At 40.5% G+C, this 71,326-nt stretch overlaps 4 protein-coding genes across 6 annotated transcripts in view; 3 read left to right on the forward strand and 1 right to left on the reverse strand.

The window, feature by feature from the left end:
- Window positions 1-7,434: 7,434 nt before the first annotated feature.
- On the reverse strand, window positions 7,435-21,327 carry znf831 (zinc finger protein 831). 2 transcript variants are annotated; one of them, XM_042499647.1, is made up of 4 exons: window positions 21,299-21,327; window positions 15,168-19,437; window positions 11,373-11,647; window positions 7,435-9,221 (listed from the first exon to the last, which is right to left on the reverse strand). In XM_042499647.1, exons 2-4 carry the CDS (start codon window positions 19,387-19,389, stop codon window positions 8,379-8,381), a joined length of 5,340 nt encoding a protein of 1,779 aa, XP_042355581.1. In that variant the 5' UTR covers window positions 19,390-19,437; window positions 21,299-21,327; the 3' UTR covers window positions 7,435-8,378. The 2 variants fall into 2 exon arrangements, with proteins under 2 accessions (XP_042355581.1, XP_042355573.1); XM_042499639.1 differs by lacking the exon at window positions 21,299-21,327 and adding an exon at window positions 20,832-20,999.
- Window positions 21,328-24,463: 3,136 nt separating this feature from the next.
- On the forward strand, window positions 24,464-32,665 carry cstf1 (cleavage stimulation factor, 3' pre-RNA, subunit 1). Its single transcript, XM_042495691.1, has 6 exons — window positions 24,464-24,537; window positions 24,919-25,118; window positions 25,208-25,485; window positions 25,576-25,773; window positions 25,908-26,298; window positions 31,956-32,665. The coding sequence occupies exons 2-6, from the start codon at window positions 24,950-24,952 to the stop codon at window positions 32,213-32,215; spliced, it is 1,296 nt and encodes a 431-aa protein (XP_042351625.1). The 5' UTR covers window positions 24,464-24,537; window positions 24,919-24,949; the 3' UTR covers window positions 32,216-32,665.
- Window positions 32,666-34,810: 2,145 nt separating this feature from the next.
- cass4 (Cas scaffold protein family member 4) lies at window positions 34,811-50,495 on the forward strand. 2 transcript variants are annotated; one of them, XM_042505729.1, is made up of 7 exons: window positions 34,811-34,933; window positions 45,506-45,928; window positions 46,596-46,679; window positions 46,802-46,918; window positions 47,040-48,332; window positions 48,446-48,529; window positions 48,743-50,495. In XM_042505729.1, the coding sequence occupies exons 1-7, from the start codon at window positions 34,931-34,933 to the stop codon at window positions 49,157-49,159; spliced, it is 2,421 nt and encodes an 806-aa protein (XP_042361663.1). In that variant the 5' UTR covers window positions 34,811-34,930; the 3' UTR covers window positions 49,160-50,495. The 2 variants fall into 2 exon arrangements, with proteins under 2 accessions (XP_042361663.1, XP_042361655.1); XM_042505721.1 differs by lacking the exon at window positions 34,811-34,933 and adding an exon at window positions 45,184-45,399.
- A 1,917-nt stretch (window positions 50,496-52,412) lies between these two features.
- Window positions 52,413-71,326, forward strand: part of LOC121952814 (constitutive coactivator of PPAR-gamma-like protein 1) — a 24,658-nt gene continuing 5,744 nt past the window's right edge. The window contains exons 1-13 of the mRNA XM_042499658.1: window positions 52,413-53,182; window positions 55,168-55,414; window positions 55,494-55,576; window positions 59,927-60,055; window positions 61,060-61,150; window positions 62,746-62,834; window positions 62,932-63,182; window positions 65,764-65,857; window positions 65,946-66,137; window positions 66,371-66,542; window positions 67,596-67,845; window positions 67,999-68,113; window positions 68,785-68,994. Of these exons, the coding sequence (XP_042355592.1) occupies window positions 52,709-53,182; window positions 55,168-55,414; window positions 55,494-55,576; window positions 59,927-60,055; window positions 61,060-61,150; window positions 62,746-62,834; window positions 62,932-63,182; window positions 65,764-65,857; window positions 65,946-66,137; window positions 66,371-66,542; window positions 67,596-67,845; window positions 67,999-68,113; window positions 68,785-68,994 (2,397 nt within the window). The 5' untranslated portion in view covers window positions 52,413-52,708. The remainder of the gene's footprint in view (window positions 53,183-55,167; window positions 55,415-55,493; window positions 55,577-59,926; window positions 60,056-61,059; window positions 61,151-62,745; window positions 62,835-62,931; window positions 63,183-65,763; window positions 65,858-65,945; window positions 66,138-66,370; window positions 66,543-67,595; window positions 67,846-67,998; window positions 68,114-68,784; window positions 68,995-71,326) is intronic.

Raw genomic sequence — 71,326 nt, forward strand, 5'->3', positions numbered from 1 at the left:
TTAGTAGAGGAGGAGTTGGACAATATTCACCTTACTGTAAGGTTAATGATAATAGCTATTTTAAACATGACTCAGACATGTATTTAACAAGGAACATCTGTTGATATAATTTTTGGAATGCCTGTTTAATCTGTTCCAAAAATTATTTTAACACTTCAATTCAAAATAAATTAGTTTGCAAAATCGGGCAAAGAAATCTTTGCTCTAGCTTTTCACAATTGCTGTTCATCACCTGTAGTATCTTATCCTGTTTACAGTGGATGCCCAGCGTACGTCAGTAGTCAAATGATGTGTATTTTCAGGCATGTTTTAAAATAAAAGCGTATTAGTCTGGATGTAGCATATGTCAACGGCATTGCCAGTGTCTCTGCTGTAGGTTACTGGTTGCAATAATTTATCCCCTAAGAGCCTGGGTCAGTCAAATCAGTTTTCATAGGCATTTAAACCTCTAGGGCCTGACAAAAAAATCGATGTTATTTCTTTTGAGAATGTGGGGAAAAGGTCATGAGCAACTCGGAAAGAAATGTTCCTCAAATTGAAAAAAAAATTGTAAAAAGTGACAGAAATTGACTTTAAAAAGTCTTGTGATGTGAGGATTCATCCTCTGGGGACGATGAATGTCTGTACAAAATTTTTGGGGTACTTGTCAAGAGACTTTGATCTGGACTTAAGTGGTAGAGCCTCGCTAAAACTCATCTGACATTTCAGCTGACTAGATGAATCACGGCTATATGTATAGCCTAAAAGGCTTTGATGTGACTCGACAGCCTGAGTCATTCATCTTTTCTTCCAGACTCAAAAGTTACATAATTAATAGTGTCATTCATTCATTCAGACATTCAAGATCAGATAACATCAGTGCGTACGCAGCTCATCAGACACAGTTAGATATCAGGTTACCAAATTTGGATGTCACCAGGCTCCACACTAGATTGGTTAAGTACAGAGGAAATGAGAAACAACAACAGCTTGTTGTATTTGGTTGTTCACCTGTGCAGTAATGCCGTTAAGTCATTTAAATGGGGTAAGAAAGAGAAACCCTAAAGGAACTGTATAAATGGATATATACAGTATTCTTTTTCTTACAGCGAGCTGGACAAAGTATTTCAGCAAGGATATGATTAGCTGAGATCCACTCATGCAGAGTAAGCACCATAGTTCCTCTTGGCTCTCTTGGCTCTCCAATTTAATAAATTATACCGTTTGTTATCAAGGCAGCAAATGCCAATGAACATTTCCTGTGAAATTTAATCATGTGGGTTGTGTAAAAAAATTTAAAAAAAATAAAAATGTAGTAATGAACTTGTGTTTTTGATGTGGTTTTCATAGGCATTCTTTCTTAGATCCTTGGGGCCTGAGGGTAGAACCTCTTCCTGAGCCCCTCAGTGCTGGCCTGGTGTAACTGCTACCTTCTTCCCGACCTCAGCAGGGAGAAAAACCAGTTATGCAGGTGGTTGAGATTTTTAATGATTCTCCTGGCCCTCTTCTTGAAGCGTCTGGTGTAAACATCCTTTAGGTAGGGTGTAGCGGTACCCATATTGTGTTCAGCTGAACAAATCACTCTTTGCAGGGCCTTGTGGGTGTGTTTGACACTGTCTGTGTACCGGGCACTAAGGGGGCAGGGGTTGAAATTCCTCAGTATTTAAGGGGATACTTGAAATTTCCTCAAGTGTCTAAGGTAAAACAGTCTCTACTTTTTCTGTCTCACCACAGTATATGGCGCCCAGGTCAGGCTCTCAATATGCAGGTTTCCATTACACATTTGCACAAAACTTTTATTACATTTTCGAAATGTCGATAAACCGCCATTGACTGCGTTTCTATCAAGTGAGGTTTTGCAACTTTTCTCGTGATGTTATGCGACTTCCCTTCTGGCAATAACATTCTAAGAAGCATGGCGATGGATGTTCAAAACATTTACAGGTTTATTTCTATTGCAGCCACTGCACTTGCATTTCCAATCAAAGGCAATGTAGGCGTGTTTTGCGAGCGATAATGGAAAGGCATGCCCCTCCCACATGGGAGTGGCCACATATGAGGGATTTCTGGGAGGTGATAGTCCCCGATTTCACAGAGGAATTGTGTATTCAAAACTTCTGGATGATCCGCTAAATTTTAATAGAGTTATGCGATGCAGTAACATGCCAGAGGGAGCCAGTTCTTACCAAAAAGCTCAAAGCCGTCCCAGCTAGCAGGGAGCGTTCCCACAACATTGGCTAATGTTACCTACAAGTTACAATAATGTTTTAAAGAAAACATTTTAATCTTTTGTTCAAAGACTGTTTTAAGAATGTTTTCAAATATCAAATATCTTTTCAAATAATGTATCTATAAGGTTAAATTCTGGCTAAGACGTAACATTATAACTGCAATATTCTGAGGATGTTTTGGTGAAGTTGAGAGGGGATAGAGCAATGAATGTTCTTTTATAAAATGTTCCCACAATGTTGCACAAGAACAAATGATAAACATTTTCAAATCAACATTCAGAACATGTTATTGAGGCTTGATATACAGACCATTTTTTATGAAAATGTAATGCAATTTGATGTGTTAACAGGAACGAAACATTAAAAAATATTTTTTGATGTTTATAGAAAATGTTACCTTAACTTTAAGAAGAACGTTCTGGAAACTAAAATACACCCTGTCGGTGAAAACATTACTAAAATATTGCATTGGTTGCATTCTCAGAAAAATAAATATTAAATAACCAAATTTGCCTTCATATATGGCCTGTAAGTGATATATATACACACAAAAATTAGCAATAGATAAATAAAGCTCCTCTAATCAGATTTTTTTATATTAACAGTGAATCAAATTAGCAAATTAAAACAGGTTACTTGTAGTTAAGGTGCAAAGGTACAAGTCTGTGTACATAAACAATGAAACCAAGATGCATTTTGATTAGAAACATTCAGTCAGCTTCAAATTCTGTTACATGTGCTGCTAACGGCGAGTGGAATCTAAAGCTTGCACAGCTGGGAGAACTGTCGATTCGCTCTGCAGCTAAAACCGGTTTGCTTTGGGTCCTGAATCAGCTTTGTATGAATTCTTTCACGCTTCTGTCAGGTCATGTTTTGTTAATGTTTTTATCTTTGCACCTCATGTTTCCATTTTTGCTATTTTTATGGAGATTTTTATTTCAGTTTTTTTTTAATCATTTAGTAATTTTCCCTTTTATATCTCATTTCTTTGCTCTTTATTGTAAATCTGTATCCTTAATTATGTTTTATATTTTATTGCTCTGTAAAGTACTTTGAATTGCCCCTGCTGTACGAAATGTGCTATATAAATAAAGCTGCCTTGCCTTGTCTGTTTTTATAATTTTGTCAATTTCCTCTCCTTGCATATATAAGCTGTGTTCCCTTCACGCTGTGTTCCCTTCATTCCCTTCACCCTCTTTGTCTCATATAGCAAATGTGTCAGCCGTATTCCCTATTGAGTTTTCTCATGCTTGTTTGTATTGGACTGTTTTTGACCCTGCCTTAGCTTTATTTATTGACCACTTGTGTACTACGGGCATGTTTTCGGTGAATAAAGACCTCGATTATCTCTTACCTGAACCAACAGAGTTGTGCGTGTGGTCTGTTCTCTGAACCTCACAAAGTCAGCAACTATTATATTGTAATTTGTACCCAAATTGAAGAGCAAAGCATTTTGAATTTGTTACTGTGTCTATTCATGTTTCTGACAGGCTTGGTTTCCAGAAGATGAAGATAGATATTTATTAGTCCTTTTGGCAAGTCATCGTGTACCTTACAGCAATTTCCATAGCAACAGGCAGGCACTCATTGGTATTTAAGTATTTAGAGCCATCTGCTGTGCCAAAATGATGGATAAAACATGATGGAACACACTGAAATAATTACAAGTGGTGTTTATAACAACCTAGAAGAGTGTTACATTATCAGGGAGAGTGCTGCGGCGCTATCTTAAAGGGACAGTTCGGCCTAAAATCAAAAATACAATTTTTTTTTGATAACTAAAGGTGCTATTTACCAATCTGGATTGTTTTGGTGTGAGTTGCCAAGTGTCAGAGATATCAGCTGTAGAGGTGTTTGCCTTCTCTCCAATATAATGGAACTAGATGGCAATTGGCTTGTGGTGCTCAAAGTGCCAAAAAATACATTTGAAAAAAACTCAACAGCAGTGTGTCTTTCCAGAAGTCATAAACCAGTTATTCAAGATAATCCACAGACCTTGTTGTGAACAGTTTAATTTTCTTTCTACCAAACTACGCATGATCCCTTCTGCACAGTAAGTGGATAAAGAAAATAGTTCACTGCTCACAACAAGGTCTATGGATCATCTTGAGCAGTGTTTTCCAACTGTTCCAGCCAGACGGTCCACATTTTTCCTTTCTCATTAGTTCAAGGTCCACACATAAGATACATTACCACATATTCAATTTAATTTCACAAAATAGTAAGTTGACTTTGAACACAATGAACGATTTCTGAAAAGACGCATCCCTGCTGACTTTTAAAAATGTATTTATTTTTTTATATATTCTTTGGCGCTTTGAGCACCACAAGCCAAGTGCCATCTAGTTCGATTATTATGGAGAGAAGGCAAACATCTTTCTCAAGCTCTGAAAATAATGATTGCGGAAAGACATGGCTAGGGAAAAACATTTTGCACCAGCAGTCACAACTTTTGGATTTATGTTGATCAGATGACCAGGCACAAGATGAATAAAAGCTTCTGTTGCTGGATGGGTAGAAGCAAGTGTTTGGCAACACATGAACAACTTTATAAGGTAACCCTGATCTGCTTTAGGACTATAAGGCAGATCTATAAGCCACCATAGGCCAAGTCAGAGGTTTAACTGAGGAGTAGAGCCAGTCAACATACAATCAGTCCAACAAAAAATGGTTTTGAGTATGGTTTAATTTACCTCTCCCGTTTTTAAAATGGTTGAAAACACAAAATGATGTGCAATAATTTTAAAATGAATCTATTTGTGTTGTCAGTTATGCTTACTTGTACAATCTGTAACAAGAATATAAAATTAGAAAATGAAAACAAAAGTCCTTTTTGTAAGACAATAATAAATCGGCGTGTCACTTTAGCAGGTAAAGTGCTGCACACGTTCATGCCCTTGCCTTTCCCTTTTGTGTACAGGCACTGTTAACCCATCCAACAAGTCAAACAAACAGGCCTGAACAGATGCACTGTAGATAGAGCTCATTCAGCACTCCTTACAAACATCTGCCAAAATTTTTTATCACCACTAATTGGCTGAGAATTGACAAGCAAGTCAGTATGAGCTATGGCTATGGCACAATGTACACAAATGTTCACATACACCTACTTCCTGTTCTCATGAGTGCCTGTGCCTAATCATAGCTGTTGACTCATTATGAAAGCCAGACTAGGAGAAGGGTCATGGCCCTCCAGCCAATGCCTCCTTCACCCGAGTGACCTGATTGGCAGCAGAGATCTGTTTAATGGGTAGTTGGCAACATGTGTACATGATTCAGACACACAGGTGAGCTGTTGTCTGGCAGTTACAGAGTTATGAGAGAGAGTGAGTGTGGGAAGTTAGACACAAATTATGACAAATGATAAAGGGTGTGTGAGTGCGTGTAAGCCGAACAGAAGTAGTACAACATTTTGTAGGGGCAGAAGTATAGTCTCATTGGATAGATTAAATTGCAGAGGCAAGCTTTTTGTTAGCACTCATGAAGTCAAGCAAAAAGCAAGAGGGAGCAAGTCATGTGAAGCAATTAAAGCACACTCACCGCGAACAGAAACAATAGCCATGCTGTTCGTTGACTGCAATGAATTCTAAATGGCAACTTTTAATTTAAGGCATTTATTTTATCATAAACTAAAAGACAAGGACAGAAATGATTGTGAAATGGGAGCTAATCACTAATTAAGCAAGCTAGCTTGCTAAACAAAAACATGCCATTGCCATTGTTTCTTTTATATTCATATTTAGAGTTCCTAGCAAGCCTGGGAACTTGTTGTGGGCTTGCAGGCAACTACCCCCATGTAGAATGTGTAAAATGTTGGCAGAATGGGAATGGCGGAAAATACCTCCAGTTAGCCTTTTCCAGCATCATTCCCAGATGGTTACCCCCACAGCTAGCTTTGTAGTCCCCGCATGTCAGTGGCAAATTAGCCATTTTTATAGTAAAGTGTTTAGCTCAGTCTAAAAAACATAATTGTCTTCATTAGTCTTGACATTGTATTTGAATTGGTTGTAACTACAAAGGAATAGCTTTGCAGCTGTTTTGCAAATTCTGTCAATTCTGTGGTTCTTTCTGCTATGTGGGAGATATTATAGATAAAATTCCTGACAGTATGATTGAGAAAACTTTCCATGGTGTCCCAGTGTCCTACGCATCTTGATATAAACCAATATTGTAGGAGGTTGGTAAGTGCTATCTTTGCAGTTCGATTTTCAAAAGAGGGAAGGGATAAGGATGTTTTAAATGCAGATGGAATGATAAACATCTGTTTAGTTACTGTGGAAATGTCAGTGTCCAAAGTCAAGAAGACGAGAACCGTATTGGATCCCTGAACTAGAAACTTTTACTCTTTTGGGTATAAATGAGGACCAGGATCCCAGAGTCTTCCAGTAAAATATTTTTTGAAATCAACTCAAACGTCTAGATTGATTTTATTTTTATTTTATATATATATATATAAATTATTATTGTATAAACTGTTTTACATTCAGAGATGGACCTTTTCAGTCTTTTGGTGTTGTTATCTGTCAGATTGCCACTTTTTAATTATATTATTTCGATTTATTTGAATGTGCATCTCTGTGAGCCTATATTTACAGGAGGGCAGTGGTATGGTGGTGTGATATTAACACTCGTCAATAGGATTTTTAATGAAATCCTGTAAACATGACAGCAAAAATGTTTTGATGTGGATATTTTTGTATATCTCAGGGTATCACACATATTCATTTATTTGTGGCGGCCTGCCACAAACAGAAAATATAGATTTTATATTTTTGAAGCCATTCATTAGGAGGGCAATTGGAATAAATATACCATCTGATATTTCATCCTATCACACTGTTGGAGCGCAGAGTGTAATCTGGGCACAAATGGAGTGGTAAAACATTAGGTGCATTGAAAGAGAAACTTAACTGTTCATTCTGCTGGGTTTAAAAGTTTGCTTTCATTTTCATCTGTCGATTTGATCAGCTCTGAATGGATCAGTCAGTCAGTCAGTCAGTCATTTTCTGTAATGCTTGTCCTCGTAAGGGTCGTGGGGGGGCTGGAGCCAATCCCAGCTGTCATAGGGCGGAAGGCGGGGTTCACCCTGGACAGGTCGCCAGACTATCGTAGGGCCAACACATATAGACAAACAACCATACACGCTCACAGTCATGCCTAAGGGCAATTTAGAGTCACCAACCAACCTGAGCTGCATGTCTTTGGACTGTGTGAGGAAGCCGGAGACCCCAGAGAGAACCCACGCAGACACGGGGAGAACATGCAAACTCGCACAGAAGGGCCCCCGCCCACGGACCAAACACCATTCCAACCGGTTTTCACACCAGGGACCCTCCTGCCGAGAGGCAACAGTGCCAACCATGACGCCACCGTGCCGCCCTCTGAATGGATCAACAGATCAGTTAAGTACCCTATACAGTGTAATTCTGCCCGGAACACTGTATCTATATAGATACATCTAAGGTTATGGAACAGGCATTTATGTATTGTTTGAGCTATGTCTTATGTATATTTTCATTGAACTTTAAACCATGGATTATTGAGTGTGCCTCAACCAATTTTGTTTGCTTGAACAGTAGAGGAAATTATGAGTGGTGCTTTCTGTATGATTGTGGATGCACCTCCAACACAGCTGTGAACTATCATGAAAATATGGGCTGTATTTTTCCCCATTAACAAGGGTTTTGGAGGGATTTTTTCCTTATCTACTGAAAGGGTCAAAGGACAGATGGATGTCATATGCTGTAAAGCCCTCTGTGGCAAATTAGAATTTGTGATAATGGGCTTCATAAATAAAATTGACTTGACTGGTGTAGGTTTCAAGGAATATATCAACAGTAGGCTAAAAGCTGTAGGTAAATGATTTCAAAATATTGACCTAGAAAAATATAAATTGAACATTTGACCTATGGGAAGCATTGCTGACAACACAAAACCCACGGAAAGGTCTCCGTAATGAACTGGGAAACATAGGACCCTTGCCTACACTATTCTCGGAAGGTTGCCTATTCTAATGTATTACTCATGGGGAAAAAATCTGTATTTTAAAAATTATTTGCGTTTACACATGGTTCCTCAGCTGTTCCCATATACATTATTCAGCCATTGATGTTATTTCTGCCTCTGACAAATATACAGCAAGATAAAACTCTAATCAGCATTTGTCGGCTAAAGCTCGATGATGAGCTTGCCTTCATCATCGCTGCTGCTGGTGTCTTCGGTGTAGTCCTGGCAGTTTTGCACGGGCCTTACTCCGCTGCTCGTACACTCGGGCGGCTGGTAGCCGTGAAATTGGCCAGACAAGAAAAAAGAGTTGTATTTGTTGAAGTCATTTGGTACCTTATCCTTGGTCTCTTGATAATCATTGGGTTCTTTGTATGTAAAAGGCTCTGACGGCAGCATAATATTATTATCCAACACATTGTTGTTTGATGGTCTACTGACTTGAACAGAAGAAGAAAGATGGCTGGGTTGAGTGGAGGGTGATGCCTTGACTTCGGGCGAAACACTTGGGCTTTTGAGACCGCCTGATATTAACTTAGTACAGGAGTTCACGGCTGTGATGCTGTTACATGCGGCAGTGTTTCCCTGCTGCACAGACAGACTGGTGCTCTGCTTCTGGTCCTGGTGTGAAAATGTTTGCTGAGGTTGGGACTGAATGAGTGAAAAAGCATTTTTTGTTTCAGTCAGTTGGGCCTGTGCTTTCATACGTTGACTTGAATCTGATTCACATAAATTTTGTGTCTGTTGGTTATGGACAGTGCCACTTTCCCAGTGTTGCTGTGAGAAATAGAAGTTGCTCATTTCCAATGGAGGCTGTGAAGAATTGGAGAGGCTTGTGTGACTGCTGCTGGCAGATGAATTTAGGTAATTTGACTTGCTTGGAGCTTGCTGAGGACTCTGTGGAGAGTATTCATACAGTCCTGAGTATGTCTGGGAAAGATGCTGAGGATGCTGCTCAGGTAGCCAAGAGTTTTTAAAGGAATCCACTTTAACCTTTCTGTCTTCTTCCTGTTAATAAAAGCAGAGTATTACTGTCATACCATCACAATAATACAGCCACTGTACTTCCTCCATTCTCTTCCTAAATTGCTCAAATACCACAAAGCCTAACATGTCCGGTGTGTAATGAAAGGAAATCGATGGAGCATTCAGTTGTTCCAAGCACTGCTCTTCAGCTATTTATTACACACCTTAAAGTTTGAAATCCTTTGGAAGAAATTCTGCTTTTATACACTTGTGCTAATGTGACTGCTGTCAGCTTGCAAGATTTGTTTTAATAGATTTCTGATGTTTTGAACTTTAGCAAAAGTCTCGTAAAGCATCATGATTTATATCTGACTTGCCACTGTGTGTGGCCCTGAAATATACATTTCTGTTCAGCATATCTGCTCTGTTTTGTAAATCTTCTGTTTTCAGATCATGCTGTTTTCATGTTTGGAGCAATTTGGGGATCATATATTCATTGTGCTGCCAATATTTCATGAGAAAATGGCTTGGGTGTTTCTCGTTTCCTGGTAAATGTCTTTAAACAATGAAAAACAATTCTGTAACGACCCATTACGCCTGAAACCTGCCTGCCTCCACATGATCTCCTCATCAGAACAGTGTGACGATTGGGCTGTGAGGGATTTGTGGAAAGCTTTAGAGGAGTTTAAGAATAATTAAAACAATAAAAAAAAGTATTTAGAGAGAATGCTGGATTGGAAAGATTCCTCAACATTTTAAGACTGTTTTGAGACATTCCTGTGGCATTTCACTTTGAACGGGTCTATGTGTAAGTGTGTGAACAAGGAACGAAGGCGGGGTTTTGTGTTTATCAAGGTTACCAGTAGTTTGGATCTGATTTTACCTGTAGTATCTATGCTGGGGCGGTGATAACATGAATATACTCAATGTACCGCAACATTGAGTATAAATTGTCAAGTCGTTTTTTTAAAGTCACCAGCACGAGACTCATTTTGGTGTTTCGGTTGTCTTGCTCTATCATATGGCTCTCCGGCTCTCTCTCTCTCTCACACACACAGACGCACACACACACAAACAATATGATCCATCACAAACACTTCTCTGGTGAGTGTTGTTTTTGGGTTGTCGCTTAAGACATCATAGACAGCCCAGAAAAGGTTAGTGACCAGTCAATAGCCACATGGAGGCCAGTGAAAATGTTATGGTAGTTACTTCTTTTTTTAAATTTCTCTTACATATTTAGTCTGTTTTTCAAACTCATTCTCATTCTTCAAACTAATTTGGAAGGATGTTTGAGCACTGCTTGGATGTAGATGGCCGTTTTTTCAAAACTTCATTGCATCTCGACAGTAAAGGGGCTAAGATTAGTGTGTTCACCTGTGTGTTGTATGCCCATCTCTGCTGATAAATGACTGCTGCAGAGTCTTTCACGTTGGTGTGAATGCTGATCATTACCTTTTCCATACATTAAAAAGACATTATAATGCTGTTAATATATGAACTGGAGGGCAGTTGGTTTATTTGCTGCTCACAGTGAATACATCCTCATGTTTAAAAGACGCCACAGTAACAGTTATATGAATTTAATGTTGGTGTGAGCAGGTGTGTGTTTTCTTATCTGCAGGGCCAAACCATGACTATAAAGACAAACTGTGACCATGGAGCACCAGTGTGACTTCCAAAACCTATTATTTGAACTAGAGAGCTATTAGTTTACTTCCTGCTTACAGTTAATAAATCCTCACATAAAGGTGCTGCAGTATCAGTCTAACTTTCTGCAAACTGCTTACAGCTAACTGTAAACCGGAGGTTTCAAATTCACAGCAAAAACATCAACACTTATAGTCCGAGAAAAGCAGAGTGCTTCAAAATACAACCACCAGTGGTCCCGCTTTGATTTATGAATTATTGTTCTATTTAATTTAACAGAACTTTAACTTAATTATTACAATAGTTTATTTAACTTTATTATAACAGTGTTTTCTTAATTTATCATAACAAAAATTTTATTTGTCTTTATTATAATATTACTTTATATAACTTTATCATAACAGTCCTTTATTTAACCTAATTATAGGATAGTAGACATTTTGTTTAACTTTACAATACTATTTTAAAGCCATATCATCGACAGTCATTTGTCATTGAAGTTTTAAATGATACCAGTACAGTGAATAAATTCATTCATCTCACCTCTGGCTTTGTCATATCTGGTGAACATGTATATGTGCAGTTAGACTCGGCCTTATCCCACTCTCCTGGCACCTCATTTGTCTTTATTCCTCTGTCCTTATCCTTTCCAGCCACCCCTCCACCTCCTGACCCCTCCGTGCACTGGAGCTGTGTCTTTCCAGCCTTTTGGCTCTGCTTTGGTCTCCAGTCTGTGCTGTCTGGCTGCCCAGGGGTCTCTCCATGTCCCAGTGTCTGCGGTTCCCCTTGGGCCGCCAGCGAGGCTCCCACCATAAGCCCTATGGGAAGGAAAACAAATGAAAAGCAGTTGTTTTCTACAAGACAGTGAATCATAAAGGTTCATCAGTCTGTTTTAACTTCCCTGAAAACTAAGGTGAAGATTAGACAGCTTATGTTAACACTGGATATAGAACCTAGCATGTGGTTACATTGACTTTTGGATAAAAGAATGAATATAATATGTATGTCACATTAACAGCATATTTCCAGCCCATCAACCAAATTAAAGTAAAAAATACATATTGTTGTGAAACACATCATGTTAAGGCATACAATAATATGCAGTGGAGGGTGTAACAGCAGTTGTCTTAATGAGAAGCAGTTGGTTTTGTAGACTTTCTCAAACTAGAATTTCTTTGGTCTGGCAAACACCTTAAAAAAACCCTTAAATTTACATAATGTCAGTGACAAGTCTTTCCAGGAAAACTAGAAACCATGGGCAAATTTACCGAAGGATTACATGGCTTTGGTAGCCTGTGAAACATACACAAATAAGACAAAGAGAAACAGTGTGATTCTCAATGCACCCGCAAAGAGTGAAATGCACCCCTAATTGCGCCAAGCAAATACTGACCCGGTGCTCCTTTGCTTTGCTATACATTTGGCACAAAATTCTATGCCAACAAGCCTCATTGCCAAACCACTCAAAGCTATTAGGGTCTAAAGACAGTTGGTGGTAACTGAAGCACATTGACAGGCTGGGATATTAAATCCCAAATATGGTTTCTCTCTGTCACATTTAAATTCCTTGCCTGAAATTTTGAGGAATGCCTACTCATCAGTCAGGACCTGTTGTACTTTTTCACTCTGTCACATCTGTCTACAGCTTTCTTGGTGCATAGGCAACATTTATACTTTGCTACGTGGATAATTGAAATCAGATGCAAAAAAGGGGCAAACAGCACTCAGCTGCAAAACTTTATGGTCTTGCTGGTGCTGTTATATCTTCACAACAATGTGTTTTGTGAATTGGACCTTAAGACAGGGCAGATAGCATTTGCAAATGATACGTAATTCGTGGTGCTATCAGCTGCCGCAATTCAGTCTTTGTGAATTCACCCCAATGTTTGTTATTTCACTGTAGCCAGGAGGCTGCGGATGGAGATCACTGAGTGGCAGCACTTGTTAATCTGGTGCTGCTGAGGTTGGCCTTTTAACTTTGTTCTTGTCTGTAGTTCAAAACTTCTCAACTGAATGACACAATCAAATACTTCAGTACACTACAAATCTCGGTAAAAGCCGGGTTGAGAGCTCACATGTCACAGTAACAAGGGCAATAACTGAAGACACACGGACTGAGTGGTTTCACCAGGATTTCATCTCTCCATGCAGAGATTTTTAAGTGAGCTATCATTCAATTATTTTGTCCATAATTATCAATAATTATAAAATATTGTCATATAATTCCTGATAATGCATTTAATTTCTCAAATATTGCAAAGACCTCCACATCACTTGAGGGTTTTGGTGATTCTTCAGTTCATAAAAACAAGTTTTAATAAGGCCTCCATTCTTTAAAGTAGTAATCATATGCTGCCATCCTGTGGTCAAAGGTGGTTTCTGTTTTGAAATTCACTCAGATGAAAACCTGTTAGTAAAAGCAAGTACAGAGCAGATTACATACAAATATTAGGTCAGACACATTATTGGTGTATTCTGTACTACAGGACAACAGATTGGAACCAAAACAATATCGATAAGGTTAAAGAGCTTATGACATTCATTTGAAGCTGTTCACATCCACACCAGATGAAGAGTAACTAACTTTATTAACTATATTCTGCAATCAGGATACATGTTAATCATAATGTCAGCATTAAATTATACTTATTTTTTTTAGCAAACTTTTGAGGGATTTGCAATTATTTGGGGCCAAGAGGCAAAAAAAAAAAAAAAAAGAAAAAAAAAGCCATAGGCCCCTGTTGACACCTCTCAACTACCTTCTTTGTGTGATTTGTGTCTTTTCTCTTTCTTAAGGAAAGAAATTTATATTGGAATATGCACCATATGTAAGGGAGATAGTAAAACTAGTTTTTGACACAGAACATTTCATTTTAAAGGACTATTTCTCCTCCAAAATGATCATTAAGTTTGTTATTTTACAACTTTTGTGTTAAAAGGGATATTTTGGATTTACAAGTCACATAAGGGCGCAGCCACACATGCACAAAGTTAACATTGGTAAACAGCCCTCTCACTGTTCACTCTAATTCAATATAAGGAAATGGGGTAGTAAAAAAATTGCTTCCTGTTACAAAGCAAATTTGCATCTTTGCATCATGAGGACTTGAGCTTTGGTGAACTTTGATCGTGCATAACTAGCCGATATTGTGTACTAATCAAGAAAAATACAAACTGGTCAACATGAGAGATATAATCTGGCTTGCACTGATTAAGGATGCAGACATGGGATGTAAGATAATGGAAAATGTAACATCACATTTCAGTATTTATTAGCAAACTAGCCAACATTAACTAGCAAGCCAGCTCTCTGTGTGCATCACACTTAGCCACACGTTCAGTATGAATATTGCCTCAGCAGGAGATAGTCACTCACCTGCATTTGCTGATGGTTAACAGTAGAAACAAAATAAGTGGCGTGCTCACTCAGAAATCTTTTTGAGTGTTCTGGGTGCTGACTCAAAATCACAACAGTAAAAGGAAGTTGTCAGCACTCACCGATAAGCATTAAATATTGTTTATTCATACACAGCAGGCAAAAAACGGACGCATTTCAGCACTGAGCTTTCTTTAGCGTAAGAAAGCTCAGTGCTGAAGCGCATCGGTTTTCTGGCTTTAAAGAGAGTTTTCATAAGTTTAACTTTAAATGTGGTTCCCCGTTGGAAAGGGCTGTCTGTTTGGGAAGTCCTGAGCTACTGAATAAATGAGACTTGGATCTTATTGCACAAGTTGTGTAAACAGATGTTGTAATATAGTTTTGCTGTGTTAAACATGGACCCCTCTGACTTAAATTCATCAAAAAAATTCTACATTTTTGGACTCTTTTTTCATGGTGGAGGCATGCAAAAAAAAAAGTTTTTCTTCATGATTTCAACATAACCCACTTTAAGTAACTGATATTCAAATGATCATTTTGGGGCTGAAGTATTCCTTTGACAGAGGGCTTGTTTGAAGTCCCAGAAAAACACACTCTGAAGACAGTGAACCTAGTGTTCAGCAGTAAAAAGAAACAAAAAAAAAAAAAAAAAACACTAAACAGTTGGAATGAATCAGATGGCTAACTTAGTAAGTCAAGAACATTTCACTGACTGACCCTAAAACTCTTGACTGTGATGGTTATGCTGTATATTTGGGGTCACCATCCCAGAATTGGAAGACTTTATACAAACAAGACCTAATGTGGATGTGAACACTTTTAAACACCCTCAAAGTCAGCTATTTACCCTCATAGTCATTGTACAATTTTAAATTCAATGTGCAGGACTACAGAGCCAACTCAATCACAGATAGACACACTCATCCCCATCGTATAATTATAATTAAAACAGTCATATATACCTGCATTAGAGATCTGAATACTTGTAGGTGCACCTGGGTTGACTTTGAGCCTTTCTACCTGGACGTTAGACGGCACTGAAATAAACTGAGCAAGTGATTTTTCTGCGTGGGTTGAACTGATTACATCCTGTGGTTCGCTTAGAGTCATTTCCTGTGAAGGGGAAGAATGGCCTGGAGGGCCCATCCTGGCACATCCCATGTCTGCATGTTTAGGTGAATTCAGAGACTCTGATAATGTCGATTCCACTGAATTACTGCAGTACACGAATGCTTGTGAGTTCAGCTGTTTTGACGCTTTGCATTTATTGATGGAAACTGAAGAAACTGACCCAGAGAGTTCAGCAGCAGCAGCGGAGGCATGACTGAGCCCGACATGCAGAGGAGGGTGAGTCCCTCCACTTTCTAACCTGATGCTTTTGAGTGCAGAGCCCTCACCCATGGCTTTTGTTGTGCCCACATTACATGAAGCTGCTTGAAGTTTGTGTTGGCTTTCTTGTCCTAGTTTTTCACCTCCTGAGCTATTCTGAGGTAATGTGCTGGGAGGGAGAGAGGTCAAGCTGAGCTTGTGTTGTCCAAGGAGTGTTTGGGAGATCAATCCACCTTGGCTGACCCTTGGGTCTGGCAAAAGTTGCTCTTCTGCACAATGACTCAGAGAAAGGGTATGCTCCTCCTCTGAAATTCCTGACTTTACACCTTTGAGTGAAGTAGCAGTTGACATAACATCGCCCGTAGAGCTCTGAGTCACAGTGACCGTGTTTATATGACCATATTTGTGTGGGCGTAGCGGCGAGCCAAGCACTTCAGGAGATGTAGATTCAGCTGATACTGTAGCCTGAGTGGAATGACTGTTTTCAGTAAGGTGGAGATCTGTCTCTGCTTTCCCAAATTGCACAGATGGTGGAGGTTTAATTCCAATGTTAAGTGTGGGTAAAGACCCACTTTGATGTACTGACTGATGCCCCTGATTGCTAGTACTGTCCATGGTTACAGACCCTTGAGATTCCTTTTGGATTATCTCAGACGCTTCCACATCATTCCGCTGTGGAAGAGCGCTACCTTCTTGCCTTTCGATTTGTGGTTCAATGAGAGCCAGCTGCTCGTCAGATATGATCTGGAGGCAGATCTGGAGGTCTGCAGTGTGAACATGAAACACGTTCTGAGCATCTGGCTGCATCTGGTCAAACTGTACAATGTGGCAAGGTACAACTGGGTTGTTTCCAGGGCTCAGCTGGTTTGATGCTATTGAAAGTTGTGCGTGTGACTGAGGGAGGCTGGGTTGACCTTGCGAGAAAGCTGTAATGGCAGCAGCACATGACAGATTAGTTGCTGCAGTTATGGTAGGTGTTGCAGGGAAGTTTACAATCACAGGTGCAACTGTTGGTATCTGCTGAGGCGCTGAGAGTGCTGCACATTTTGAGGGTTGTATCAAAGTGCTGCATAATCCTGCCTTGTAATTCTGAAGACAGGTTGTGGTTATTGTGGTTGCTGCAAATTGCCTGTGCATGACAGTGAGGCCAGATGATGCACTTGAGATGAGTCTCGATGTTTCAGCCTGACAAGGGGTTGTAGATGTGCAAGGCAAGAGGAGCTGTGTAAGAGTGTTTGTCTTTTTGATATCACAAGTCTGCACCAATGGCGAGGTGACAGGATCCGCACATTTGTTTTCAGAGGTTTTGACCAAGGGTGAAGTTTGCTCAGAAGATGACAAAGCAGAGGTGAAAGTGCGGTCATCAGCTCCTTTATTCACAACATGCGGCGAAGGATCGGAATCAGGTTCGGCAGCATTGGGTAACTTGAGCTGGTACTTGGGCAGGAAGCTGGCCTTGGCAGGAGCAGGCGTGGATGTGGCCGGCGATGTGCTAACAGATGATGTATTTGCATTGATTATGCATGTTGGGAAGAGAGGCGCTTTGAGCTGTGTGTGATTTTTTTGAAGGTTCATATAACTGAGATTTGTATCCTGCTGAGGCGTGCTGCCAGTGACAGAGGGAGGGGGATGAGTCAGTGTGTTTGGGTCGGTTTCCATCTCCAGAGGGCAAATTATTTTGTAATCAGTTTTCTGTTTTTTCCGGTCGGAGGGAATCTGTGCTCCACAGAGCTGTGAGGTGGAGTCAGTATGTTTTTCTTCATCAGTCATTCTTCCACCTTCTGCTCTGCTCATGCTTTCTGTTTGGTGACTAGCCAATGATCCAATCGAAGGTAGTGGCAGTATTGACAAAGACAGGTTTCTACGAAGTGGAGTCCTGCTTGTGTGAAGCTGGCTCGGTTTTAGATTAAAATCCACAGCAGAGACAAGAGATACTTTGGCAGGAGGGCCTGGATGGCAAACTGTTGCACTGCTGCTTGTGAAGTTCGTCGAGCCAGTTGTTGCTGCTGCCTCCTTATGAACGCCTGACAATCTTTTTTGCAGACCTTGAGCAACCTCGTGCTCTGGGTTTGTCGAACATTTCCTGCCTTTGATAACGCCGCCATCACCCCCTTTCTCTGCATTATAGAGCTTCTTAAAAGTCCCTCCCCCGTACATGTACCACTTGTTGTAGGCAAACTTCTGCACTTTCTTCCTGCGGAATTTTCTGTTGCTTGGCTCTCCACAAATGTCACCGCCATCCCCGTCACAGCTGAGACTGCCGGTGCACGCCTCCTCCACAGATGAATTCATGAAGAGACCGTCTGTTGCGTGGTTGCAGTCTACGGCTGTCTGCCGGACCAGTGGGCGGTGGGTGGATGAGTGCTGGTTCACAGGCTTGATAGCGAAACCTGTTGGATTTATCTGGCCCGAGCTTCCCCTCCGAACAAGCGTTACATAATCACTGTGATAGGAGGAGGTCGGGCTGCTCCTCTCGGGACGCAGGAGGGTGACGCTGAATGGAAGAGAGTTGCTGCGGGTCAGGGGGGCGTGCTCCATGGTGTTCGACCGCTGAGTGGGCACAGAGTTGTACAAGCAAGGCTTCTTGTTTCGTTGTAACCCAACATTCTGAGTCTTACCGATCCTCATGTCGAAGTGAAAGGAGTCCTTGTAAGTGTATGGCATTGGGAGGTCAATGCTACCCTGCTTTGACAGAACTGTCTTCCGTGGCCTTACATTCTCAAGCTGTTTGTCCTCCACAACGGCTGTATTCTCTGAGATCAGCTTTGATATGCGCTCCTCCAGCGTCTTCTGCTCCTGCTCCCGTGCATTGTCTTTAGGTTCTTGTCCACCATGGCCTTGTTCTGAAGGTGTTTGTGTGCTGGTGGTTTCTTCAAGATGCTCTTTAATGGATTCGGTGAGGGAATCCATACTGTGGTCAGGTAAAATGCTGTCACTGCTCTCACTGAATCCTGAGTCTGTGCTCTCATGGCTTTGCGATTTCCCCTTGGATACAGAGCTCTCCCACTGCTTGGAGAACAGAGTGGCTTCTTGTCTCTGAAGGGGAAGGTGTCGACCTGCAGTCAGCGGTAGTGTTTCAGTTTCCAGGCTCTGTTTTTCTCCTTCTGTTGTTACCTTTTCATTTGCTTCTGCCTTCTGATCTGCTGGGGTCAACTCATCCGGTTCTCTGACAGAATTTTGCATCTTCATGGAGTAGACCTTTGCAGAGCTAGCTGCACAGGTGATCTCAGCAGCAGGTAGTGTGATGTCCTTTTCCGCGCTGCCTGAATCCTGACTGCGCTCATCCAGAGACAAACTGGAGGTACAAGTCTCTCTAGAGCTGGACATGCTGTCTAGGCTCAGGCTGCTTTGCTCTGATTCAGAAGATTGGCGAGCATGAGCCTGAGTGCGCTTATGTTTGTAGAGGTTGCTCTGAGTCTTAAAAGAAACTCCACAAGTGGTGCAGGGGTAAGGCCGCTCCCCTGTATGGCAGCGGAGATGCTTCTCCAAAACACTGGGCTTCATACAGTCCCGTCCACAGTGAGGACACACATGCTTTCCTGCCGACTTAGGTCTGGCTGCAGGAGCAGCAGCTGCCAAACTCAATCCTGGCTGAGACTGCAGTCCACCGGCAATATGGAGTGTCAGAAAAGGAAGAGTCTCCTTAGAGTAAAGTGGCGGCATGGCCAGATGGAGTGTGGCTGGCTCGTGGCCGGCCGCAGGAGGCTGGGGGTAAGGCTGCGCTGGTAGAGCAGGCACTGTGTGGATGTAAACAGCCGTCAGCGGGGCCTGGATGTCCATCCTTTTCTCTGTCTGCGCTGCGACAGAGCTGATGTGCACTGGAGCACTCGCCAATCCTGGCTTGCCAGTCTCCATGGTAACACTGCTGCTGTCGTGATGTACCAGTGCCAGGTCTCTAATTACCTGTAAGATAAGAACAGTTTGCATTAGACCTATGCTTTGCTTCAGATCAAACAGGGCAGACTCATCTATTTGAGTGTGGATGTTTCTAGGTCTTGAAGAAGAAAATAAGTCTTTTTGCTTTTGCAGCAGTGGAACAGAGAAAAAGAGCATAGCAGTAGTTCAATATAAAGGCAGTTAATGATGACAGATGCAGTACCCTTTAGGACAGATGGCCAATAAAACAATTAATCCAGGCTGGATTTTTCACGGTGTTAAAATCCAAGGATTTTCAAAGATGTCCACAGCACTAAAATAAAAGCACATCTGAGTGATATCATTGTTGTGATGAGCAATGATATCCATGGTTACGGAGCGCAGAGAAAAGTGGAGGCATTTGATTCTCTGCTGTGATTTCAAGAGCAGGTGGTGCAGGAACTCTTAGATATGTTTTGTGTGCAGGCAGTGAAAATACAGACAAAAGCATGGCAGAAATGTATGGAGAGAAGCAGGGGATGATACAGGAGAGTGACTCACATCAGCAGGGGGATGAGGGAGTGAAATCACATACTCATACAGTACATCAGAGGCTTTTATCTCCCCAAATGAAATTTGTCTGCTGACATTAGCGCTTGCCTCTGTCACCAGTCTGCACCAATTAAATGGCATACCCTTGATGTTCCCTGTGGCATGTGGCGGCTTTGTCTCCCGACAGACTGTCATATTTCAAATCAAAGCGTAAAGCCACCTACGTGGAAAAAAAAAGATAAATAGCTTCGTATTAGGTCAAGCCAATTTCATTTCCTGTTGCCTTGATGCCACTTCTGCATGTACAGTGATTTTGCATAATTCACCCACAGAGTTGGCATAGAGCGCATGCTTTTGTTAGTTGTACAGCATGAGCACGCCCACGTTAGATACTGGTGCTGTGAAGTGAGGAAAGTTTCAAACATTTGCTTGGGAACTATATCTACTGTATTGTGCTTTCACTTCCTCATGCCATGAATATATGACGTACATAGGTCATACTGCTACATGTGCACATATGAATGGTTAAGAGGGATGATCCACTTGTAGGAGCTTTGAAATCAAGTGTGTTCTGGGTGGAATTGGCTTATAAAGAGGTTCCAATGGCAAAACGGTGTCTGCTTGCACTAAGAACAAGCATCAGTATATATAGCTGGCACTAAAATGTAAACAAAAAAGAAGACTTTCTAAATATCTTGTGTCTGAGCATTTCTTGTTTCATTTTATCAATCTGTTTTCCACCTCTTGCTCTCACGAGGGAGCACTTAAAAAGAGGAAATATCTGATGGCATCACTAAGTGTAGGTAAGAATAACACCACAAGGACCCAGGACATACCCAAACTCAGATGCAACGGGAAACGGTAAAAAAAATCACACAAAAGTCACTTACCTCTGTGCTTTGCACTTCAATCAGCAACAACCATCCAGCTCAGAAAGTCTTGTATGCTCAACAGCTCCATCCTCAGTGTACCTGCTCATTTCAATCTGTCCTATCATCCAGGCTGTGTGTTTCTCTCCCATCTGATTCTCCTCTCACAGCTCTTTAACATGAACTGTTTCTTGTTGAGGAAGCGGAACAAATGCAAATGAGAGAGAAGATGCACTGTGAAAGTGGTGAGGCAGAGAGGAGGAGAGTGAGGGAAGGAGAAGGGCTGGCTGGCTGGGTGGGTGTGTGGCTGTCAAACAAAGACTTCCGGAGGACAAGTTGAAAACATAGAGTACACGCACAGAGTGATCAGGAGGAGTGAAAGAGCCCAGAGGCCCCTGAGCACAGATGGAAGGACTTGTGGCAAAGTGTTGTGCAGAAGTGAAAGCGACTGCCTGGCAGAGGAAGTGCCGTGACAGAGGCGAGCTTACCTTCAACAGTCGTGCTGGCTGACTGACTGTCTTTGCCATCAACTGTTTGAGGCAGCTGACTTCTGACTCGCTTATATGCTCGCTCCCCCACCTACCTTCTTCCTCCCACGCAGTGTATTTCATACACCCACAAAGACAAGGGTGCAGCAAAGCTAATGTTGATGTGGCCGCTTTGCTGCACGTGCACTGCTCTCTCTCTCTCTGGCACAGAACAAATGGTTGAGTTGTGAGTGGCCAGAGTGAATTTCCCACCTTCAGCCAGCATGTATCATTTTACTTTGGGTTACACCAGTTCAGACCACACATACAGTAGTAGAGTAGCCCTTTTCTGGAATCACATTGTCTCGTTCCACTGCTGCATTTATACTGCTGCTGATTTTAACCAGGAAATTGTGAATTCAAAAAGATAATAATAAAGATTTTATTGCTCTGTTTCAAAATCAGGAATCAAAAAACAAATAAATATTGCATTATTCACAGTAAATAAAAGATATGATCAGCATCATTCAAAAACTACAGTAAGACCAAAACACACTCTCTATTATTGTAAACTGTCCAAAAAACTGTAGTTAACAAACTTTCTTTATGAACCCCTTCAGAACCCAAAAAAACCCATTGCCCCCACCCTCCCCATGATTTTTTTAAATTATTTTTTTATCACTTCTTTTTAAATCAATTGTTAACAATAACTGAGAAGGGAACCAAGCAGTGACCTCAGAAGCTGAAAATGCAATCTGGAAGTGCCTAAAACTGTAGTTCTTAAAATGGCCACTTGAGGCTGGCTCCAAAACAAAAGTAAAAACCTATAGAAACCTCATGTTAAAATGCACAACAGTTCAATCAATCAATCAGTCATCAATAGTTCTGATTTCTATAGCTTATCCCTCTTAATGGTAACTGTATGTGAGTTCATTTTAATGTTATTTTATTTTAGGTGATGATTTGTTTGTCAGTACAAATGATCACTTTTAAATTACATTTGGTTATTTGATCTACTGTCAATACAAAATGGTTGGCAATGGCCACTTTAAATTCATCCTATTCTGTTTTTAAATGTGAATAAATCGAAAAGTTATCTAAAAACATTGCTTGATATCTCTGATATAAGTGATGTTTTCAAAGCTCAAATGTTTTTGAACAGTATGTCATCGTGTGGGATCGACTGTGCAATTATCAGAAGACATCTGCTGAAAGAAAACAAATACTTTTTATATCGTTTCTCTGCTACAGACTCTCACTGGTCTCCAAGGCAACTGCCGGATGGTCTGCTGAGAGCATGCTTTGTGTTGACATGGTAACAAGACACCTCCTACCACGCATGTTTTCTACCCTACACTGCTCGCAGTCCTGCAGGGTGGAAGCACAGTGTCAGGCATGTTTGCATGTCTTCAAAGACTGAGTCAGATGAAGTGTTTTTAAATCACAGTATGTGTATAGTCTATATGGATTTGTACAGATGGCCTCTCCAAAACAGTCAGCAGGCATTTAATGTTGTTGATTGATTATATTTTGGCCATGTTTCTCAGGTTACTAGGATACAGGGTTGAGTCAAGTTTTACAGCTGATGGTCAGCAGTGACCAGAGACCAACAAAAATCTGCTCTGCTGCTCCACCTGGTCTCCCAGTTGCTGAGGATTTGCATTTTTGAAAAAAACTTTATTGTTTTGTTTCAGTTATTTATCCATGTGGATACAGCAATTTGCGTATTTTTCATTCACTCTCAACTTTTGCTTAATTGTGTGAGGACTTTGAAGTTGCTTACAAGCTTTTTCAAGTCATGCCTCTACTGAAGGTACCCTTGGGAAATATCCAGCTTACTTCATTAGTGTTTGAATGGGGCCCTTGCTGCATTTTTGCACATGAAGCGACAGATGTATCATTTAAATAGACCCGTCTCTCTTACATGATACCATCATCTATCTGCATGTATTACGCTGAACTGATCAGCCACATTGCAGGAAGTGGCAAATGAGAGACTGTGTGGGTGGGTGCTGACTTGCTGGAGGCCTATATCCATTTACATGTTCACTTATGCCTTTTCAGTGGATGAAGAATAGCAGTCTCATGCCCCACTTTTGTCTCCAGCACCACTACTAACAACAGCACTACTAACCATCTGCCAAACAATGCGTGCACCTGTCAGTGTTAAACAGTAAACCATAATAATCATCTCAGTTTTACTCTATGACACACTCTATGACTCTTAGCTGCTGCGTTCAGCATGCAGCTCAGCAGAAGGCATTTTTAAGCTCATAAATGTAAAGCCAAAGCTGCAGTTATAGAAACAAAGCTGAGCTAAAACCTGAGCAAATGCTCACAGCTTTTCTTTCTTTATGTCTTTGAGGTGATGTAGTTGTGCACCCTCTGCTGGACCATTTCTGTAGGCCAACATTGCTGAATAAGGTTTACATACTTTATGTATGCATAGAAACGATTTATGTTTTAGAACTGAGAAAGCGACAGAGTACAACACAGTAAAATACATAGCATATCAACACATTTAAAGCTGGGGTGACTACCAGTTATTTTACTTTATCCATCATCTGTTGTTGTTTTTTCCTGTTATATCATTTAGATCAAAAGGGTAACTTTTTTATATAGCATTTTAATGCTTAAGCAACACTCCAAAATTACTATATAAAGAAAGAACCAAAAAAATTCTCACAATTTAGAGGACGGAAACAACAAATAATTCTCATTTTTGAAATTGTAATTATTTTACTAAGACTCAATTCAGCCTACATTAAACTAGTTAAAAATAATTTTAGTCATTGTTGCTGATTAGTTTTTATGTCCATTGACATACCTTCGACCTAAGGTTGAGGCTTAGTTAATTGTGGCTAAAAACAGGAAAAAGAAAAAGAACGAAAGAAGTAAAAAGAAATCCGTGTTCGGGGCTGCACTAAAGAGATGTTGCCTTCATGACCATATTGTCTTAAGGGAATTTTCATATACTTCAATTTTGTTTTCGAAGCGACCAACATTTTCTCCCTCTAAACGTCTCATTTCACAGCTTAGATTATTATAAAATGCAATACTTTATGTTATAGTCTCCACTGAAATATAACGACTTTATTCAATCATTCACCTTTGGCCGACGATTAACTAAATTATAAAATTCTGTTTGTCAAGAAGGCAACCTTGCTCTACAGTGTTTCGGTGCTGTGACGTAGGACGCAAATACGTCGCACAGCGTAACGCACGCTGGGTTCTGGAGCGCCGTTGGAAGTTTAAATTGGGTAAGAAGTGTTTTATTTTCACACGTTTACAATTCAGCTCATAACTTCAGTTGGCACATAATGCCGTGGTTGCATAGTACAGCCGTCCAGACAATTCTGGGTTTAAAACAGGGCATATACCACCGTTGTTTTTGCTCTGTCTCGACTGTAGCAACAAAGCTAACGCTGTTAGCATGGCTGCTAAACACAAGTTCCATTCATTTGTCGTAGCTGCAGGCAGAGCTAACTGTTTAACGTATGTTTAACACTTACGGTAGACAGTGTACTAAACAGTTTGCTACAACAGTGCGTTAGATAACATTGTCGTCTTGTGAAGCAGAGAACAGTGGCTAACGTAGTCTAAAGGTTGATTGTTGTCATTGTGCCTTTTGTTGGAACCAGTGGAGTTGTCTTCTGGTCACACTGACCCATCATGTATCGCCCCAAGCCGACTCTGAAGGACCGACAGCACCTGTACAAGCTCATCATCAGCCAGCTGCTCTATGACGGATACACCAACATCGCCAACAGTCTGATCAATGAGGTCAAACCACAGAATGTAGTGTCTCCGTCTGAGCAGCTGATGCAGCTGGCAAAAATAGGTAATACATGGTCCCTCCACGCTTTAATAGCTTGTTGCATATGTGATTGTTCAAGATGCCCCTACTGTATGATGCTTAACCTCTTTCAGGGATGGAGAATGATGACAGTGCAGTGCAGTATGCCATTGGGCGCTCTGATACAGTGGCACCTGGTGTGGGGATTGATCTGGAATTCGATGCAGACGTCCAGACCATGTCTCCAGAGGCATCAGAGTATGAGACCTGCTACGTTACATCCCACAAGGGTCCATGCCGCGTGGCTTCATACAGTCGGGATGGCCAGCTGATTGCCACTGGCTCTGCTGACGCTTCCATCAAGATCCTGGATACTGAGCGCATGCTGGCAAAGAGTGCTATGCCTATTGAGGTGAGGCAGATTTGAGACTGGAGTACACTGCACATTTTTTAATCCAGCGGTCATATGTTAAGTGTTTTTTTGTGTGTCTTTATATGTTAGGTGATGATGAATGAGACGGCACAGCAAAACATGGAGAACCACCCTGTGATACGAACACTGTATGACCACGTAGATGAAGTTACCTGCCTCGCCTTCCATCCAACTGAACAAATTCTGGCTTCTGGTTCAAGAGATTACACCCTGAAACTCTTTGACTACTCAAAACCCTCAGCAAAAAGAGCATTTAAATATATACAGGTCAGAATTTGCGCAAAGAAACACACAATTTATTATTTGTCACGGGTTTAGGAAAAAAAGGAACATTTCATTTTTTGTAAAACTGTGCTGACAACTCTAATTCAACAGTTCTCTCATCATCTATTCCCCAACAGGAAGCAGAAATGCTACGTTCAATCTCCTTCCACCCATCTGGTGACTTCCTGCTGGTGGGAACGCAGCACCCCACCCTCCGTCTCTATGATGTCAACACCTTCCAGTGCTTCGTGTCTTGTAACCCGCTGGACCAGCACACAGACACCATCAGCGGCGTCAGCTACAACCCCTCCGCCAACAGCTACGTCACCTGCAGCAAGGACGGCAGCATCAAGCTCTGGGATGGCGTCTCCAACCGTTGCGTGACCACCTTCGAGAAGGCCCACGACGGAGCCGAGGTGTGCTCTGCCATCTTCTCCAAGAACTCCAAGTACATCCTGTCCAGCGGCAAAGACTCTGTGGTCAAACTGTGGGAGATCTCTACAGGCCGGACGCTGGTCAAGTACACAGGTAAGGAGGATGTGTTTAGCCGGAATCACACAGGAATCATACGTCTGAATTCATTGTATTTAACACGTTAGGTAGAGCGATAAAACAGTTTTTTTACAGGGGATTGCGATTACATTTACGTTGTTAATGATGATAAGCTTTGGACATTTTTACTCAATATTAAAAGATCTAATAGCCTATCTAGGCAGAAATAAACATGACAACAGGCAGTTTGCTGCCTCTGCTCTCTATGGGGGGGGGGCTATGCTCCACACTGAGCAGAGCAGACTTTAGGATATATTTTACTGTAGTAAATGACAGTATTATCCATATGCCAGTCTCCTGCTAATCTGCATCCTGTTTGTTATACACAGCTATGTTGCTCCTTACACTTAAGTGTTGGAGGTAAAATTGTGCTCCAAAACTGAGAAAATTGTTGACAAAAAGTATAAGACATTGTCAGTTATATGAAAGTAGTTTGGATATCTCAAAAAAAGAAAGTGCAGATTTAGATGGACAGGAAACAGCAAATCTTGGGATGATACTGATACTGTCACCTCTTAAATTATCATCCCATTAACCACACAATGATTTTTAACAAGTTACTTACAAGGCAAGCTAAATTATATTGTTGCAAGTTAAATGTTAACTTTCAGATGCTATGTAATATATTATTTTACCACAAAAATATACTCTAAACCAAGCCACGTTTACACAGTTCAGTGTCTGTTTTTGTAACATGTAACGTTTTAAATGTAATCAGACTATATAAGTTTAACTAATGAACCCTCTGGTTTCTTCAGGTCTTAGTCTTAAAACTGGCAGCATTATCAGATTATATAGCGTGATAAATACCAGTACGATCAATATAAACATTTATCATGATCATATATTTTACCGTGTTGTCCAGCCCTAATGTGAGGGCAGTTTGTGTAAGTTGACCTCATGTTTTTGTGACTTTGAAGGTGCCAGGGATCCACGGGCATTTATTTGCAGAAATGGAATATTTAACCATTACCCTGTTTTTCATTAGTTCATCTTTGTGTTTTTTGTTACCTTAGAATGAGCCGTTTATATCTACATGCCGAGCAGGTCCTCCTTGACTGAGTCAGTCAAGCTGTTCCACAGTAGCCAGGACAAACCAAACACTGGTGCAAGATAGGGTCATTTAAATTTCAGCATCAGTTACCGTAGTTCTCCTGCACGCCCGGCACACAGGAGCGAAGTTTCAGAGGAGAGTTTCAGTTCTGCAACCTCACCACTAGATGTCACTAAATCCTACACACAGGACTTTCTTTTTCTTGTGATTCAATAAGTATCTTCAGACATGCTTTTTGACCCAATGCAAAACCAACAGATGTTTTTACACAGTGATTCAAAGCGGGTTTGATGTGATTCAGTTTGGCTTTAAACTCTATTCTGCTGTCAAGCCAACAACATTAAAACAAACTGATATATGGGGTAACGTTTTGGGAAGATCCAAAGGATGACACGTGATCACTAAAATGCAGTTTAGCTATTGTTAACTTCAGTTCCAGAGCTTTCACAGCAGTTTTCACAGCTTCAGTTAAGATAAGATAGAGCTTTATTCATCCTGGTAAAACATTTCGTGCCAAAAATGCTCAGTATACAAAATCCATCAAAAAATGTTTACATTCACGCAAAAAAATAATGATAAAATATGCATACATAGTAGATTAAAACAGAAAAAAATACATAAAAATGAATATAAAACACTTTTAGTTTCCACATGTATGTTTTAATGTAACTACAAAGTGTGTTGAGACCAGAATAATCACAAACAAGATGAGTAGATGTATTTGAGAGAAGATATTTGTGGGGTTTCATTGGCCTGTGAAGACTATATTGAACAGCAGTGCCCCCTAGCCAAGTAGTGAAGAAGTGCTTTCATTTGAACTGTAGTGCAGTGGTTAAGAGTTTCATGATTAGTATGATTTGTTATCATTATTACTACATAACGCATTGATATAATGGATACATTTTATTCAGTAGAATAACTGGTTCATTGTTACATATGTTTGTTTTCAGTAATACTGTAAAGCCATCCACCACTATCAACATTTATTGTGTTAACACCAACCTGAACATGACTATAATTTAGGAAAACGGTCTGCCAGCGTCACTGACCGATGGCAAAATCTTTTTAAGCGTCTGCAGTTATTTGTTGCAGTGACAGAGTAACGTCATCCCCCCTTTACGTAAATGAATTCATTGTGGATCTTTCTTTGTTGGTATTAGGCAAGAGACAGTAATGTCATTGTGTGTTGAACAGCAACACTTTTGACGTAATGGTTATGTGGTCAGAGTGGTGTAAGTGTTACCTTGTCAGTGTGCGGTAAGATTAATGGAAATCTCTTTAGCAGTGTTTTAAACTTTTGATCCTACACCTTAGCAGTATTTTGAACGTTTTGATCCATAACTATGTAAAGTGTTTATCTGAGACACTCGGCAGACACTGTATCTTCCCTGCTGTAGAGATGGCAAATTCGACACTTTGAAACGTTTCAATACCTTTAAACCATTGCTTTGAAACGTTTTGAAAACGTTTCAAAACCAGCTTGCTCTAAATTGGCATCTGCTGGTAGAAGCTTGCATTGCACCCATTTATCATTGTTTTTGTTGTAAGCTCCCTTTTCCCAGCCCAGAAGCCTGTATAGCTATAATATAGTTACATGTATCAATATAAATCTATAAATATATATATATATAATATATATATATATATACATATGTGTGTGTGTGTGTGTGTGTGTGTGTGTATATCTATTTATATATAATCTATTATTCTGTTATATGTATGTATCTGTCAATCTATCTATCTTTCTATCCATCAATCTACCAACTAACAACTCAATTCACACAAATCTCGCTCTACTTCCTCGCCACAACACAACACCTCAAGCGGCTGAGTTTCCCGCAGTCTTTTAAAACTCTCTGTCCAGGTTTGGTACATGGCTCTGTTATAAATCGGTTTGGTATCGATCACGTGACGTTTCGCAACCCGTCTCAAGCTACGTGCTGAAGCCGGCAGTGACGAAACGTTTCGAAACAGTCCGATCTCCGGTGTCAAATTTGCCATCTCTACCCTGCTGATGTGACTTTCTTCTTGTACTTTACGTACGTCTGGTCTTTCGGCAAGTGCAGCTCATGTTCGGTCAGACAGAAGTCACATAACTGACACAGAGAGTGACGGCCGTGTAGCATACTTGGGCAGTACATTTGTGTTTACTTTCCTGCCGCTTTGTACTGAATCAGGGTTTATATTTAAAATGCATGTGATCTTTTGATATTCTTACAATATGCCTGTGATCACAGATCGTAAACAGATATTTCGACACCGCTTGCTGTTTTTAAATGCCCCCCCCCCTTGAGTTCATCAAGAATTTACTACAATTTTGGATTCTTCATTCACCATGGAGGCATGTGAGAAAAAGCAAAGAGCATCTGACACGCAATATGGTCTTTTTGAGGGGCTAAGTGTTCCTTTAATACTGAAAGCCTGGACTGAACCTCATTCTAACGGTTGCATTCAATTCAGCGTGCTGAAGTGAAGAGAAAGAAAACAAAGAGAAATCACTGTCTTAATATTTAAAAACTGCAGTGTGTGATGTTTTATTGTTGATTTGCAACTCTCAGCCAGATTTATGGACTTTAGTTTTAGTTCAGTCAGCAAAGTATACGAAGGTGTTGGCTGAGGTGTTAAGTCTGTTGTTGCATCACTTCATGCACCATGTTGTAGTTCAAGTCATAGAAATCATTTGTATGTGCTTTACATAGATAACACTGATTATTTCAACAATCTCATGGGTAGTTCCCTGTTTTCATGCACCAATGTAAAAAGAGCAAAATATGATCCAAAAATTTTCTTTGCCCATCCTCACAGTAGACACACTCGTATTATAGCAGAATTATAAGCCTGAAAAACGTCAATATGACTTCATTTACATCTCTGATGAACTTCTAAATATGTGATAGTTTACATTCATTTGAAGAACAATTTTATGGCTTCTGTTATCTCATTCTGTCTGCTTGACATTTCCAGCTGTGTGTTTAGCTTAATTTGCAGTCTGTGTAATAAGCTGCGTCATCTGAAAGGTGCTCAGGCCATCTGCAGTGCAGGTGCAGTTTTCCGTATGTACTTTTCTCTCTAGGTCACGCACCCATGTTGTATGACATAGTTGTATTGTCATGCAATGGAAATAAATGCTTGTTTCCTTGGAAACCACAGGTATTTTCCAACCCTAATAACATTTACTTTCTTTTTGTTCTATATGGTGTTTACAAAAGCCAAAGTGAACCCACACGACAGACAGGGCATTTCGGAGTTTATTTGTATACACTTCCTCATCTGTACTTACGCCCCCAGTTGGCATTTCTTCAAATTGAGTCCTTTTCTTTGTCCCAGTAGACACATCTTTTGAAGCTGCTTGGTGAAACAAATGAATACGCACAGTGATTGCTTGTCACTAGATTTGGGCAATTGATGATGTCCTATCAATATCCTCATATGAGACTAGATACAGTCTTAGATTTTGAGATCAAATTATTGTATGTGTTGTCTTTCCTGGTTTAAAGGCTGCATGTTAGTAAAGTAATGTGAGTTTTTGAACTTACCAGACTGTTCTAACTGTTCTATTGTTTGTTTCTATCGACTTAATCATAATATCCACACAACATCGGTCAACCCAATATAATCTCGTCTCGATATCGAGGTATTTGATCAAAACTACTGTTATATTTGAATTTCTCCGTCTCGCCCAGCCCTAGTTGTTACTTAGGGTTCAGGTCTGTAGAGTTTTAGCTTTTTGAAGTCTTTTTTTCAAACATTTTGTTAGGTTGCTGTCTTATGCTAAAACCATTTAAAACTGATTTTTCCCCTCGTCAGTCAATACTCAGCACCCCACAATGACAAAGCTTAAAACAGAATTTTAGAAACTTAAGCAAACTTTATACTTTTGTGTGTAAGTGTGTGTGTGTGTGTGTGTGCATGCGCGCATGTGTGTGTCTTTGTAACTATTCTGTGTCCCTTCTCTGAATTCCAAGGTTTTTGTGTGTCCATGCACACAGCATGGGTGGAACTCTTTTTTTCTCCTCAGCAGCATTTTGTTTAGTTTCTGTCACAGCATGGATAATTGTATTGATAATTAGTTGATCAGCTCAGATTGATCAGAGCTGATCATATCATATTGATGGATTAGATCAGAGAGGCAGCTGCAACAGAGGCGAGTGAAAATAATCTTTCAGACCCAGTGCTGGACGGTAGAGTGTGCATTATTAATGGAAACACAGCCGGTTTAGTCAGAACTGTGTGAGCACTACTCTAATATATATATGTATATATATATAATATATAATGGTTAAGTTTCATTTTCACTCCACCTTGTGTTCTGCTGCACCATTTGTGCCCACACTACGCTCTGCATTCAAGAGTGTGGTGTGGTGGTATTGTTGCAGGCCACCACATATAAATGGATGTCTGGGAAACTTTAGCCATAGAGAGATCTGTGAAAATGTAAAGCTTCATTGGCACAGGAACAGTAACTAAGGGGGTTTAGTGTAAGGTCAGTTTTTTGTAAATGAAAGTGTCTGTTTTAAATAGTGTTGTGATCATGGTGAAGTGAACTGTCCTACTGATTCGTCCCTCTTGTCTGTTTTAGGTGCGGGGCTGAGCGGTCGTCAGATGCATCGTACACAAGGCGTGTTCAACCACACAGAGGACTACGTGCTGCTGCCAGACGAGCGCACCATCAGCCTGTGCTGCTGGGACTCGCGCACTGCCGAGAGGAAAAACCTGCTGTCTCTGGGACACAACAACATCGTCCGCTGCATCGTCCACTCGCCCACCAACCCCGGCTTCATGACCTGCAGCGACGACTTCAGGGCCCGCTTCTGGTACCGCCGCACCACCACAGACTGAGACACATCCAGCCTCTGTGATTCTTCTCACCCATCTCGCTTCATCTGGTCTCTGAGAATCAAACAGGATGCTGTTGTTTCCAGTGAATCATCACTGTCTTCTGATCTGTGGTGTCCTTCATTTTTATTTCCTGTGAAACTGCGGCAGAACTTGTGGGACAGTACTAAAGAAAAGTTGTCATTTCACCATCTGAAGAGCAAACCGCTCTTTCTCAAGATGTCTTCTCTTTTTGAAAACACTTTATGAATTATCCGCTGAAGCTTTGTCTCATTGAAGTGAAAGTCTTTGCTTTTTAAAATCCTTTCACTTGTTGGACACTCTTCTCACATCTCATAGTCCTCAGTTGTATGTCGTAAATGACAACAGAGTTGTTTTGTTGGCTTTTCCACTTTTATATTTTGTCTACGTCCTTTGTTGTAATTCAGATTTTTATTAAACATGTAAAAGAAACAAGCCGCTTCTGTGAAGTCCCCTTCAGAACTCATAACCACGGCTATGGTAATATCCTGTAGATATTTTAAGACCACAGTTGTTGCTTTGAAAGAGAGCACAAAGGGGCAATGATATGCCAAATCACACACACACACAGATAACAGTCCCTGTAGATATACACTGTCTTATTGCAGTATTTCTTTCTGTTTTTGGCTTGATTCAAAAAAACACGGAAGAATAGAAGAAGCCTGAATTTGAAATGGTGGATTAGTTTTCGGTTGACAAAACATTCTAACTCTAATGAGGAACTACACCCACTTTCATGATTTATACGACTTTTATTTATAAGACTTGAGTGAACATTAAGAACTCTCTACAAAATCCAAAAGATAGGATGTTAAAACTCCTATTCTATAGGGTAAAAAAATTCTGAAGCTGCTCTACTGACAAAAAATTTGAAGAAAAAGTTATAGATGACACAGAGCACCCAGGGGAATGTTCTTAGGATTAACCAAATCGCAATGTTTGTTTAGCACTATATGTGGGTAGGAAACATCTGCATCACACATAAAATGAAACGCTGACGGGAAACTGAAGCTGTTATTTCAAAGCCACTGAACTCAGTTCACCCAAAAAAAGTAATCACTTCATATAACCCAGGATATTCCAAACATATTGTACACTTAAACTAAAACTTAAACTGTTATTTAATGTTTTTTCGGTGGCTAAAATACATGTTGCTGTGGCCCTTGTCCACAGCAGTACGTCGTTTAGCTTCTAGATTTGGTTCAACAAAAGACGCAAGCAAATCAACTGAACATAAAATAAGCACAATAGAAAAGTCATATAGGTTTGATCTTCCTGTTTAACTAAATATCTGTCGATGCTATAGTTACATCTTAACAACAGAAATAAACATTTTTACTGATGTAACAAATCTCTGTTATTCAAATAAATTACCAGTCTTCTACTTGGAAGCGATTCTTGTAAGTGGGATGTCACGGTGATTTGGTCTATATGGGTACATTTTTTGTTTCAGCACTAGCAATACTAAGAATAAAGCTCATTTGGGTATTAAAGAGACAATAAACATTCTGTAAATGCACAAAATCAGGTCCCCGCTCATTGTCTATTAAGCAGCTCCAGACTTTAAATCCGATGACATCATAAGATTGAGATTTAATTCTCTAGTTTCTGGCTTTAAGATGGGGTAGTTTATCTTCACAAGTCGCCACCTTATTATTAGAAGCTTCTATCTGCATTCTGAGCAGTTCTGAGATATTGAGCCCCAAAGATTCTGTATTCCAAATAGCTAAAATGATATGAACCTTTTTGTTTTCTAATAAAAAGTCCAAAAATGCGTATAGATTTAAAAAAAAAAAACAAACAAGAATACATATATGATTAAGAATACATATATGAATAACGCAGTTTCGAGAAAAATGTCAGATAGAGCCTCATAACTTTAAACTCTGAAGTGTTGATTGATCTTTCTGAGGTCATGGAACTAACACATTGGAATTCTTAATTTTGGAAGCGTTCCATTTTAAAATACTTGGTGGCGTTTAGGGACACCCTCAAAAAAATCAGAATAATGATAGAAAAAGAGCCACAGATATCAAAGCTCCCAATTTTCTCTTCAACTCCAGCTTGCACCCTCACATTGAAAGGTCACTGTGCCCCTATCACTCCTCTACATTCCCCAACCCCCCACCTAACTCTCCCAGACGCTGCTGTCTGTGTTGTCCAGACAACAATGAGAAAAGCCACAAGAATTTCTGCTTCAAACAAACTACCCCCCCACCACCCCCAAACCTGCCCTATAAATTTGTCATGCATACTGAGGAGTGTCAGACTTAGAAGAAAAGAGGAAGCAAAATAATAAGAGATGACAAAAATTCCCTCAGCTAGTTGGAAAAGTAAGCTAGTGACAAATGACTTCTGCTTATCAGTAAGATGAGAGGAAAGAGCACAGAGTGGCATGAAGCTGAGTGAAAAAAATAGTGGTGAGGTGGGGTAGCTGCAGAAAAGGGGGGTGTCTCTCTGGCCAATGGGGCTGCAGGAGAGCAGCTCTGTCAATGACATGGTGCTCTGTTACTCCGCCCAGGGTGTACAACAGTGTGGCTCTCAGTGACAGCTCAGACAATATGCTTGAGACGCAGACGAGGAGTAAATCCCTGAGCACACACACTCATGGGTGAGATGATTCACTGAAATACTGACCCTCTGTGGACGGATTTATTTCTCATTTGTGTGGACACTGAACACCACTGAATAACAAACATGGTGAGTGCTGCAGCTGCTTTTGATAAAACTACAGTTTTTATTACAATTCAGCTATTTTGAATGACTGTTAATATCATTTTTGGATGCAAGCTGTGATGTATGTTCTCTGTGGTGTGCGCTTGCTTGCCAGAGGAATGCCCCTGTAGACCACCTGCTTGGATTTCACTTTAACTTTGCGGTGTCAGCTACCGCCTATTTCTACACACAGCCCCTCTGACCTGTTCCACTGTAGGCTGCTGTAACCTGAGAGATCCTGACACAGAGCTGAGAGTGAAACTTTATGAGCCTCATTAACACACAAGCCTTTAGAAGTGAGATTATCAACTCAGGCTGCTCAGGAATACATCATTGGGACATTATATGTGAATCTGTACGTCCTTATGATGTTTGGTCATAAAACCCAAGAAGTGTGTCAATTGCACATCCTAGCAACAGCTGATCAAACTGCCTGCATGTTGGTTTCTGATCTCCAAAACCCTCTGCACATGTGCTGCTGTGTGTACTTTTTATTTGGGGTGGATGTGGTGAGTGAAGCTTTTGGTGTCTGGTTGGTACTCGCCTGTTGTTGAAACTTCTCTTTACATCTTGATGCCTCTTTAACCTCAGCTGGACTTTTACTCGTTGGCCTGCATGTTGCAGAAAATGGTGTTGACTTTTGAGTTAGATGAACTATTGTTGGACTTTTTTTCTGATGCTGTTTGTAGCTTGAACAAGAAATGATCAATGCATATAATTGCAGTATTGTGTTTCTATAAGTCAGCGTTTGTTAAAGGACCCCCTGAGTGACTAAGTGGGACTGTAAGGTAGCCAGCAGCAGATGGGAAAAACATTACATTTAGCAAAAGAGACTCAAAGAATGTCTGACTCTTCTTCCACAGTTTCTTTATCTTTGCTAAGACTAGTTTTGCTTGATAATTCTGAATTTATTTCATATCTAAAAATGCGGAATATCTGCACAACCAGTGGCTATGCCCAACATAGGGCACCCCTGCATTGCATTACTAGGCATTTAGCAAAACTTTTACAATAGCAATAATATGATATTTTAACTTAACCTATTGTGAAAATCGTATCGTGGGGCCTCTGGTGATTGACAACCCTATTCTGTAGTATTAGAGTATAAAGAAAATAAAAAAGGCAAAAGCCACCAGGAGCACAGTACAAAAAAAAAAAAAAAAAAAGATATAAGAAGGAAAAATTTGCTACAATTGAGCATACCGTAATCTTTTGTTGTTTATTTATTCTTATTGTTTGTTAGTTGAGTTGATTTCTCATTAACTGGGGGGTGGGGGTGGAGTGTGGGGGGGTACCAAAGAAAGCTTGCTTAGGGCGCTAAATCTGCTAGGTCTGGCACTGTGCACAGTATCGTTACACTTAACTGAGGTTCACCAGCTCAGTCATTGTTTGGTTTGGGGGTCCTTGGGTGGAAAATGTTTAAAAAGTCTCCACATGATTGATGTTATAGTAAAGCATAATCATCCTGGTCCAGGTCTTGTCTGTAGCTCACAGTAGAGGGAAAGGATATGCATCATCTTGACATTTTCCCATGCAAAGCAAATTTGTAACTGAGCTCATCTTATTCATCCCTGCTTTACAAAAAATATGACTAGATTGGCTGATGACTAAGAGTCAGTTTGAGCAATCTCATTTCCGTTCTATAAGGTTATTTCATACTGGAATTTATGTCCATTTTAGCTCATTGAGAGCTATTTTGGGACGCCTCGTGCAACGAAGCTGTCTGTCTGTTTTTGTCATCTGAGAGCAGTAGTCAGTCATGAGGGCTTACACAGCGGGAGGCTGGCATGGAGAAGTGGCAGCATCCTCTTCACATCCCACTCAAGGAAGTTCAGATAAGTTGAATTCTCCATCTGTCCTGTGTGTTATCCAGCCACTGTCTGTGTGATTAACTGCTGAGGATTATAACTCTACCTCAGGATTGAGAAGCCCTCATCGTTCATGCTGTTAGGATTTGTGCCAACCGGGCTATAGGCTCCTGAATAAACTCACCAGAGTATGAAAACGAAATTAACTGAGTGATCAATAGAGACTTGGATCGAGCAGTTTCTAAGGTAATAACACACGGATTGATAAATAATACACAGCAATAAGTTGCAACACATCTGGGGCTTTCCACAAGCAATTCCCTGAATGCCTATTCAGATGAGGAGGGTGTTGCTTTGGCTTTAGTGGGAGGTTTAGGTGAAAAGCAGAACTGAGACTTATCAGCCATCTTTTTAAAGCTGCTCTCATCAGTATTTTAACATCACTAATGTGAAAGGTGTCATTTGCAGATGCAAACCTACAGAAAATTAGCTCATGACTGCAGTTCCCATTTGCACCAAGCAGATTTATGGTGTTTTTGAGCTCATTGTTGTGGTTTTTATAACCTGCAGCTACGTATTAAGCCTGTTTCATAAATGCCGTCTATCCCTGAAATACTCAAGAGCATTGTCTGCCTGCTATATGTCAAAAGGAGCAGGGATCAATGTTCAGGAAAATCTGCATTGCCAAATCTTCAACCTCAAGATCTCATAACATTTCAGGGAAAATGCCAGTATGTCTGTAGTAAATGAAAGCAATAACATTGCAGAGACAAGCACGTAAACGGTTACATCGGTTTGGCGGAAGATGCTTTGATGTGGAGCAAGCGAACCAATCTCAAGACTCCTCCGATGACATATTTTCATCTTCAACTTGTTTAAGAAAGAAAATTGGCACCAGAGAAAAACACCACCTGACACGTTCCTGCAAAAACAAAAAAAGAAAAGAAATGTCTGTACACATACATCCGGCCTTGTCCCATCTTCTTTTTTTTCTTTTATGGTGTTTGGCTTTTTTTTTTTACCACCATCTGCTGGACTGTCCCTTAGCCCCATTTATTACGGCATTGCCATGGCCCATGTGAAAAGATGCAAGAAATGTTGAGAAATGTAGTGCATGTTTCAATAGTGAAAATCATTGGCAGTGCCTCAAATGTTCTTCCAGTAATATACTAAGTATTTCATTTGAGAGTACAAACTCACTAAAAAAAACTTTGAGTTGTACTTATCAAAACATTGCTCCATGGTTCTTAAAAATTCCATAGGGTACCTTTAAGTAATCCTTCAGATTATCTTCAAATCTGATTATGTTTCACATAAAATTAAAAGCAGTTTATAGGCTGGAAGGAAATGCCCAAACTTCTCTGCATGTTTAGCAATATTATAGTATTCCCTCAAAAAGAAAGTAGTCAGCCTTAAATGTTTAATGTAGCACCATTACATTCACAATAGGTAAAACATTGTTTATGTCCGTGCAGGGAAAAAGGCCAAACCAGTAGTTAACAAGTAAAGTATCAAAGTGGTCACACTGTGAACATATTCATTTTGACAAAAGGCAGAGATGAGTCTGAGGAAGTGTGAGTATAAATAAATGCAGAGTGTGAGCAGTGAGATAAGTTCCTGCCACCGAATAGAAACTTCCTGTTTACTCCAGTCCATCCTACAGCATTTCTTCTTATTCTGTTTGTTATTAGCTACAGTTTAAGATAAGACTATTCACTGTCAAACCTGTAGTCTAGTAGCCATAATCAAACATTGAAATAAAGCAGCTATTTGCTTTCCATTTGTCATACTTCTCTAAAAACCTTGAAATAGCTGCGCCGCGACTCTGATCTTCTTCACCATTTGTTGAAAGTAGTTACATTTTTCTTTAACATCGCATTCATTAACAAGACTTACTGTACTCACACAACTGCAGTATCTGTTTGTATATAACAAAATAATGTAAACTCAAAGGTCAACTTAAGCTTTCAACCACAGCATTTAATTCCATCTCACTGTCTTCCTTTGATCACATGTTAAAGTGAGCATTAAGCTGTTAAATTCTTACTTTTCTAATAAAAATTTAAAAGACAATAGCATTAGTAACAAAGAGTCCTGAGTTCATTTAACCGACATTGTTCAGTTACGCAGCTAGAGTTTAAGGTTTGCTAACATTAGCTAACATTAGACACAATAAGAAAGCATTCATACCAAGTGAAGGTATACCAGAATAACCACAAGGTTCGCATGTTGTCACAGGCTTGCTACTTGCAACAATGTACCTTGAGTAAATGTCATCTTTACTTTGTGTTTGGTCAAAAATGATCAATGTCATTAGACATAAAGCTAGCATAGTATCAGATAACTAAGCTACGTAACACAGTACCACAGCTTGAAACAAACCATATGATTGCTTAAGGTTTCGCCACATTATAAGGACGCTGAAAAAAGAAGAAGCTAGCTCAACTTTGGTTTGTTGCGCGTCACAGCCATCCACGGCGACATGTTGGCCGCCAGTTTGTAGTGCCTTACCACCGGTTTGCATGTACCTGTTTGTACCCTGTTACTGTATCACTGGCAGTGTGAGCACAGCATTAGTTGCCATAAGCCAAATGGACTTTTTTACAGTCCAATAAATCAACAGATGAGAGCAAAGCAAATCCTGAGATCTGCATTCACATAAGAGCAAATAATCTATTAGAGATGACATCAGTTCAGTCATCTTTAAAAAGGCCTTTTTGTTTAGTTTTGAAAGATTTTAAGTCTTGTTGCTATTTTTTCTGTCTTATATTATACTAAGAAGATTAGCTGTCTTTGTGGAATGTCCACTAAATGGTCCTTGGAAGTTTCATCAAGTCTGTGTGCGTTTGTTTATGAGATTTTGACATAGTTCTCACCAGTTCCCATACAGGAAATACCAGGGCAGCTGTAGCGAGTCAATGTCACTGCCACGCAGTCTGAATCACTCTCCTCAGCCTCCTTTTGGATGTGTCTGGATTGGAGAATGAGATGATAAAGGTGATTTTCCATGAAGCACATCTGAGGATCATTTAAGATGATAAAATTCGACCAGGGACGAATTTCCAACATGTCAAAAAATAATTTACAGGGATACCACGTCTCTCTCCTAGTGTTTTTCTCTCTGTTTGTCTGTCTGTCCCAGTCTCTCCTTCTCATCTCTCTCCCTGCCCCCATTTCTGAATCTAAGATACTGTGGGAAAGTCTAATATGTCATATTTACAAGCTGACTTCCTGTCCAAATTTAAGAAAAGGGATTATCTCAGCTATGTGCCCTGCCTCATCTTGAACACCCTGCTCCCGCCACTCTGTCTGGGAAAACGAACATTTTTCTTAATTTGAGTGAACTTTTAGTTGTGCGTGACAGATTTGTTCACCGCCACCGTGGGTGTTGTGCTGGGCCTGGCATGTGTCTGACAGTATAATGGATGAGGTGCTGACCTGACCCTGGGGTCGTGCCCGGGCTGTCAAGGGGCAAAAGGTCAAAGTGAATCAGGAGGGTGTCATTCGCACACTGGGAACCACTTCCTACACTGGTTCCTGTTCCTGTTCCAATGGCTCTCTGGGACTGGATGCTCTTATTATGATGACTTAATAGTGTGTCTCTACAGGTGCTGTCTGATTATATAGAAAAAAAAGTTTGCAATTACCCAACAGCATTAGTCCTTGACACAGGGGGTTTCCATCCTTTAGTGCAGTTACAAAATACCTGATTAATGCACGTCAGTGGCTGCAGGATAATTTCCTTATTTTATGAATTATACAGTTTATAAGAAGTGCAGAAGGAAGTCCACTACTTCTCGTGGATGAGAGGCTCTTACATTAATAGCATCCTCCTTGTTAAGCTGTAACATTAGCTGGATAAGTGGTGCAAGTTGAATTAGAAGTGCGGTTACTGTTGGCCGGCATGGTTCATGTAAAAACAAAATCCTACATGAAACTGCTCAAACAAGGTCTGTAGATTATGTTGAGTAACCAGGTAATGATTTCTGGAAAGAGAGATCGCTGTTGACTTTTTCTAATGTATTTCTTTAGTGTTTTGAGCACCACACGCCAAGTGCCATATAATTCCACACTATTCTCCAACACTCGGCAACTCACACCAAAACAATCAAGATCGATAAATAGCACAACAAGTTAACAGTAAAAATATGTATTTTGGATTTTGTAGTGAACTATCCCTTTAAATACCAGAAACAATCACCTTGACTATAAATGCAGAGAACAAACAGCCTTTCAGTGAGTCTCTTAAAAAATGTTTTGATAATCAATCATTGCTTTAAGCCTTAGTAGGAAAATAGAAACTGGAAATAGAAATGAAAATAAAAACTAAAAAGTGATTTTATCACAGTTTGGAAAGCTTTGATGAGCATTTTTCACAATTTCATATTTTCGACTAAACAATAAATTAGTTAATTAAACAGATGAATCAATCATGGAAATAAGCAGCAGTTGCAGCCCTTCATGTTGTTGTTTGTTGTTGACATATAACAGCAAGTGAAAATTAGAATTGTCATGAAAACAGTGTTTCACTTCACTTCCAGCATTGTGTATTGAAGTGATTTGGCCTGGTGTGACTTATTGCCTGGACAGTAGCTCCTATCCTGACCTTTTGAAACCATTTCTTGCGTTGCGTGTGGAGGTCCGATGTTAATTTGTGAACAGGATGGAGTGGAGAGACGGGAAAGGCAGAGACAGCTGTGCAGTTAAAGTGCTGAAGGCCAGCTGTCAGAGTGGCTGATCTGCACAAGCAGGCGTGTGCAGGAATCCAAAAGAGTCACAGCTGAATCTGACTTTGTTACTGTACTCAGTGATCAACACGCAGACACTGAACCAGGGACACACGAGTAAACACAGCAAGAGGCGGGGGACGAGTGACCTGAATTTAGTGGGTACATAGTTTGGACAAAGTATCACTAATCAGGTCACATGACCGGCTGTGGTTTAAATGGCATCTGTGGCCCTCTGAAGAGTTTTTTACGTACGGGTTAGGGTTAACCCTAACCCTAACCCTAACCCTAACCCATCTTATCATGATGTGGAGTCTGTCGTGATGATCATGAAACCAGTCAGCTGCTTATGTTATGTTAAGATAGTGTTCACTGACGATTCGAAGAGAAAGTAGCTCCACCAACATAAATCTTGGTGGTACGGTTGCTGACTGTCATTTGACCCCATGTATTTCACTTGCATGTCTGTAGCATGACCTGGAGGATTAAGGAGTTTGCTGAGGCTTGGTCTGTGTGTGTGCGTATGTGTGTGTGTGTGTGGGGGGGGGGGGGGGGGGGGGGGGGGGGGGGGGCATAGTCTGCTGCGGTCAGTGTGCTCCACAGGCCTGCATCCCAACAGGTGCTGAGTGTGTTAGGCTCGGATGGTGAATGGACTCTTTGTTGCAGAGGATTCACCCTCAGAGAGAGGGCAGGGCCAGCAGACACACACACACACATAACTCACATATCAGCTGAGGGTGGTGTGTGTGTCGGGGTGTGTGTTTTGTTCAGGGACCGTCTGTACCATTATTACTATAGTGTCTTGCACTTGCATCTCTCATGTCACTGCTGTAGAAAGAAAGCAAGTACCTTTACTCAAGAACTTAAGTGTTATTTGATGTTCTTGCACTGCACTTGAGTATTTCTTTTTTTAGTTGTTGCTTTTATATGCTTGTTTTTCACTATGTTTAAGATGGAAATATTGTAGCTTTTACTCCACTGCATCTATTTGACAGTTACAGTTGCTTGAACATTCAAATTGCTAAATTTAAAGAAGTTCAAATGAGCTTGCGTGCACCTACAACATTAAAATTCTTATTGCTAATGAATTAGCAATAATAATTAAATAATACACTATACAGGCTAGGCTGACAAGAGGCTATGGAGCAAAATGGGTATTTTTATTTTTGAGAGGATATTTTGCTGATAATACTTCTGTATGTAGGAGTATTTCTACATCAGTTTTAGTACTGAGAGTTTTACTGCTTATTTTACTGTTTTAAATGGCATGAAATTAAGATTTGTCAACTTTATCCCAAAGATCTGTGTGTGCTACCTGGTCCATGTCAGGTTTTAATGAAGAGCACCACTGGCATGCTGACTACATGCATGTCTACATGTATGTCCACTAGAGCCACTGCCTGTGACCTGAATGTTCATTTTGCTACTTTAAGACATCTTCCAGTGCCTTTTCCATCAATTTGGCAATACATCCAACCAACCTCACAATTGCTGAAGTTGTTAATAATGATGAAGTGCTGTCAGATCAAGACTCTGATAAGGATGCTGAGCGTTCAGATGAGCTTCCCTGAGACAGTACTGATGGTTTTTGCACAAATCTTGCAGGTGAAGATGCTGGATGTAGAGGTACTGAGCTGGTATTTTTACACATGGTCTGCAATTGTGAGGCTAGTTAGATGTGCTGCCAAATTTATGGAAGCAGCATTTTACAAAATTAACATTCAGTTCATGGGCAACAGCTCTAGTGGACATTCTAGCAGTCAGCATGCAAACAGCACACTCCCTCAAAACTTACGTTATTTGTGACATTGTGTTGTGATCAAACTGCACATTTCAGAGAAGGCTTTTTATTGTGACTATTCCAAAGCACACCTCATCTTGATATGCGATACCTGTCATATGGATGATTTATCCTGGTAAATCAAGAAGTACTCACTAACACAGATTTTAAGAAATATGTGGCTATAATCTGAGAGAAGTATATTAAAAGTTTTAGAATTTTTTACTTAAACCTGTGGAAAATGGAGCAATTTTTGTTCAGTACATATGGACTCTTTTGCACCACAAGCAAATGCTGGAAAGGCGTATCCTCTCAATGACCCAAATTCCACAGTCACAGTTTGTTTGCATTCCAGTTTTATTACAAACATCTTAAGTTTATCAAGGTTGAAACCTGTATTGTGCATCACATTGAACTGTCCCTGGCTGTAATGTCGCAGCTCTGTTAGTCACAATCTTGAAGTCTGACTAAAAGACAGAGGAATTTTCCAACCACGAAAAAAGATAAGACAACATAGTGACACAGTAACATTGCAGTTGGTAACTTGTCAGGATAGTATTTCCAATGTTTTCAAATATACAATGTCTACAAATGTTAAGGTGTAGGATCCTGTATAAAATCATTAGATACATAATAGCCAGCTTTATGTACATATTATCTTAGGGGCTTTTTTTCTGAAGTTTAGTTACAGGGTCAAGATTTGATTTATATGAATTTCCCCAAATTTAAGCACAGTAAGACATATATGATATTACAAGTAAGCTTTACAGTATATAAACACATTTCATACTCAGTAGCGCCCATTGTTTTATAAAGAACAGTGACAGATTTAGATCATTTCCATGAAATCTAATGTATTAATATAATATAATATAATATGATATGTGAAAAAATGTGTATCTATAATCACCCCTAAACATTTTGTCTCATATACACTTTCAATCTCAACAACATTTAAATTTAGTTTGATTTCACAATTAGCCCTAATGCCACCAGACAATATAAATTTTGTTTTATTTTCATTTAGTGATAACTTACTAACATCAAAACATTTTTATAATGTGATTAATTTCCTTTCTACTGTTTTTTAATAACTCTTTCATGTCCTCACCTGAACAACATGAATTTATATCATCTGCAAATGTTACAAATTGGACACTGTAAAAACATTATTTAAATTAAGTAAAAATAACTTAGGTCCTTATACTACACCTTGTGGAACACCACACATTACTCTTCTAATATTTGATTCAGTATTATTATTTTTTTTTTTACATATTGAAACCTATTATTTAAGTAACTTTTTAACCAAAGTAACCTGAACATACGTACATGTTTCTGATGTGAATTTAAAAAATCCACTTTTCTCTGTGTGCATAGTCAGTCAAACCACAAGCTGCTGGCTGTGAACACAGCTCTGCTTAGTGGTTTTGGTTTAGCACATTTCACCATAAACAGCTTGTTTCTCACAGTTTGCACAAATACAGTCACCACAGCAAGCGTGGTGACAATGCATTAAAGGAAGCTGTCTCACATCAGTGTTTGTAGTCATTGCATGTATAGTTGTTACCAACAGTGCTTGTGGTGTTTCATGTAGCCCAGTCTGATTTCTCCATATACAGAAAAGAGCGAGGCAGTTATAGTGACAGTGAGGATATGTACATGTAGAGAAAATTGAGGTTTGATTTACAAGTCAGTGTATTTTGCTATAAGATAGGATGCTTTCAAGTGTGCAAGAGGAAGAAGAAACTTGTTTTCCATTTATGTCGATGCAGAAAAGCTCAAATAGGAAGTGAAAATACAGAGCAAAGATGCGTAGATGTCACATTCAGAACAAAAATAGCTCTACTTAGTTTTGTTGATGTTTCACAATCCCTCTAACAATATGGGAAAGAGTAACTTTGTGACAACTGTTTCTTTAACTGTGATTCAGAAAATGACTTTTGCAATTGTTCCTTGTGTATCTGATGATGCCCCAGACGTGCAACTTGTCGCAACATTTTGCAGAAGGAAATGTTGTCATAGGTCTATAGCAGCAAAAGAAGAAATGCATTACATTCAGTTTGAAGTTAAAACTTGGATCTGTACATTGCAAATTTCAATAGAGAAACGGACCAAGGAACGACACGCATGGAGGTTGTCTTTGGGTCAACTATTTTCATTTAAATCTGGCATACAGTATCCCCCAACAGGTATGTTTTACATTCTCATCTTTATTTCCATTTTCTCTCTTTTATTTTAGAACAAACTTGCGAAGGCTCTGTATGACAACACCGCAGAGTGTGCAGATGAGCTGGCTTTCCGAAAAGGGGACATCGTCATGGTGCTGAATCAGAACGTGGCCGGCACCAGCGGATGGTGGATGTGTTCTCTTTATGGACGGCATGGTCTGGCTCCTGCAAATAGACTGCAGCTTTTACCACAAACTGGAACCAATGCGGGCTCATTAAACCATGACACAGAAAAATGCAAATTAACTGATGCTGAAACTGATGACAGTGCACAAAATATCTACCAGATCCCTAGTGTACCCCGACCCTCCAGCAGCCCAGCATACGAACGCATGGACATGATCTACAAGGTCCCGCACACTCCTTTATCAGCATCAAAAATTCCAGTCCCGCCAGCACTTAGGCACAGCACAGAAGGACTTGGGGGAAACAAGGTAAACATAGTTTTTTTTTCCTAAGTATTGAATTTATGTGGAAAAGAGATAAAACCTCAATGTAGATGTCCGTTTGTCAATTTCTCTGAGGTCAAAGATGGTCCCTTACTTTGGAAAGTGTTCACCTTCATGATTAGAGAGGTAGACTTGCAGAAATGCAATGCTGTGAAACCCCTGCTGGCAAAAGAGCTTACAGATGGGGACTAGGGGCCTCTCCATGGGACAGGCATGCAGCACTGCGGTCTTTATAGACCTATAAAAGACCAACAGACACAGACTTCAGACACTTTTAACTGCAAACAGCAGCTCATGCCGCCAGGGACCCCAGAAGGATAGAAGTGTCTGTATGGGTGCCTGCGCTGCAGAAGGTGGGGAGGGATAAACCCACATGTTCACCATTTCCTCTCCTGCTCCAGGGGCGTCCTGTTACCCTCTGCAGTAGCCACCTAACATTCAGTGAGCAGCATGGTTTCTATTACAGAGCTGCGTTAATTGGCAAAGTGCATGCATAATGGGGTTCTCCAGCACTCAACAAGCTTCAGAGCAAACACTGTCCCCATAAATGTGTTGATGCAGAGGTCAATGAGGTCAATGCAGCTTTGATCAAAACAGTGCGAAGTGTTAACCAGTCAAATCCAATATTACAGCTTGTCTGTTCCCTCTGCAGACTTCAGACTTCAGCATGGTGCCCAGTCCAACAGGGGAGGTTTACGATGTTCCAATCCAAGCAAGACGAGCTTCTGTTTTCACTGTGAGTTCCTGAAAATATGCATGACAAAATACATCAAATGCAGTGCCTATCTGAAGATATCCTTCCACTTAAGTGGGTACAAATCTGATATCTTCACTGTCATTGTGATCTACTGTTTGCAGGCATCAACAACTCCAAGACACGTGCCTCGAAAAAACTCACTGATTCCACTTTCTGAGCTGGAGAAAAGATTTGACCACTCTGAGAGTTTAAGGTGCAGCAGTCCAGGAGACACTTATGTAAGCCTCAGACATTAAGAGGAATTCATCAAGCAAGGCAACTTTTATGTGTTTTCTTTGAGAAGCAGTCTAAAGTCCTTTTGCATGACTGTGATATTGTCAACTTTGCTCTTGTGCACAGGTCTATGCAGTTCCACCACCTTTGCCTCAGGACCCAAACTATGACATCCCTATTCCCTCATCTACAGAAGCCCAGAAAGTGATTGGTGGATACAGCACCCTCCCCAACCCCTGCAAGCCTGAGTGGATTTATGATGTTCCAGTGGGTCCAGAGAAACAAAGTCCACCCTATGATACCATGCCCTCAAAACCCATTTGCAGGGAACTTTATGACACTCTTCCAACACGTGCTTGGCTCATTCAAAGAGGCACTCCAAGTCCCTCGCTTTATGATATACCAAAACCCAGCCCAAGTCCACCCAAAGTGCTGCCAAGGGTCCCAATTTATGACAAGCCTCCAACTCAGAAGCTTACAGAGGAGCTGGTATATGCGGTTCCACCCAAGGAGGAACCCCTTACTCAAGTTGGCAGTGCTCCCTCCAGTGATCACATACCCCTAGAGTGCAGGGGTGACTCAAGCAAAGCTCATGAACTCAAAAGAGTGCGTCTGCAACGAATGAGGAACTTTCTGGCTTGTTCGTCTTTCCATGACCTTACTGGAAGTGGGGACTCACTGGTGCAGGAGGAAGATGAGCGAGACAGAACCCTACGTCTCTCTTCAACAGACAGTCAAAGAATCAGCACGGCCTCCAGCTCCTCCACGAGCTCCTGTGACTCTCTGGCTCTGAGTTCATCCTCTCCTGAGCCTCTGCGAGAAGTGACGCTTAGCCAGGACGAGGCCTGCCGCAGACTTTTGGACCTGCAGGAGTCCGTTTGCAGGGCTGTTCCCCGTCTAATGGAGTTTGTCAGCAGTCACTGGAGGAGCAAAGAACATCTGGAGAAACACCTGATGGAGATCAAAGAAGCAGCAGAGGGGATTGCATGTTCTCTGATGTGCTTCCTAAACTTTACCCTGGACATTAAGGGAAATGCCCGTCGTTTGACCGATGGCAACCTTCAGACAAGGCTCTATAAACAGCTATCTATCATAGAAGATTCAGGTGTGATCCTACAACAAACAGTAAGTGCTCTGAACATGGCTGGCTGGCCCCTTAATACACTCTGTCAGGACCCTGGGCAGGCCCAGACACCTGACCTACTGGAGCGCTTTGTTATGGTGGCACGCACTGTTCCAGAGGATGTCAAGCGCCTGGTGTCCATCATCAATGCGAATGGTAAGCTTCTGTTTAGAGCCCCTCAGAAAGATCCAGATCCTCTCAACACCATAGGTCAACCAGAGACAAAGAAAAGTCCCAATGGAAGTGAACAAGGAGGGGACTTAGTGGAGGATGACAACGATTATGTAGAGCTACAGGTGAAAGCTTTTTGCTATTTAACTGCATAATGAGCTATTAACCAAGGGAAACACAAAGCATATTTAATAATGTAACTTGCATACTAATTCATTTGCTTTTGACTTTTCCACAGACTAAGAATGATTTTGAAAAGCAGCAGAAGGAAGTGGAAAAGGATCCAAAAGAAAATGTCACAGCAGTCTCTAAAAATGCCAATGTGAGTATCTCCTATAACACAAGGGATGTGTTATTACTTAATTAGCATGAAAACACCTTTGCCTCTGAGAAAACTTGACTTTTTTATATCTCTCTACGATGTCGCTATCCAGAATTTAAGAATTTCCTCGTAGTCAGAAAGACAGGAAAATGCTGTAGTCCGGAAGACGTAACATATGGCCAGGTTCACCTTCTTTGTTCCATTTCTGTTTAGGTTAATAACAAACGTCACTCCTCTGAGTCTGGCAGTGGCACAGAAGAACATAGATCCTCCTCCTTGTCAGAGCACTGCCGGCTTTACTTTGGTGCTCTCCAGAAGGCCATTGGGGGTTTTGTGGGCAGCCTTCAGGATGGCCAGCCACCAGAGAAATTCATCTCGCAAAGTAAGCTGGTGATCATGGTGGGCCAGAGACTGGTGGACACCCTGTGCAAGGAGGCCCAACTTGGCGGGTCAACCCAGAGCCTTCTGTGTAAGAGCAACCACCTGTGTGCTCTCCTAAAGCAGCTGGCGGTGGCCACCAAGAAGGCGGCGTTGCACTTCCCGGATGCGCAAGCTCTGCACGAGGCTCAAGAGTTTGCAAAGGAACTGGCCAAAAGAGCACAGCACTTTCGGATATCACTTGACCTCTGAGTGTGCACATATCAAGCATATTAATTTGTTTGTATAGCAAAAAACATTGTTTTATTCATCACCAGTTTTGATTTTGTCATATTCAGCTACATTTAAGCTTTACTAGCCAAAAAGATCATTGCTTTGTGCTGAATGTTGTTATCATAATGAATACAGGTACTGGTTTAAATATTAATAATATTAGAAAAAATCGCTGGGACGAACAGAACAATTGAAATATGGAGTTTTATTTGTATGAGGATGAAAGACTTCACCACTGTGGAGTTCCAAAGTAAATTGCACATTTAGGATACTGTACTCAAGCCAATTTTAAAATGCAATTAAAATATGAAGTATAAAATTTGTTTATATAATTTACAAGTATTTTATATTATCCTAATATTGTTTGTAATGTGAATGTTTTATGTATGTTATTACTTTATTATGTAAGAGGTATATTCTCCAGGGCAGTAGTTTGATACAGTCAACTTTTTAAAAATATCTATGTAAATATTCAAAAAAAAAAAAATTGTCATGCATTCCCAAACAACAATTAAAAACTTAAAACTGGTTTATTTTTAATGTTTATTGGAAGCATACATAAACATTAGTGACCATTGTAGAAGATATTTATTTGGCCATTACAGTAAAGAGTATTTTACACATAAAGTTTATGTTGGTTGCATTATGGGAAATGTAGGATCTGATGTTTTTGGATCTTAATCCAAATCAGGGACTAAAGATCAAGATATCTTGGCCACTGCTGCTTCAATTTTGTCTGTTCTTTTTTAAAATCTGTCTCTTGTGACTTCCTCAACTGTATGAAAGTGCAAATAACTGAAGTTTAATAGTACAATTTGTGATTGCTCAATGCAGTCGAAATAATAATTTCCACTTTGTTGTCTCTACAGGAAGGTCAGAGGTCAGTGTCATGACAGAACAGGAACCCTAAAGTTTCAGTGTCTTGTTTAACCCTCTATCATGTACAATTTTACAGTTAACCTTTTTACACCAATTTCACCAATGGGATGCCAGCACTGTGTAAACCTTCCACCTTCAGACTGCTAGTGCTATAAATATGAATTTGTGATAAATCCATAGATTATCCTTCATACCATGAGATAGTATGGTGGTGTTATATAGCAGTTATTATTGGAGCTTTATATCATTATGATGTACAACATTGTAAATATAGCACAAGTCAGTCACTCTGTAAATGTATTTGAAGCAGAGCCATGTAAGCGTATTCCCTCTGCTGTGTGCTTCATGTGCAGATGTCTGCCCGCCATTACCATGTGAATGAGCATTTTGATGAGCAGGGATTAAAACAAATGCTATGAGTATGGAAGTCAAAAAAGGTTTTCAGTTATTAGTGTGCAGTATGTATACTTCAACAGGGCGTGAGTCTGTTTCCTTAGTTGAAGGGAGGTTTCTCTATATCCCTATTCAGTAAACTGGCTGAGATGTTTAGAAAAATAAATGCTTTGCAAAAAAAAATAGATGAATAAATAAATTAAATTAAATAAAAAAATAAAGGAGAAGTCAACCACTAAATAACTGTTGCACACACAATCAGTTCCAAGTTGTATGCTGCCCTCTAGCAGTACTGTGTGGACATGACTTTATTCACAGGCATTTGCTGCTTTTTCAGGCTGAAGTTAATTCTTTTTATCTGCACAGAGGTTACTTAATGACTGATCATTTAACGAAATATTCACAGGTATATGTATGCATCATAATCAAATTATTTGGTTATCTCCTTCTCTGAACTTCGTTAATGCTGGAGTGACACATGATGAGCAGGAACAACTGGTCAAGGAAAAAAAATGTCTGTAGCAAAACCTATGCATATACTTCCTTGTAAAGAACCAAACTGAGCTGACAGACATTACTTTACTCATAAAAAGTAAGTCTGCCGAGTCTGCTGAGAAGGACCTGATAGATGCATTCCACATTTACTAACTTTTGAATATGCCGAATTTCAGTTTTTTTAAAGTTTGATGAATTTAAGTACATAAACTTTTTTTTGGCCATAACAAACAGGGGAAACCACCACGTTGCTGATTAATTGGATGGTTTCACAGTAAAACATCTTTGGATAAACCTGTGACCTCTCCACAAATCAGGAAACAAACCCCTCAAACTCAAAGCTTCAGGTTTGTCAAGAGAGTTCACTTCCGGCCTTTGGAAACCCCACTTCTGCTAGGGTCAACATTGCATAGCTTATCAAATTTAGCTAGAGTTAGCCAAAGGTTTGGGGACATTTTACTTTATGTCCTGACTCTTGGCTAAAAGCATCACTGATGGAAATCTGAATAGGCATACAACAGCTGGAAATTGTTGACCTTTAAAAAAAACCCACTTAAAACGGTTTGTAGCATAAGTGTAGATTTACGGTAGGATGCAGGGGACACGTGCCTCTGAATGTGTTTCATTTGTCCGCCTCAATATAAACATGACAGTAGCAGAGGAGTTTTATTATGACAAAATTAAAGACATTTATAACACAAATTTGTCACCCTAGAATTATAAACTTCTATTTGGCATTTTTGTCAAAATTGAGTTACCAATGCATATGTTCTTATTCTGGGACAACTTTTTTTTTTTTTCCAAAAAGCTATATGCATTTCTGGACTTTTTATTTATAAATCAAAAGGGTTCATATCATGTATGCTACTTGGAATGCAAAACTTTGAAGCTTAACATCTAAAAAACGCTCAGAATGGTATAATTCTAAAATGGCAAATTTATGCTTGATTTGTAGTGAACACAGATTTTCATGCAAGACTCTTTCATAGTGAATTAAATAGAAAAAAACAACTATTCTCTCTTTTCCTGGGGAACTACTTGAACTCCTTGAGTCCAATTGGTTAAGATCACAGAACAACATCCAGTTATTACACTGACAATATTTGATTTGATTTGATTCCTTTTATTTGTCATCTTTATTATACACATCCATAAATTAAAATGAAATTACATTTCACCCTAAAAGACAAAACAAACAGACAGTAATAAATAGCAGAATAAAACAGGTTGACAAAAGTCATAAATAAGTAGATAAAAGTCACGAGATATCGATTACAATACATACAATAACGATATCGTTTATTTTTGTCCAGCAAACTTAAATATTTTCTTTCTCACAAGCAGTGTTTCAGAAAGTTTTGTCTTTGGCTGAGTGAAATGAACTGCGGAAGTAATCAGCACTGAACCATCTTGTGCTTCCTCGCGTGCCTACGTGGGCGCCTGTGCGTCATGTCGTCACGTACTCCACTCTCTCTCCCTCTCACTCCGGACAGATTCACAACCCCAGACATGGCTCCGTGAACCAACACATGGCCGCCAGCAGCCATGAACCAACATGACCAACAACTCACCAAAAACTGACTATGCCTAAACAGCAGCCTTAATTCGTTTCTATCGAAATTATTCCAACTCCTGCAGTATCCGCTGCTACCGGCCGGCTGTCACTCACTGTCGGGGGGAGAGGAGCACAGCACCCCCTTCGGTTTAATTTCCTCCGATATTTCGCTTTGAAGTTTCCGCCTCTTCTAACAGACGCTCAACATGGGTGTCCAGGGTTTCCAAGAGTACATTGAAAAGCACTGCCCCAGCGCTGTGGTGCCGGTGGAGCTCCAGAAGCTGGCCCGGGGGAGTATGGTCGGAGGTGGCCGGCAGAGACCCCCTCAGAGTCCGCTGAGACTGCTGGTGGACGCCGAGAACTGCCTGCACCGGCTCTACGGAGGCTTCTACACCGACTGGGTCAGCGGGGGCCAGTGGAACCACATGCTGGGCTACCTGGCAGCCCTCTCCAAGGCCTGCTTCAACGGCAACATTGAGCTCCTGGTGTGCTTCAATGGCGCCCTGGAGAAAGGCCGTCTTCACGAGTGGGTCAAGCGGCAGGTGAACGAGAGGCAGACCGCCCAGCAGATCATCAGCCACGTCCAGAACAAGGGCACCCCGCCGCCGAAAGTCTGGTTCCTTCCTCCCGTGTGCATGGCCCATTGCATCCGACTGGCGCTCCTCAGGTTCCGCGTCGGGGTGAGTGAAAACTCGGCCTGAAAATGCCTGTTGAGCAGAGCCACTCTCTGGAGTACCGACGGGCATACATTAGCAGGCTCTCTGGTTAGCCTGCTAGCTGCCCACCATGTCATCTCTGCCAACTTCACCCATGATAAAAGCTGTTAGCGCCCAAGTGAACCAGCGAGCCTCTGGGGGTGTTGGCAGTGGGGTGGGTGGCCTGCTTGTTAATACTTAACTCATTGTGATTTGGTGACATTACCTCAGACTATAAATGCATGTGATCAACATTGTAATGAGGTTTGATCATCAATCAAAGGTGAGGTGTTAAAAATCCAAGCAGAGAGAAAACACCTGACTTGTTATGCATCTTATTCTCTAATTTTTGGTTGTTTTGTGTTTCTTTGTAGTCATTTTGTGTCTTGTTGAGGTCATTTTTGTCTATTTTTGTCTGTTTGGTTGTTTTGCCCCTTTTTGTAGTTATTTTGTATCACTTTGAAGTTCCTATTTATCTCTTTGAGGCCATTTTAAATCACTTCTTTAATCACTTTAATCACTCTAGTCAGTACCTAGTAATTTGACTGACTTTTTGCAGATGAGTGCCAGGGGTCCCCTTGACAATTTGGGTCCCTGAGTCTGTGCTTGGTAGGCTCCTTCAGTGAGCCATCCATCCATGTTCATAGTAGTGATTTGGCAACTGTTTTTATAGACTGGTTGGACAAAACATTTGACAGTATCCTCCTTAGCTTTGAGAATTTGTGATAGTCATCTGTCGCTATTTTCTGACATTTTATAGACCCAAAAGAATTATTGCACAATGCAATCGACAGATTAATTTATACTGCTAATAATGAGTTACAGCCCCTTAAAAGTTAAATATGCATGAATACCTCAGTATTTAATTTCATACACATTTTAGTTGTGTATCTACAGTGCTAGAGTATGCAAAAACGGTTGAAGTGCTCCTCATTGTGCATGCAGCGATTTAGAGCTGCTATCACACATTTCAACCAGTTTAAAGGGAAATGATGTGTTCACTTTGCACACATTGCATGTGAAAATTAGGGATGCTCTGATCTGCCATATTGGTACAGGGTTGGAATGGATTAGATACTGGGCAGATGCCTGATCTGCAAACGGGTATAGACCGATCCTCACTAAATATAATTTCTTTTATCAATATCATTTAAAGGTCCAGTGTGTAAGATTTTGGGAGATTTAGTAGCATCTAGTAGTGAGGAGCTCAGATTGCAACCAGTTGAAACTTTTCCCAGTTAAAATTTCCTCGGTGTTCATTGTTCAGGAGGTTTTTATGGGGAGCTGAATTATCCACAGTGGTCTCTTTCTCTCTAAAACAAACGGACCAGGTGATTAAAATGGGTAACGATTCTTTATTTTCCAGTGATTAAACACTAAAAAAACCAAAGCCATTTATGCTAATTTATTCCTCTTAATCCTACACACTGGACCTTTAAATGTTGTGTTTCTGCTGTCAGTAACATTCATTAACTGGAGGCATGGCAGCCACCGTCATGTTACCGTACGTTAGAATGGTCCTAACAAGTTCCATGCAGTACACATTTCATTTTCAGTTCAATTTCAGTTCAATTTCGGACCATCTAAGCAGATTTTTCAGGGTAAAGTTGGATCACTGTTAACTAAGTCAAAATGTGGATCAGGAGCTATCATTTTACTGGTTACACAAGATGATGTATCAATGCTAAATACAGTGTCATAATTGACGTGGTGTTTTAAGGTCTTTTTTTTTGTCACATACTCTGGATGATATTTTAGATGCGAAGCCTATTATGTGCCTCTCGTTCTTTGAGTATCCAATCAGCTGTGTAGGGCTTATTCACTAAGAGCAGCTCAAACAAGACTGCACCTGGTTCATAATCCTGTTTCTGTTGCCTTTTCTCAAGTGCCTAACACTGCATGTCTATGTAAGAGGTTTATTTTGAGGCTTAACCGTCTAAATCCTAATTCTTGTCTCTGCCAATTCTCAGGTTGTCCAGAGCATCGAGGACCACCACCTGGAAGTGATAGCCTTATGTAGGGAGAACGGCTTCCACGGCCTGGTGGCCTACGACTCGGACTACGCTCTGTGCAACATCCCGTTTTACTTCAGTGCCCACGCCCTCAAACTCAGCCGCAACGGCAAAAGCCTCACCACCAGCCAGTACCTGATGCACGAAGTGGCTCGACAGTTGGATCTTAATCCAAATCGTTTTGTCCTTTTTGCATCACTTTTAGGTTGGTGAAAGGCCACTGGGCAGAATGTAAATAGAAGCGATGATTCAAATGACTAACTATGCTGTTGTGTGTGTTTTAGGAAACCACATACTGCCAGACGAAGACTTGGCTGCCTTTCACTGGAGCTTGCTCGGCCCAGAGCATCCATTAGCATCTTTGAAGGTAAAGATTTCAATCATTTCTTCATAATCACAAGACTGATAATCCAAAGCGATATGCCCTTTTTGCACAAAGATTGTGTGTGATTTTAGTCAGCATACCGGTATTGCGGAAGCAACAGAGTTAGATGGGCGTGATGTGTAACACAACAACGGTAGCCTTTAGTGTGACATGTAACGTACAGCAGCGTTTTACAAACAATAACAATGGCAAAACATGACATGACAATCATTTACATTTATTGTTAAATGTTAGCTGAACTCGTCCACTGCTTCAAGGGTAAGGAGCTTCTAGAACTCAATGTCTCCCCAATTTGTGGACATTTTTAGCACATTTAGCTCCTAACTGCTACTAGCTGCTTTTTAAATCTCGCACACAAAACACGTCGTCAAAATGTCTCACCTGTCCCATTCATGGTTCCGTCCTGCTGGCTGTCCCTTTTTTCACTCATGTCAGTTCTGCTACCTCCACCCCGTTTTGGTGTCATGTAGGGGTGCACTGCTCTGCTACTCCCAAGCATCTGTGTGTGTCCGTGTCACACATACACGCACACCTGCGCCGGTGCAGCGATTCCTGACCGTCTCCAGCGCCTCTAGTTTTGGCGCACTGTTTACTGTAGGAGACATCAGCTGATCAGTGAAAGTATCATTTGCCACTGGTGCGTTGCTAGCTGGCGTTACATGCATATGAAGGGAATATAATATTGACACATTGGCCTCATAATTTGAAACGAGACAGCAAACTCTTTTTGCTTCCGACATTGTCAACAACAGTGCTTTAGCTCCTCTTCTTCCCTTCTTACCTTTCACAATAAAAAGCCCCAGACTGAACAACACTGCATCACTGCTTACCAGAGGGAACTTAATCACATGCTAAGGCTGTGGCGATGAGCTTTTCCATAATTCTTTAAAAATTAATTTCATTTAAAATTTTACTCTGGCCTCTTTAAGTGTGTGTTCAGCATAATGAATTAGTATCTCAGTTAAATGCACAGAAACAAATGCAGGTCTAATGTGAAACAAAAAAAATGTATCATTTTGACCAGAAAAAAATATGCTCAGCCAGGGGATTTTTTTCATCAGCCGCCTGAGTCAAAAAGTTAATTTCGGACACTGCTCTCAGGGCTACTGTACTGAACATGATGGCTGCATTAGAGAACAGCAGCAATGGGTATGCTGGGGGTGGTGCCATTTGTTTAACAGGCGTTGATGGCTAATGTGAGTGCCTCCTCTGTAACTTGGTTTACAAATTGTAGATGGGGAATATGACTTGGCCTGAAAAGAAATTCAGCCAGTATATTTGATTTTTGCGTCAGTCGCTGCATTTAAAACAGTTTTAGCTTTCAAAGAGACTTCTATCTTTATACAGCAGCCCATCGCAAATTGAGGAGCCGATTCACAGAATGGCCTTTTGGGGTTTTTACTCTGTGCTAAAACACATAGTAAGAACTTGATTTCATCACATCAGTTAAATGCACAACATGTAATTTTCTGCCACTAATGGTCTGTTGTTCAAAACAATAACAAAAGACGGAGCATTTCCTTTAGTTTCTCTGGGTTTGTATTCCTTCGATGTTTATCGTTCAGGAGATTTTTACTGAGAGACAAATTATCCATTGAGGTTTCCTCCTCATAAACAAACTGACCTGGTGACTGAAACACATAAAAACACAGAATAAAGCAGTTTCATATTAAAAATGTGTGTTTTTCCAATGCTGTTTTTTCTCAATGCAGAGGAGCTGCTAGCCCAGCTCTTGCTAATGTACACTCAGTTTTTGCTCTGATAACTTAAGATCCAGACGTTCAGGAGGGTTTAGCTGTTTTTTTTTCTAACAGGCAATGTCTGACAGACTGTGGCAGACAGCCACAACACAAAAGCAAGCACAAAAGGGATGTGAAGCCACTGACGGACAACAGCGACCAAATGACACAGACTGTGACCTCGATTACAATGAGAGATTTCACTGGGTTTGAAAGTTGTATGAAACATTTTTGGATAAAATCAGTACACAAGTCAAAACATAGATTCACAAAAGGGGTTTGGTTGGGGTTTTTTTGTTGTTTTTTTTTTTTTATTAGAAAAGTCACATATTATATCTTTAAGGAGGTGTTTTTAGGCATGGACATCTTTTTCTTTGCTAATTCCTACTGAGCTTTGAACACAAACGATTTTAGCTGCTTTTTCGCCAAAGTTGTACAAAAAGAGAACGAGATGAGCTGAACCACCAGCTGCCACCAAGCAGCACTTCATAATTTGGCAGAATTTTTATGCAGGGCCAATGCAGCACAGGTTACAGAAATAGGATATTCATGGATCGGTGAATGGTTGAGTCAAACAGTTGTATGACAGCAGTGCCAGATAGTTTTAGGGCACGCTGTGTAAGTGCTTCAGCTGTTAGTTTTGAAATGACTCGCTGTGATTAAACAGAAGGCCATCTGGTTCACATGTGCAGCCTGACGGAGGCTGAACTGCCCACCACACTGACACAGTACATTCCACTGCTGAATGACACTCTGCAGGACCGACATCACTGGTTTCTACTCTCTTTTCCGTGCACCTACCAGAGCAACCAGTCAGGCTTTCAAAAAGTGATAAAGATAAAAAAAATCTCATGCATATAAGTGTTGTATTACTGCAAAATGGCATGACATTTTTAAAACGAAATGACCAAAGGAATGTGGAAGCTACTGCTGGTGTGACTACTAATATATGTTTAACCATTTTTAAAAATATAATCAAACAAATGTTTATTTATGGTTGCTTTGTCGGTATTTAACACTTTGAACTCTGGAACGACATCATTGTTTTTGTGCTGCTTTCAGACGCCCTTCACAAGTATTTCAACCTTTGAACCCCTGAATACATTTCTTTCAAAAATATGTGAAAAAAGGGCGATGAGCAACTTGGTAAGGAATTGGTAGATTTAGGAAATTATTATTTTTTTAAAGCTATGGAAAAATGGGTGTTAAAAACTATATTAACTTAAAATATTTAATAATATTATGTTACAGTATTATTAGAATATTTTAAGCACCTTCTTAAGTGTTGTTTGATATGTTTTTTTTTTTTAAATTTTTTTAATTCCTTTTCTTTTTTTGTTTGTTTTAAGTAATTTGAAGCTAATGTTCTTGTGCTTTTTACTGATTTCTTGCTAATTTCTTCTTTGGTTGCTCATTGACTTTTTTGAAGGACATTTTTTAAACCCATTTACACGTCAAATTCAGAAATGATAAAATTGTATTCAAACTGAAGTAAGTATTAAAGCTTATATATAAAGCATCTCGTTCTGCAGCTGCTGTTACACGCACAGTTGTTTATCTCACTCTGTTTAAGAGCTGAGGAGGCAATGTGAATTTATTGCTGCTTATTTTCTGTCATTTAGCCAATCGCACCTGCCGAGCCAATTGCGGCTTTGGATACTCTGTTAAGATACTCAGAAACATCTGGAAAGTAACCAGAGAGCTGCAGAGAAAAACAAATGGTTATTATGAAATTCTGGCTCACTGGCAAGAATGTGGCCAGAACACTTACAGGCAGTAAAATAAAAAGTAAATTTTACAAGTTCTAATTCTGCCTCCCTGCTTAATTGTTTAGTTATGTCTTGTTATCTGCCAAACATATATTAAAACTCTCATTTTTGAATATTCTATATTAAAATCTGTATTTGTTCTGTTCCTGGTAAACATCAAAATATTTCAGATGATTCGTTTTCCAAAAGACTGCAGATGTGAATCTTACACTACATGTTCCCGCTATCCTCTGCCTCTTGATGTAACAATGGGTATGAGAGGAGATTTTGCAATCTGCAGCTTTTGAATTATGGATCAACGTCAGGTTCATTCAATAGCCATGGTGATGTGTTTTAAATTCACTACCGCTATGATACGAGCCTCAGACCGGCTTTCTCTCCATGGCAATGTCGACCGAGGCTCATGGGTGTTGTAGTATATTTAGACGCGTCTCCTCCTGAAAGCTCTTTTAATGCCTATTCAGAGACTGATGATTGTGTGATGTAGATGGATGGGTGTGTCTATAACAGTCTGATCAAAGTTTCTGATGCATGGAAAATTAAGAATTTTTAACATGAACATTACCTTGATCAAAACCGGCACATATTTTTTCTGTTCTGTTAAAACCAGAGTTGACATGTAAGAGACTGGTAACAGAGCTGTACTTGAGATTATCTGTTTTTCTCTGCACAGTCTGTGTAATGTGCCAAACCACAGACAAAATAACACATTTTAAACAGTAACAGGATGTTGCTGGACACACTGACATAAAGGTTCATTTGAATTTGTCCCCTCAAGTGGTCTGCGTGGTTGACCCTTTGTGAACTCTGTTATCCTTCCTCAGGTGCGTGCCCACCAGCTTGTGCTCCCACCCTGTGACGTTGTTATCAAGGCTGTGGCCGACTATGTCCGCACCATCCCAGACATCACTGACCTGGAGGCCATTGCTAAAGACATCTTCAAGCATTCACAGGTACGTAAAGAAGAGAAGCGTTGATGTGTTGCAATAGTATTAACACTCATTGCTGTCTACTTGAAAGGCAACGGATATAATGCAGATTGATCACATATTCAATGAAATTCACGTTCAAAACATGTTTGTCGCGGTGCAAAGCACTGAGGAGAATCCTTCGAAATATTAGATTCAACAAGGTGAGTGAAACCCACTGCATCTGAAATGAGCTCTTGTAGACTGCAGAATATAAACATTTACAGCGCTGCAGAAGAATTTTACTCAGCGGGGAAAAAAATCCTAATTTAAGGCTGGTTTGAACTTTTACATTTTTATCTTGTTTCATAAAGCACCTCTAAGAAGCTTTTTTATTTTTAAAGCGTCCATGTAGTGGTGCTGATTGTGATCTTATTAGTTTAATTGTAATTTTACACCTCTACATTGATTTATTAAAAAAAGCTTTCAGTGACAGCTACCTTTCTCAAGACATATTAAACAATCATAAAATGACACAGTGCTTTAATACAGCCTGTAATTGCGTGATAGTCCACAGCTGTGGTGGACGGGTGTCCACGGTCACTCACAACAAGAAATTGTTTAAAGTCAATGGTTAATATATTGTAGACATAAACCATTTATACAATACACAAATACGTTTCCCATAACCCTAGATTCATCCATATAAATACACAAAATATATAGACACACAAAAAACACAATTTTTTGAATTGACACTTCAGAGCTCTTGCAACTCACATCTGAGTCATGACCTATACTTTAATTTAGCAGCATCAGTTTTGCTCCCTCAGCTTTTTTAGCGAATTGTGGAAGTGAGAAATGTATTGCCACAGATTCCACAGATAACTTCAAAATGTGCTGCTCTGAAAAGAGGAAAAACTGATATCGTAGCCTGATCACACTCTCCAGAGAATATTCATGCATCATATATTCTTATGTGGACACATATTTCAGCTAATCCCTGACTGCTCTGTGTGTATTCATTTTATTTCATGTTTTTCTTTCAGACGTGCACTGATGACAAAGTCATCCGCTTCAAGAAGGCAGTGGAGTACTACTCAGTGGCCAGCAAACCCCCTCACTTCGCTCCACAGTTAGGTGGGTTTCTGTCTAGTGATGCTGGAGGGTCTTGCGGTTGAATTATGTTGGTAGGGTTAATCAGCAGCTTTGTATTTTTTGTATTAAGAGTGGCTAAGGGTCTCTAGTTTGGTCTTTATTGACCTGGATATTACATATCTTAGATATTTGTGAGGAATAAGAAACACAGACACATTTATCAGATCCTTTTTGTTGAAAAAGGGCATCAGATGCTCCACTTTCTTCAATAAAGTGCCCAAGTTTTCCTTTAAGGCTCATTTTGCTCAACACTAGAAACATATACAAAGACAGACAGGGCCTCTGTTCTTACTCTGTGTACTTTTGTCCATATTTGTACACATTGTACACAAGCTTACGAATATGGATGAAATGGAGCAGTACCACTGGAAATTGTGGAGGCAGATTAGCAAGGTTCAAGTGAGACACAGTTGTAGGACACTACGAAGACATTTTAAAAAATGGCAGAACATAAAAAATCTGTACATACAGTGAAAAGATATTTACGTTCACATGTTGCAATGTATTTAATGGCATCACAGACCAAAACTGTCTACAACGCTGCCTCAGTTAAAAGGCACATTATTAGGACCTCCTCCACAGTCGCATCGTTTGTTGTATTCTGAAACTTTTGCCTTTATTCTCTAGTGGGATCTATTGGCTGTATCTGTGCCATCACAAAGGATGCATGGAGGTATGAGGACAGTGACGTTTAAAATACTTGAAACTTGCACATCTGTTTTTGCACATAAAGGGAGTATAAATGAGCCCTTAGACTGCTGGTCATGCCCACGCGTAAAGGCTACAGCAAACGTAGCTTTCTTACTCGTCGAACACAGTTGTAAGTCATTTCTTTGTGGCTGCATTTTGGTGCACACGTGCCAGAGGCCTCGCTTACACTAACACCTGTGCTTTTCCTTCTATGACAGATAAAAATGTGTGCATGTGACAGAAATGTGTGTACTTCTCCTAGATATCATGATTTCAGGCAAACACAGGATTCAGAATCACAGATATGCAGAGTGATGATGCAGAGTTTTCTGTTGAAGCGCTTTACATTCAGAAAAGCTTGAGAGAGTAGCTTTTCTGCTTGTAGTTGATTTCAGTTGGTCCTGACCCAGGGGGAAAAAAAGATACGTTAAATTCAGTTCTGGTCCATTACTGTTCACTCTTGACTTTTTACAAGCAAACCAAGAGGAGTAAACATAAAGTTAAACAGACTGACAGGCGACTTGTTCGTTAGACAGTTTGGGCGATTGTCTTCCTGCATCATCAGGATGATTCTGTATGATTGTTATAACCTCGCTAAAATAACAAAGTTTAAGGTGGCGTAAGATTTTTACAATATAAAATGCCGGCATTTGTTTTCGGAGGCAAGACTTGTGTGTGTGTGTGTTTTTGTGTAGAAAAGTACCGTCAGTGACACTTTTCCAAAGTGAAAAAGTCATGGAAAGTTCTGAAATTTTGTCCCTGAAAATGTGTGGGAACCCTGCAGGTACCGCCCATGAACTTGTCCTCATTAATAGTTACAGCTCTGTGCTGCAGGTCCAGACTCTCCAGTCTGTATGCTGATAATTTTCTGTCTGTTTGTTTCACAGTTAGACCAAAACCAATGGGAATGACTGCTGCAGTGCCGTTTCCGAAAATGCTCAACATTCCACAGGCGCCGCTGCCTGTAAAACCCGGGGTAAGCCTGCGAGGTCCACTGTGCTCAACAGTAAAGTACTGCAGGTGCTTCAGCTTCATGAGAATTACACGTGCATGTTTCTCCTCATTGTCTTCAGGTCCAGCACTCGTACCCGGAGCCTCTGGTGGAGCGCAGCCTGGCTCTGGACTCGGTGGAGAAAGGCCTCACGGAGCAAAACAGCTTCAGCAACATTCCTCATGAAGGGAAGCACACACCGCTGTATGAGAGGTCCTCTCCCATCAACCCGGGCCAGGCCGGCAGCCCCAACCACACAGAGGCTGCTTTCTTCAACGCCTCCTCCACATCCTCCTCCTCAGAGAATGAAGAGAGCTCAGGCACAACTGCCAAGTGAGTTCAACACAACACTCACTCTCTGTGACTGTCTCCAGTCAGGGTCAAACTCCTGAGCTGTTAGAGATCATCAGTCTGTCATCGTCCCACAGGTAGTCATATCCTGTCTTTTCCAGGGACAGGGACAATTTTGTCACCAGTGAAAATCCTTTACAACCCCAATTCCTAAAGAGTTTGGGCGCTGGGAAAAGTCTAAATAAAAACATAATTCAATGATTTGGCTCTGTACAAAGACAAGATACTGCACATCCAGGATTTGGATGTATATTTACAAAAATCAGTTTAAATGTCAAATATCTTTTCTGATGTACTATATTAAATTAATATAGGTCAAAAAATATTCGCAAATCATTGCACTCTGTTTTTATTTACGGTTTCCAGTTTTTTTTAAATTGGGGTTGTACCATGCTTTCAGTCCATATAACCTTATTTATTACAGCAGTTTCATCCTATTTGTGATCACCATGCTTAACAGGAACAACATATACATTGTGGTGTAGTTTTGTCTCTTCATTTCCGGTTAGTATTTTGTCTGGAAATAGTTAACAGAAATGTTAACACTTAAAACGGCCATTAAAGCACTGCAAGAGATTTTATCTTGTTAAAGTGCCTGTAAGGTAATGGTTATTTCTTGCAGCAAATTTCCTCAGCTAATTCTTGGTGAAATAGCTTTGTAGCACACAATAATTTCACTTCAGCGTTGTAGCTAGTCTCCACATTTGAAAACATGTTCTATAGTCTTGATTTTAGCAGTTGTCTCTGTAAACACTGATCTCCAGATGACATGCACAGTTTGTTTATACTAACAAACACTGATATGAATCCTTTGTTTGGTTGAGTCCTATCAACAGAGGAGGAGAGCATCTTGTAGCATCGTGCTAATGGTCCTGATCATGCTTCTTCTCATGCAGCAGCTTACAGGGTCCGATGGCACCATGTCTGTGCCTTATGCATCAGTTCTTAAAACCAAGCTTAGCTGCTACAGATAAGATTGAGAAGTTGATGGCAGAAATGTGAGGTCGTAAAGAGTTCACCTCTCATTTGGTTGAATAAACCACATGACACCGCCTCACTTTTGTAAATGGAGATTTGTTTTGACTAAAACACAAGCATCAGTGACATGGGCTTGTACTAGAAAACTGAATTTGTTTTTTATCCAGACCTGTGTTTGACCCTGCCCAGCTGTCCCCTTCAGGGGCTCTGTAACCTGTAGCATCTGTAGTGTTAATCCTATTGACAGAAACAATATATTTCACACAATCTTCTTCTTTGTCAAACCGTGGTGCATGCATTAACCCCAATGCAATACACTGCCAATGGAGATTTGGGTATGTTTGGTAAGTGGCAGCTAATGTAGCCTCAATCAGATGAGCAGTGTCTGGTAAGCTTATTCTTTATTACTCCACACCTCCAGATTTCTTTTATTTTTAAACTCATAGTCTTCCAGCTGACATCACTTGAGGCCATTTATTTGTGAAGTAGTTGTGTTAATGTTAAGTTATTTCAACATTCTCCTATTGTCCTATTGCTGAGATTCAACTGCTTGGCTATTAACATTTCCATCTGAAAGGGCCAAGTTATGTTCAGAGTCATTTTTATGATTCAAATGGTAGTTTATGGATGAGGGTATTATGAATAGGCTGCTTTCCGTTATGTTGTGGAAACTCTGCGAACACCCCGAAGCCACATCACATGGTGCCACATACGGGTTAAAACTCGTGTGGCTGAAACTCTGAACAATGAAACATAGAACAGGAACATATAAGTATTCTGTGCAAGTGCCGTCTGTCATACAGCTAGATTTTTACAGAAAAAGCCTCGAAAAATGATCCCTAGAAAAATAGGGAAGCCTTTCCACTCTGCACTTAACTCTGTTAATGCTCTTTTTTGTTTTCTGGAGCATGTGTTGGTGTTTGCCCCCACAGATTTTAAGTAAAATTGCTGTGACTCTTTATTTATGGCTCAAGTGTGAAGCTACATTCACAGATGCAATGGTGGCTGACACGGTTCTGTTCCTCTGGTCATCTGTGAATGAAAAGCTAATGGCATTTTTTGCCACATAATATTTGGCTATTATAATTTAGAAAATCATAACACTGATTCTCTTAGAGAGAAAAACATCTACTGCTTATAGTTTGTTGGGATGGATTCTAGTGAGTCCTTCCAGCCTTTTCTGTTCAGGATGCTCTTTTTGTTGATGTTTCATTCCCCTGCCTCCTGTGGATTAAGATATGGCCATTGTAATATAATCTGGGACAAACAGTGTCACTTTCAGATGACACAACAATTGGATGTGTTTTGTGTCACTGTCCATCTTTGTCTTTTTAGATTGTAAGACAAGTGTAGATTTATATAGTGTCAAGTCTGACAGTAATGATCAGAAGAAAGAGAGGTTGGCGAGCTCTTGAAGGCCGTCAAGCTGCTGCCACCTGTTGATACGAGAAAGGGACAGTGATTTCATTGTAATTATTTTTATTTTCTGTATGAACACATCAAGTTCACATCAAGTATTTATGGACGATTGCCAGTCAAAGGTGATCAATGGTTTGTCTTCACTCTCTGTTTGCTGTTTCTTTAGTCATGTTAGTGACCATAAGGGAGGCTGGGACGGAGACGGACAGACTCCACATTCTGAAAACACACCAGAGGGAGAGCTGGGGGACCAAATAAAAGTGAGTAAGACAACAGGAACACTCAAAACCTGATAAGAGGTCTCTCTACATGACTCAAGTGAAAATGCTGTGTCTTGTCTGTCCTCAGGCTGACCTCTGTGTGACCCCCACTGTGAGCCTGAATGTCCAGATCCCCTCCTTGCTCTCCATGCCCACCAGGAACCACATGGACATCACCATCCCGCCTCTCCCTGCCGTGGCCCCCGAGGTCCTGCGGGTGGCCGAGCACAGACACAAGAAGGGCCTTATGTACCCCTACATCTACCACACTCTCACCAAGGTCAGACTCATCCTGATTATGTGTGGGTTGAAGCTGCTCCTAGCTTTTATTTTTGTCTTTTCTTCCTATTTATGTTCATGTAAAATTAAAGAAAATACCCCCACAAAGCACAAGTATGAACATGTCTAAACAAAAGTGATGCTCGTCCCACACAGACACCATATTAGTGAGTGGAAGCTGAAGTATCTATTTGTGGCATTGTGCAGCATTTAGGTAACAGTGTATCTTTGCAGGGAGAGATTAAGCTGTCTGTCACCATTGAAGATGAAGCTAACAAAGACCTGCCTTCAGCAGTGCAGCTGTTTCGGCCTATCCGTCAATATGTTTACGGAGTGCTCTTCAGCCTGGCCGAGGCCAGGAAGAAGGCTGAGAGACTCGCCATGAGGAAGAACTGCCTCCCTGAATGTGAGTCCTGTGGTTAGAAAGCTCCTTTATGTCACTCTGAAATCCTGCACTGAGGTTTTTTGGGCCACAACAAGGGTCTCAGAGCAGGAAGTCCTAACTAGCAAAGAATTCTCCTCAGAAATTTTACTATCAGTTCTATCAACTTTCTCAATTAAGGAAATCAATTCAAATAAGTGAGTGAGGTTTCCAAATTATGGTCGAGTTGGGGGAGAATCTAATTGCTGATCTACTGTATGAATACACAGATTTACAGTAATCTGGTACTGCGGGGCATGTGAACACAGAGTATGCAGGATTCAGAAGAAAGCACATGATAACACAGTAAAATAAAAAATACAGCTTTTTAACACTGATGATTCGAGTCTTTTACTCCTACAGCTCTTCAAGTGTTCTCACCGTTCAGTGTAAAGATATTGGAAAACAAGCTGCAATATTAGTGGGGATGCACCAATTGTGAAATTGTTTAAAATAACAGTTTGGCCAATACCGGTACCAGTACTTTTTTGTTGTTATGCCTCCGTGCCAGTGATAGCCGAGGCCGGAGGCATTATTTTTTTTTTTTTGGTTGTCTGTCTCTTACATACATCTGTCCGTCCGGCACATTCTTGTGAACCCAAAATCTCAAGAACGCCTGGACGGATTGTTGTTCACCACGTAGAATTATCAGGGAAACAATAGGATGTGTCAATAGTGAGTTTACTGTGTCCTTTCATCCCGAAGGCATCCTGGGGGAGATCTCTGTTTGTCCGAAACACATTTTCTATTGTGCCCGGGAAAACAGGATGAAGTTGGTCTTGAGCACTGGTTTTAGGCTGCGCAAAATTGATGTGACACAACAGAAAAACATCGGCCACCGCTGTCAGCAAATGTCCTCTTATATTTATGATAGGCTAGCGACAGTCATAAAGGCTGATTCCAATATATAACTGATAAATTGGTGCATCCCTCAAATGTCCTCACTGTGACATCCCCACTTGCAGCACAATTTGTAAAACAGAACCTGGGACGCTTGCTAAGTCCAAACCCTGGTCTCTCTCAAACGTTGTCTCCCAGATACGCACGTCATGGTGAAAGAGTGGGCCGCCTACAAAGGCAAGTCTCCCCACACCCCAGAGCTGGTGGAGGCTCTGCCTTTCAGGGAGTGGACCTGTCCCAACCTGAAGAAGCTGTGGCTGGGAAAGGCCGTGGAGGACAAGAATCGTAGGATGAGAGCGTTCCTGGCCTGCATGCGCTCCGACACTCCGGCCATGCTGAACCCTGCCAACGTCCCCACGCCCCTCATGGTGCTCTGCTGTGTGCTGCGGTGAGTACACTGCTGGAATTTACACACATAATGAGTGTAGGTGTCACTGTTTGGGTGAGAAGTCCAGTGTGAAGTAAACTGAAAGGAAATGAGGAGTTCTGCAGACAGTTGTTGGTGTTTATAACACTGTTAACTTTCTGTGTTTTGCTTCAGGTTTATGTTACATTGGCCAGGAGTAAGAATTTTGCGTCGTAATGAACTTGACGCGTTCCTAGCCCAAGCACTTTCTCCTAAACTTTATGAGCCTGACCAGCTGCAGGAACTGAAGGTGATTGTGTAGTGTTTATGATATGAGGAGTGTCTGAGAAACGCACACGAGTGATGAACGTCCTGACCATAGTCAGCCATCCAGTCAGTCACTTACTGTGGTCTGTACATATTTAACGGCTCTAATTGTCAATTTGATTACAAGAATCCTGTTAGGTCATGTTGTTGTGTTTCTCTGGACACTCCTCATAATCTACAGACTAAACAACCTCCTCGACAAAACGCTGTTTTGTACGAGCATGTTGTCCCTGAAGCCGTAGCTTTGCACTAAAATGATCTTTGTAGAGCTTTGAGGGACTCAGAGGGGTTCTTGTGTCAATGTGTGGATGGTTTCTCAACTCCGTATCTCAGACCGAGCTGTCTTCTCATTTGGCCTTCACGTAAACCATCCACACAAGCTTTGGTCCTTGTGGTCTGTCTGTGTGTATCTCTGTCTGCTCTCCGCTGTGCCAGAACATCCAGGTTGTGTGTGCTGGCTTTTTGTGTTGGCTGGATTAGGTTGTGTTACCGCTGTATTTTGGCAGCCGGGAGTGAATGGGCTGCTTTCGCTTGCTCTGTGCGTTGCTTTGCACTTTATGAATCTGAATGCTCAGTGCGGATGTTGATGGAACATACTGTCTGTTTGTCTTTGCATGTTGATATTTTTTAAGTCTGGATGTTTCTCTTCTGCAGATCGACAACCTGGACCCTCGAGGAGTCCAGCTGGCCGCTCTGTTCATGAGCGGAGTGGACATGGCTCTGTTTGCCAACGATGCGTGCGGCCAGCCTATTCCCTGGGAGCACTGCTGTCCCTGGATGTACTTTGACGGCAAGCTGCTTCAGAGTAAACTCATCAGGGCCAACAGGGAGAAGGCCCAGCTCATTGACCTCTGTGACGGTCAGGTAGCGTCATCCACAACACACAAGTCAGCAAAACATTCTACAGCAAAGGCCCTAAATGTCTTCAGTTCACTTTTATAAATATTAGGCCCTAAAAGTCTTTTAAATCTATGAGGTTTCAATTTTTTGCCATCTTTTAATTTTTTTGTCACAATAAGTTTTGCTTTTCTGTGTGTAGGTCCACATTTCTCTTTCTACTAAATCTTTCTACTTGCACTCCCTATTTGGCAAAATGTAGATTTAACTCACTCTTATAACCATATTTATGCATAAATATGCACTACTTACCTTTATTCTTACCTGCAATTCTTAAATTAAAAAATATGTATATTTGTCCAAAATTCAGTCATAAATTTGGTTAAAATGATCTTGAAAGCAATTAAATTAAGTGTGTGATAACTGTTGACACCCAGTTTTTGCCCACGTCTACAGGCAGAGGGTTTATTAGCTGTCCCAGATGAACACAAACTCAAAGATGCCGTAAACAGCATGCTGTTAGAACCACTGCCTCCCGCATCTCTCTCTTACTATACTGTGTCCTTTAAATGACCTTAGTTTTCTTTTGTTCAATCTAGATTTTTAGTTTTGTCTCCTAACCTCTTGTGGCTATTGCTGGCTGTGCTAAAAATAAGTCAGTCTTCTTCCTGATTGCTCTATACAGCCTGCTATATTTCTAAAACCTGGAGTTCATATCACCTGACATCACTTCATCCAACACAGATATAGGATATAAAGCTGCTACAGAGGTGTTGAATGCAAACTTTTAGACCCAGCTCAATGAATGCCTAAGTTTCACTTTCATTTATCTGCTCCGTCTGTGCCCAGAGTACGCTTTGTGCTCCAAGAGTGTGGCTCCTTATGAGTGGTCTAGCTCCAAAAATATAAAATCAATTTGTGGCATTGGATGTATCGATCGTTGCAGGCCGCAACAAATAAATTAGTGTGTGTGAAACCCTGCTGTGAAAATATACACAGCCATCAACTGTATATTAGACTGGATAAACTCCCAGCAACCAGAACTGAGAACACAAATTCACCCCATGAAACCAAATAAGAAGTTTGTTTGTATTGAACACTGACTATCAATAATCCCAACTTCAATCAACACGTCAAAAAATATTAAACAAGCTCTGCAATGCACACAGCAAGAGAAAGGGACAGGTTACTGATGCAACAAGCTGTCACAGTGTAGGCAAATTATAAATGTATTTCAACCTTTTTTAATATGAATTAACCGCTACTATTAACCTCATTGCTAAACTCCACAAAGACTCCACAAAGAGCAAGATTTGCGGCCCCGCCTCTGATTGTTCTGTTTCCAGTTCTGCTTGAAATTCAGGCTGCACACAAATCTTTTAGTTTGTCCCCTGTAATAAACTCTGTGTTAGTTTTATCATGAAAAATCCTCCAAACAAACATTTATGACACGCTGTAGACCCGCACTGTCCAATTCTTCACAGAAAGGGGGGTCACTTCTAATTAGATCGTCGACTGTCAGTCACGCTTTAGAGGAAACTAAGAGGGTTTCATATGTGTAACCAAGCGGAAAAAATGGCCTAAATCTCTGTGTCTGAACCAGGAAATACAGATAATAACATTTAGCTAATGGAAGTATTATAGAAGCAATTTATAACACTCAGTGACTTTTCTGAGAGCTGATGGCAAACCCCATACATAATTAACACTTACAAAAACATTATTACTTATTACAAATTCATGATTCGTCTGAGTTTCCTGTTCTTTTAACTAAATAAGGATGAGACTTAAACACTGACAATAGGCTAATATTAATTGACACTTTGTAGCTGCTGAGCGCACTGGCTTACTAAAACATATGATTTTTTAACAATTCTGTATTAAAGCTTAAGTGCAGGACTTTTACATATACATAGCGGTCAGTTATATCAAGCCTTTGCCAAACGAGTGCTGATTAAGCCTTTTGTCACAAGTGAAAGCTCTTTGTATTTCACAGTATACCAGAGTTGTGTCTTTAGCAATTTTCCTGCACTAGCACACTATAAGTGATGCATTTTACTTTAGCCAGATAGAGCGAAATGTGGGCAGGAAGCCGGCAGAGAACGTAGTGATGGAGCAGCAGCTAGGAGTACGGTGGAAACTTTGGTAGAAAATCCTAAAAAGTGTTCAAGAAAACATTGTACAGTGGAGGGCTAGATAATAACGCAACCCAGCGCTCAGAGGGGGGATTTAAGTCAAAAGAGAGTGTTTCTGGGGGCAGGAGAGACTCCGTGAGTTCACCTGCAGGCATATTTTGAGTCAACAGTGTTTGTGTAATTGCTTTCACTGCCAGAAGGGGGAGACAAAAGTCTTGCACTCC

The sequence above is a fragment of the Plectropomus leopardus genome, chromosome 2, assembly GCF_008729295.1.
Source record: "Plectropomus leopardus isolate mb chromosome 2, YSFRI_Pleo_2.0, whole genome shotgun sequence".
Taxonomy (NCBI): Eukaryota; Metazoa; Chordata; class Actinopteri; order Perciformes; family Serranidae; genus Plectropomus; species Plectropomus leopardus.

Coding starts and splice junctions, on each gene's coding strand:
- znf831 (XM_042499647.1), bottom strand. CDS start 19,389: ATGGAGACTGGCAAGCCAGGATTGGCGAGTGCTCCAGTGCACATCAGC. Junction 11,648..15,167: donor TATTCAGATCTCTAATGCAG/GTATATATGACT, acceptor TCCTTCCCATAG/GGCTTATGGTGGGAGCCTCG. Junction 9,222..11,372: donor CAGATATGACAAAGCCAGAG/GTGAGATGAATG, acceptor TTTTATTAACAG/GAAGAAGACAGAAAGGTTAA.
- cstf1 (XM_042495691.1), top strand. CDS start 24,950: ATGTATCGCCCCAAGCCGACTCTGAAGGACCGACAGCACCTGTACAAG. Junction 25,119..25,207: donor GATGCAGCTGGCAAAAATAG/GTAATACATGGT, acceptor AACCTCTTTCAG/GGATGGAGAATGATGACAGT. Junction 25,486..25,575: donor AGAGTGCTATGCCTATTGAG/GTGAGGCAGATT, acceptor TTTATATGTTAG/GTGATGATGAATGAGACGGC.
- cass4 (XM_042505721.1), top strand. Junction 45,929..46,595: donor AAGGACTTGGGGGAAACAAG/GTAAACATAGTT, acceptor TTCCCTCTGCAG/ACTTCAGACTTCAGCATGGT. Junction 48,530..48,742: donor CAGTCTCTAAAAATGCCAAT/GTGAGTATCTCC, acceptor ATTTCTGTTTAG/GTTAATAACAAACGTCACTC.